Source organism: Cervus canadensis, chromosome 12, assembly GCF_019320065.1.
Source record: "Cervus canadensis isolate Bull #8, Minnesota chromosome 12, ASM1932006v1, whole genome shotgun sequence".
NCBI lineage: Eukaryota > Metazoa > Chordata > Mammalia > Artiodactyla > Cervidae > Cervus > Cervus canadensis.
Genome location: NC_057397.1, coordinates 2,893,736 through 2,962,118, shown reverse-complemented (window position 1 = coordinate 2,962,118; position 68,383 = coordinate 2,893,736). Strand labels below are relative to the sequence as shown.

The 68,383-nt window shown below is 49.0% G+C and overlaps 1 protein-coding gene, 1 long non-coding RNA gene and 2 other non-coding genes across 9 annotated transcripts in view; 3 read left to right on the top strand and 1 right to left on the bottom strand.

The window, feature by feature from the left end:
• Positions 1-5,497, top strand: part of ST3GAL1 (ST3 beta-galactoside alpha-2,3-sialyltransferase 1) — a 90,654-nt gene extending 85,157 nt beyond the window's left edge. For all 6 annotated transcript variants that reach the window (XM_043483151.1, XM_043483150.1, XM_043483147.1 and 3 more), the window contains one exon: positions 1,095-5,497. In XM_043483151.1, the coding sequence (XP_043339086.1) occupies positions 1,095-1,268 (174 nt within the window). In that variant the 3' untranslated portion in view covers positions 1,269-5,497. The remainder of the gene's footprint in view (positions 1-1,094) is intronic.
• Positions 5,498-14,170: 8,673 nt separating this feature from the next.
• Positions 14,171-14,243, top strand: TRNAC-GCA. Its single transcript has one exon. It is a non-coding gene; the product is annotated as a tRNA-Cys (tRNA).
• A 21,799-nt stretch (positions 14,244-36,042) lies between these two features.
• On the bottom strand, positions 36,043-36,149 carry LOC122451583. Its single transcript, XR_006272477.1, has one exon. It is a non-coding gene; the product is annotated as a U6 spliceosomal RNA (small nuclear RNA).
• A 10,073-nt stretch (positions 36,150-46,222) lies between these two features.
• Positions 46,223-61,020, top strand: LOC122451257. Its single transcript, XR_006272352.1, has 3 exons — positions 46,223-46,304; positions 58,919-59,080; positions 60,015-61,020. It is a non-coding gene; the product is annotated as an uncharacterized LOC122451257 (long non-coding RNA).
• Positions 61,021-68,383: the final 7,363 nt, after the last annotated feature.

The following is a 68,383-nucleotide window of genomic DNA, read 5'->3' as shown; positions in this document are numbered from 1 at the left end:
TAAGTTAGCGGCTCAAGGGGACTGTTACTCACACCTTTTTGTCGTCACCTCCTTTTGAATATGGCCAGGACTGTGATGTGTTTCTAAAAGATAGGATGTGGAAAAGTACTTAACATTTGACCCTTTACAGGATAAGTTTGCTGATCTCTGAGCAGAACAAAAGCAAACAAATAACCATCTATTAAATTTCCTACCTTATTTGATCATGAAATGTATTATTTTGTGTTAACACTTGTTTCTCCAAGAAGCACATTAATTAAAAATACTTTTATGGAGAGTTTCGAGGAAAGAAAAGTTAGTATTTAAGTTGCATAATGTACAAGTAAAACTTTCTCACACATTTTGTCTTTTACCCCAGTTTAAATTTGCTAAATGGTGATATGATCATAGAAGCTAGAGAAAGAGAAAATATCCTGGAATCATATGACCAAAAATATATATTTTTGTCTAAGTAAAACAGTACTCATCCTGGCAAGGGCATGTTGATAAAGATATGTTTATATATTGATAAAAAAAAATAAGAAGCTCTGAGGGCTGAGACCTAACTCCCTCATCCCTAATTTCTCCAGCATCCCCGTGAACTCTGACGGGTTTAATAAACACTCGACACAGATAAAGGCTCAGTAAATGCTTGTCGCATGTAAGAAGCCTGCGCCCCCCCGCCACCAGACAGTGAGGGCCCCTGGACCAGATGAATATTAGCCTAGGGGAAGAAAAGGGTCAGTACCTTTTCTTGGAGGATCACACCCACCTCGCCATGGGCGTCACTCTTGGCCCCATTTCCCAGATGAGGAAAGTGAGGCTCAAAGGAGTGGTTTGGCACTCACAGGGTATCCCAGCAGGCGGCAGAACTGGGGCCTGGGGTGGACTGCTGGCCTTCGAAGTTCTGCTCTTCAGTCCTTGGAGAAGAGGTTGTACCTCCCCAGAGGTGGACCCAGCAGGCACAGACAAGCAATAGGCTCTCATTATGCCTTCTGGCCTTGGACTTGACTCTTACCCAACTTGCCTTCGCTACACCAAGCTCCCGGGAGTTCCAGGCTCCTGGAGGCTGTGGCCCCGCTGACCGGTTCTCACCTTTGCTCTGCCCTCGGCAGGTGGACTTGTACGGCTTCGGGGCGGACAGCAAAGGGAACTGGCACCACTACTGGGAGAACAACCCGTCGGCGGGGGCTTTTCGGAAGACCGGGGTACACGATGGGGACTTCGAGTCCAACGTGACGGCCACCTTGGCATCCATCAACAAAATCCGGATCTTCAAGGGGAGATGACGCTGCGAAGGGTTGAGGACAGGTGCACCACGTGTGACTCTGCATCCAGCCCCGGCTTCCCACCGGAGCCGTTCTTCTCCAGGAACTTCGAGGGCCAGCCTCAGGGGTGTGCCCAGGTGCCCCTCGCAGCCTCTTGCACCCCAACATTTGGCAGCATCTACTCAGCAAGGTCGCCGGCCCCAGCCAGGGCTGCAGAGCAAGTCTCAGAACCAGTCTCGGGAGGGGAGAACGCCCTCCTCGCTGCTGTTCCGGGCTGGGGGAGGCGGGGAGACTCTGGAGAGATCCCATCTGAGGATTCCCATGTTCTAGAGGAGAGAATGGTCTCCCGGGGGGAAGCACAGAGGCTACGCCCCCAAGGGGTCCGGGGCCAACACTCTGATTCTCGCTGGGAAGTTTCTGGGTGATGACCTCCAGGACAGCCACCCCACCTCCCCTTTCTGCCCAAAGATCACTGAACCATGGCCAGGAGGGGTCCCCGCCCTGAAAGTCTTCAGCGACTCTAAATGCCCGGGAGATGTCTTCTTCCCAAGCTGACGTCTCCTCCAGTAATTGACCTTTGTGGTTATCATGAGGGCTGAGCGCGGGTCTAAGTGCTTCCACGTGCCTTGGTACTGGGGGGAGAAACGCATGCCTTGACTGAAATGTGGCAAAAGCCCCAACTTGCGGAAGGGGACCCCAGCAGTGCGCTCCCCTTGGTCTGTAGCTGGGGACAGTGTTCTAGTTTCCGGAGCCAGTGTCTGAGCTGCAAGAAAGCTCAGTTGGAACTAGGCTCCATCCAGAGGCCCCTCAGCCATGGACCATATATTCTTAATTTCATAGACTATTGGATTTGGTGCCTGAAACCTTCCAGAGCTTCACGGCGGAGTGGGGGGGGGGGCACCAGCCAGCAGTTGCCACCAGGGTCAGATCCCCCCTGGCCACCTGTGTGAGGACATCCTAGGAACGTGACCATCAGAGGGGAGAAGTCATACCTCATCCTTCACGTCCCAGCTGCTCTTTCTTCCTCGTCAGCCTTCCTGATTATTTATTGTTTTGTCTTTTAAATTCAACTGACATCATCTGCACTTTGTGACTCGGGTGTGCTCGCTTTGGCAGGCAGCTGGGGTGTAAGCGCTCAAAGCCAGATTTGTAGAAATCTTCAGACGTGGGGTACTGGGCTGTTGAGGGTTTGAGGGCTTGCTGGTGGGCAGACCCTGGGGTGTCGGGTTGGTAGGCTTACCGGATGCCATGTATCTCCTTCTCTTCCAGCCCCACTTTCTTCTTCCTCACTGTGGGCTTAGATTCAGTCTCGGGCTAAGAATCTCCAAACCAAATGGTACTGTCTTGGGGCTGGGTGGAAATAGACTCAAAGTCCCAGGCAGCGCTTGTGGTAAAGAACCTGCCTGCAAATGAAGGTGACCTAAGAGATGCGGGTTTGATCCCTGGGTTGGGAAGATTCCCCTGGAGGAGGAGATGGCAACCCACTCCAGTCTTCTTGCCTAGAGAATCCCATGGACAGAGGAGCCTGGCGGGCTACAGTCCATAGGGTTGCAAAGAGTCGGCCACGACTGAAGCGACTTAGCACGCACGCACTGACATTTAATAAAAAAAAAATCTCTTGCTGTCCAGGGCATTCCCTGAAGGGCCACAGGTGCCTTGAGAAGGTGTGACCGTGACCTGGAGGAGGATGAAGGATGCTACTCTCAGAGGCCAGGGGTCCCACCCCACTGCACCCTGCAGCCCTCTGGCAAGCCCTGCCCTCCGCCTCTGAGTCTCCCTCTGCCAACGGGGAGGGTCCACAGCGGCTATCGGTCATTTGCAAGTGTCCCTAGAAGTCACACACCCTGCTGGTTCTTCCCCTTAGTGTTTGCCTGGGGAGAGGGTCCAGTTTTTCTTTCATTCTCAAAGATTCAGAATCCAGAAAGTCTTTAAAAAAAAAAAGAAAAAAAAAGCAAGCAAACAAAAAAACTGTTCCAGCATTAAAATCCTCCAAAACCGAAGACCCTCTTGACTGACAAACGCTTGTCAATTGCTGTGAGGTCACGATTCCCAGCATAAATCCTCAGAGGCTAGAGGTCACGGCAGTCCTTGAGGAGGGGAGCTCTTGCCAGCGGGTGTGGGTTGGCAGACTCGTGGCCGCCTGGTCTCCGTCCCGTGTCTCCGGCCACCAGGCTGTTCACTGTGACATGCCTTGCAGCCCTCGGGTCCCCTTCTGCAGGAGAGCAAAGCAAGGCCAGAGAAGGGAAGTGACCGCACAAGTGAACCAGCTGTGAAATAGATTTCGAGCTGAAAAAGGATGTTATTGGCTCCCCATTAGACCACCTAGAGGTGGGCTTCCCCAGCCCCTCCGTAGTCGGTGTGAGTTTCTGACTACAGGCCTCTCACCACCTGGCTTTGTTCTCAGGCTGCCATGGGGCCCGAGGCAAGCTGTGACCTCTGCCTTCTCACGCCCTCCTTCCAGTGGAGGAGATAGCATCATCACGTTTTTCCCACAGCTGGGGCAGATATGGCTTTGTGGCTGTCTCCTGGACTTACCAACGGCCACCTAAGCAAATCCAGCCAGCCACTGTGGCCAGGATTAACACACCATTGCCTTAAACCAGGGAGGCCCATACCCGGGCTTAGCGGTGGCCGAGACCTGAACAATAGTGTTTCCACGGGGGTTTGGCCATCAGCCGGAGGAGGAGAAGCACCCACAAGGGGAGGCTCTCCCTGTGGCCCAGCATACCAGCCCAGGCTCTGCCCATCCCACAGACAGAGCTCCTTGGAGACTAGCCCCAGGAAGGGTTAGAGGCATTCCTGCTGCTGCGGTCAGTGCTGAGCCTGAAGCTAAACAGGCCAAGCTAATGAGGGAGAAAGACGTCAGCAACACCCCAGCCTTCTGGCTCCCCAGGGAAACCAGTGCTCTCTGGTGCTGGAGCAAAACCTACGCCTGCAGCCATATCCCCTGGAGCCTCTGGCCTCACCCACGGGAAGGGGAAGAAAGGAGGGCGGGAGGGTAGTGATCTGGGGTAGAGAAGAAAGTTCTTGAGCGGATGCGTTTGGAAACCCCAGCTCCATCAGGTATTGTCTAGAAAACCACCTGGGCTGGGCTAAGTGGGAGAAGCCAGATCTAAGGAAATAGGACATAAAAGCAAGAAGCCAGGCAGCAAGGGGTGGGCAGGTGATTCCTAGGGTGGGTAGGGTTGGGGAGCAGGTTCAGAGGAGACCCCCCAGGCTCGGCTGTGGCCAGAAGGGCCAGCGAGAGGCCAAACCTACCTCGATGCAAACTGGGCCTCTGGGTCCAAGGTGGAATAGAATCACAGAGAATGCTGAGAACTGTGATGTTTGCTTTAACCTTTCTTCAAGGCAGCCTGAACCCAAAGAAAAAGTGGAAAACTGAAAACAGCTCGCCCTCCCTCACGTGGTTGTAGTCGGAAGTGCTTTCTGCAGGGAAGCCAGAGATGACTGGACTCCGGCCACGTGCCATCAGGACCGGCAACTGTTCTGGCCCCTCCAAAGAGGCAGGGGCTGTCACTGCATGAATCAGGGACATCTGGTCTGTGGCAGGGCTGGCCACAGGCCATGGGCTGGCCGCAGGCCATTGGCTGGTCATCCTCTTGTGGGGTCTGGGCTAATGTGTTTGGAGGCCCCCCCCGGGGGGGCTGTGGGGGGTACGGGACACCTCTGCACAGAAGAGGGTGAGGAGCAGCTGCCAGGCAAGGTGGCACCTCACAGTCTGTCCTTACCCAAAGCAATGCATTTCCTCCAAGCCTGCCTCCAGCCTCCCGTTTCCATCATCCCGTTTCCCAGCCCATCAGAGATCTGTACTTATATTGAACTTGACCTTTTTGCTCAGCTTCTGATCTGCCATCGTCGCCCACCCGCCCAAGATCCTGGTCCAGACACCAGCTTTAATCTGGGTCTGTGTCAGGAGCTCCCACTGGGCCCCGGTAGCATGGACGTGGTGCACCATCGCACTAGCCCTTAACCCAGTTTGTGGCAAAGCCAAAGTTCCCTGAACACTATTCCGCTCTTTGCAGTCCTGTTGGTGGGTTGGTTGGTGATGTTTTAAAGTCAGCTTTCTTCGTCCACCCCTCCTTGCCTGGCTCCCGTGTTTTGCAGCTGAGTGTTCATCTGGATGCTTTTTTGAATGAAGTTGGCAAGAGTCTGCCTTCCACAGCCTCTGCTGTATTTTTTATTTTTAATTTATTGTTGAATATTTCCAATGATCCAAATCAAAATGAATAAAAGAGAGCTATTTTATCGTTCAGGTGTGTCTGTCGTTTTTCTGTAAGGGCCGTGTCTTGGTGTGGCCTCTCAAAGTCTCCACGCGAGAGACGCTTTGAATCTTAAAAGACACCTCCGGGGTTAGTGTCCACCCTGACCAGGTACCCAGAGGCTCAGGACACGGAAAGCTAACCTCTCCTCAGACGCAACTGTGCCTTCTCCCTGCTGTGGACCTAATGCCAGTCACCCGAGCTCTGAACCTCATGTATCCAATGGGCACCACTGCAGGAGCCGTCAGAGCGGGTGTGAGGTCTAGGATAAATGCATCCTAGGAGGCTGGAGGGGACACATGTCCGCTCAGTGCACTGAGCATTTGCTGAATGAATTAGCCTGATGTGGGCAGAGTTAGTGTCCCGCCTTCCCAAGGAGATGGGCACATCCATGTATGGGTCCAAGTATGATCCAGAGTGGGCACAAATCTCCCAGTTTTTAGAGTAATTCCAGCAATCCAATCACAGGACTACAGGATGGAAAGTTGGTGTAAATAATACGACTTCCCAGTTGGTATAGCACTTTACAGTTTGCACACCTCCTCCCTAGGGGTGGTCTTGACTTTCTCAACAGCCCTGCAGGGCTGGCGAATGGCTGCAGGCAGTTGAGGGCAGAGGTGAGGTTCAGGCCAAGACTTCCTTCCCTTCGAGATCTGGGGCTCCTTGTTCTCTTCAGTGACACCTTCCCAGGCTCTTGACAAGTTTGTGGTGACCTGATGGCAGCTCTCGGAGGCAGGGTGGTGCAGAGATTAACACAGGCACTCGGGAGTCAGGCTGCCTGGGGTCCTACATTAGCTGTGTGAGCGTGGGCCAGTTGCTTAACCTCTCTGTGCGTATTTCCTTATGAACAAAGTTGGGATGGGGCTTCCCAGGTGGTGCTAGTGGTAAAGAATCTGCCTGCCAATTCAGGAGATACAAGAAACTTGGGTTCGATCCCTGGATCAGGAAGATCCCCTGGTGGAGGAAATGGTCACCCACTCCAGATTCTTGGCTGGGAAATTCCATGGACAGAGGAACCTGGCAGGCTACAGGCTCTATGTGACCATGGGGTCACAAAGAGTCGGACAAGACTTAGAGACCAAACAACGTTGGAGTGTTGGAGTCGCACCCGTGTAAACATGTGAGTGAAAGTGAAAGTGATAGTCGCTCAGTCATGTCCGACTCTTTGTGACCCTACAGGCTATGGACCGCCACGGTCTGCTGTCCATGGGATTCTCCAGGCAAGAGTACTGGAGTGGGTTGCCATTCCCTTCTCCAAGGGATCTTCCAGACCCAGGGATGGAACCCAGGTCTCCCGCATGGCAGAGAGATTCTTTACCATCTAAGCCACCCGGGAAGCTGTAGACATGTATTGAGAGTTAAATGAATTATACCACATCTGGGCCCTGCTCTTATCAATTGTTGGCTGAAAAAATTACTGACCCTCCATCAGAGGCCCACCTTCCCCTAGATTTGTTCCTGGTTGGTGTCACATTAGACCTCTGCAGAAGGGAATGGCTACCCACTCCAGTATTCTTGCCTGGAGGATTCCAAGGACAGAGGAGTCTGGCAGAGCTACAGTCCACAGGGTCGCAAAGAGGCAGACTCCACTGAGCGACTAACAGGCCCACAGTATCCATCCTGTGGAATGGAGAGGATAGCCTTCTAGCACAGTAGAGCTGTAATGTGGACAGGCGGCCACAAGGTGGCGACACACGAAGTCAGCCCCACCGGATGAGCTCCCCGCCCCCTTGACCCAGGCGGGAGCTGCCAGCAGGGGATGGAATCAGCCAGGATCCTCCACAGGTGGCCCCGAGGATGCAAAGGCATTTCTTTGGGACCCTTCAGGCACCTGCTGGGTACAAGCCAAAGCCAGCTTGCTCTGCACCGCTGACCCTTCCCACAAACGCCGGTCCCCCAGGATTTGGCTGTGGGGCCACGGACAAAATACACCCAGCAACACCCTTCAGGCTGCTCCAAACACACTCTTGCCTGTTTCACAAAGGGTTAACGGAATAAGAAAAGAAGAACAAAATTTTCCCATTTGCAGCAACATGGATGTACTTGGAGGGTGTGATGCTGAGTGAAATAAGTCACACAGAGACAAATACTGCATGGCACCACTCACAGCGGAATCTAAAAAATACAACAAGCTAGGGAATATAACAAAAAGAAACGGAACAAACCAGTGGCTATGTGCAGGGGAGTGGGGCGAGGGCTGTATAGCGGTGGAAAAGTAGGAGGCGCAAACTACTGGGTGAAGACAGGCTCAGGGATGTATTGCACAACATGAGGAATACAGATACTATCTTGTAATAACTGTAAATGGAAAGTAACCTCTAAAAATTGCATAAAAGTTGTCTTAACATTTAAAAAACAATGAAAAATTTTGAAAGTGGGTTAAAAACAAGCCAACCAAAAGAGAAGGTGGGCTTCTAATTTCTTTTTACTTTCTATCATAAAGATCTGCACACATACACAAGGATTGACAGGAGAGAGTGTGTGAGCATCAGTGTTTCCTACATCCCCCTCCTCATTTTTTCTTTCTCTTCCTTATTCATTGTCACTGTTCATGGCCCCCTGTATTTAGGGATTCACCTCAGGCTTTGCTCTGTCCTTGCGCATGAGCGAGTGGGTTTCTTGGAACGTGCCCGTCACATCCGTCTGCCGTCACTCGCCAAGCGAAGGTGTCCCTGGCCCTCTGGCGGCCCGTCCTCCAGTTGCCTTTGGAAGATGCTTTGTTTACACCAGGACTCACTAAAGTCAAGTCACCAAAGTCTATCCCTTCCTAAGTGAGGAGGTCGTGTGAGGTCCAGGAAGCTTGAGAAGAAAGCCCCGCCCTGGTCCGTGGGTCCCTCTGTGTCCACTGGGGAAGGGCCGGCCTCTCCTTCTGCTTTGTTCACTGACTCAGCACTCACCAAACACCGCCGGGGCTCAGGCACTGGCAGCCCTCCCTCAACAGCATCCGTCCACGGGACAAGGATGATGGTGCGTTTTCCCCTCTCACCCCCTCCCTTTAACACCCACCACTGGGCCTCTCCAAACTCTGGAGCCCTGGAGGACACAGTGATGTTCCTTCCGCATGTCAGAGTCACAGCCCTTTGGTCATCTTCAACTGAAACATCAGGTCCTCACTGGAATCAGCAAATTCCAGGTAACCTGCTTCTCAGAGACACTGGGCGCCTTGCCACGCTTCTATTTGTGGGCATAGGGAAGGATTCAGAGACTGGCTATGCAATCCCAGTCCCACTGCTATGACCTAAATTGTCTTCCCCAAAACCCACATGTTGAAGCCTTCACCCCAATGTGATGGGATTCAGAAACAAAGCCTTTGGGAGGTGATTGGGTTCATTCCAGGTCATGAGGGTGGGGCCACATAGTGGGATTAGTGCCCTTATAAAAAGAGACATGCCTTCAAAGGTGTCTCAGTGGTAAAGAACCTGCCTGCCAATGCAGGACACATGGGTTCGATCCCTGGGTCAGAAAGATACTCTGGAGAAAGAAATGGTGACCCACTCCAGTATTCTTGCCTGGACAGAGAATTCCATGGACAGAGAAGACTGGTGGGCTACAGTTTATGGGGCTGCAAAGAGTCAGACACAACTTAGAGACTGAATATCACCAACAACAAAAAAGAGACCTAGAAAGAAGGCAGCCCAGCAAAACCACATCCCCACTGGACCCGAGGGAGCTGATCCCCCGCTCAGCCTCTCCCCATCTCCAGACCTACACAGGGCTCACTACACAGGCTGTCATGGCTGCTGCAGGCGGGATGCTGCAGTCAGGGGTGGGAAAGTCAGTTCAACTGGATGAAACAAATAAGGGAATTGCATGTTTTGCTCCAATTCAAAGCCACATTCTCCAGTTCAGCTTGACTGGAAGTACAGCAAGCAAGGGATTTTGACTGGCTCCTTAAGCAATCTCTCCATAAGCCCAGAGCCCAGGACAGAAAGGTGGGCTTGAAGCACTAAGACCTCAGCCACTTGGAATCAGAGACCTGGGCCTTGTCAGGCTCCGGACCATGGAGGCCATGGATCTGGGCGGCAGCCTGCAAGCCAAGGGAGCAGATTGGTAAGAAACACACATCATCGATTTGCTGTCTGCCACGAATGGGGGAGAGTCTGCAGCAGGACGGTGGGTACTAGTGACAGGAAAAGGAGAAGGTGCCATGTGGCACCCGCAGCAAAGGCAAGTTTGGGGAGTAGGGGTGTGTGAAGTCCAGAACCATCAACGAAGCCAACAGAGATGTGGTCCTCACCCTGGAAGCTGCTGCTGGGAGCTGGACGAGAGCAGCCACAGGCTGGGGTGATGGCAGCGTCCTCAGGAGCCTCCAGGCACTTCCCACGAGTCAGGGAACAAGCCAGCTTCTGTGCAGGGCTGGGGGTCTGCCCGGGTGCCACACACCCGGCACACTCCCTGGCAAGTGGAGGACCACAGCAGGGGGTCCTGATAACCATCAGTTCAGAGCATCCTTTCCCAGTCCCGGAGAAGCGGTGCTTACATATAACCTATTACTGCGGACAGTCGAGTGCCCTGAGGGTGCCTTCCGCCCCACCACAATGGGCAAGCTCAGCTTCTTGTGGGAAGGACCAACCAGCTCTGAGAACTCCTTCCCCTCCAAGTTTTAAAACATTTGGACAGGCTTTCTCAAAACTTTGTCCAAAACAGGGAGCTAGAGTTGGTATAGATTTGTGGACTGCTGCAAGATTCCTTTCCTTTGTAAGTCCTCCAAGGTGGATCCTTGGCTGAATCACAGGCACCCACAGGTCCTGGGTGCCAAAGACCTGGATCAGACAGGGACCTTTTCTCTAAAGTGGGAACTGTGATTCCTGATGTTAGGTATGTGTGTGTTAGTCACGCAATTATGACGGACTCTGTGGCCCTATGGACCATAGCTTTCCAGGTTCCTCTGTCCATGAGATTCTCCAGGCAAGAATACTGGGGTGGGTTGCCATGCTCTCCTCCAGGGGATCTTCCTGGCTCAGGAATCGGACCCACATCGCTGATGTCGCTTGCATTGGTGGGCAGATTCTTTACCAACAGCATCACCTGGGAAGCCCAATGTTTTATATATATATATGTCATTTGATAATTATGTACCAAGAGCCACTGGGGGCTGGGGATGGGCAAGACAGTTTCCCTGACATCGGAAGGTCACAGTCTTATGCCAGGACGACAGTGACACCAGGAAACATTGGAGATTCTTAACGATGATCATAATTCCCTTTCATACGTTGTCAACATGGGTAAGGACTTTGCCTACGTTAGTCTCATTTAATCCGGCAGCAATCCTGCCAAGAGGCACTGTTTCTGGAAGAAGACAATTTAACAAGGAAACTGAGATTCCAGGAGATAAAGTCACCTGCCCGCGAAGGAGCGGGGAGAGAGCCAGGACTCCAAAAGCAAGGTGCTGAGATCCCCACAAGAGTGTGCGGACAGGGAACTGTCTGCTCTGCTCCAAAATGAAGCACTTTGGAGATGCGCTCCCCCAACAGACTGGTTTGCCCTGACCTGGGAGCTGCCCACATTCCACGGTGACCTTGGTCAAGAGCCGGATCCGAACACAGAGACACTGGCCACCAGAGGGCGCAGTGGAATCGCCTTCAGCCAGATTGTCAACACAGGGTTTGAAAGCGATGAGAAAACACACACACCCAGGTCAGGATTTCAAACGACTTGGCATTGATTAGTTGGGACAAATTCTGGACAGAAGATACAAGGACACTAAAAAAAAAAACCCAGTTGCCACTTTTGAAGAGCCAGGAGCAAAAGCAAGGTGCCATGCATGCCTCCCCCTCCACACACAGCACCACCTAAGGGCGGGCGGGGGGCAAACCACCCCTCCAGCCTGACCCCTGGACACACCTCTGCCCTCACCTCATGTAAGGAACCAGCTTGCCCCTCCCCAGGGAGCGAGCCGGCAAGCGAGGGAAACTGTTGTTCTTGCTTCCCTCCCTGCTGCAGTAGTGGCCCCAATATAGCTTTGCCTGGAAAGAAAAAAAAAAGACTTGGCATTGAAAATTATCCAGTCCACACCCTCCAGATAAGGACATTGAGATCTCTGTCACTTGGCCAAGAGAATTGGGTCAAGAGGAAAAGGCTGGACGCAGTTGGAAAAGGTCAAAACCCCAACAAGTGTGGACTGGCTAAAAAGCTTTAAATGATGTCACATTGTCACACAGCCTAGCTCTCCCCATGGCCCTGCTGGACCTCTGGACCTCAGCATTTCACTAGCTTAAGACTCCTGCGCTTTCTGTGACTCATTAGCCTTGTAACGTATGGGATAAACCTGATTTTTTGGAACCTCAGCTTCTCAATCTGTAGAATGGGTACTATAAGACAAAATATACAGAAAGCAAAGAGGCGCCCCACATTTTCTGAGTCCTGTCTCTGTTCCAGGCATTCGTTATGCTTTTTCTCATTCAGTTCTCACAAGAGCCCCCACGGATGAGATAGTGCTACCACTTTCAGGGAAGACTTGAGGCTCAGAGACTGTTAGTTACTTGCCTGTGGTCACAAACTCCATGAGGGATTAGAGGGTTCAAGATCAGACCTGACTGCATCGGTCAGGATGTGACAGGCTGGTGCTGCAGTAACAAATAAACTCACAGATCCCCGTGACTTAGAGCAGAGAGGCAGAGGTTTATTTCTTGCTGCGTCACAGGCTGGTAGGTTTGGCTATCCATTCAGGCTCCCCCAACGTCTTCATCTTGTGACTGTGCTGACCTCAACTTCAATCCATGGTCTTCAAGGTCACTGGCAAAGGGACGAGGAGGTGGAGATGACTCACTAGTTCTTAACTCGGACTCCACACCCATCACTTCCACTCATAGTCTAGTAGCCAGCGTGATCTATCCATGTGGTCCAAACAGAACTGCCGGGGAGGCTGGGAATGTGGGAGACCATCTGGGATAGCAGAGGAGCAGTGTCTCCACCCATGTCTTCCTCGACGTCACAGACATCAGGGGGCTGACTGGTGAGAGGCTCAGAGTCTTGAGCATGCCTGGGTGGGGTGCTTCCTTCTGTGGGCTCAGCGAAATGCAGACAGGTCAGCCCAGGGCGCAGGGAGGGGCCCTAGAGACAGCGGGTGGTGGAATCAAGGCTGCCCAGCCCAGTCTTCATCAATGCCTTCTGTTATCGCGAGGGCTGTTGTGCAGACTGGGAGCCTGGTGTGTCCAGGTGGCTGTTCCTGTCACCTTTGTCTGGCTCCTTCTGTGCAAGATGGTCCGTCCCAGTGTAGACACCCCAGAGGTGGCATGAGCTGCTGTCTCCTGGGGGAAGGGAGCTCTTCCTGGAGCTTCCTGGAGCTTCCTTTCTGGAGCAAGTCCAGAAAACTACTCTGGGGAGATGCTAAGAGTAATTTGGGTACCAGGGAAAGCAGACAGGGAAGAGAGGGTGAGTTTTGCCAGTGAAGCCAGGCCTCTTCATTCTTGCAGACAGCATGGCAGTAGCGGCCACACACTGGCTCCGGGGTCCCCATTACCGGATCTGTATACTGGGGGGCCTGGGCAAAATCTGTGTGTCTCAAGCTTTTACACCGAAGGGTGCCTCAATTCCCCACTCTCCCAAAGTCACAAACAGATGTTCCCTGAGGCCAGGAACACAGTCTGTCTCTTCTCTTCAGAATTCCCGGCTGCTAGCACAGTACCAGGTACATAGTACACTCTTAAAACTTGTGTTGATTGACTAAGTCGGCCTTTGGGAATTTATTCTATTTATATGGAATGAAAGGAACTTCCCCGGTGGTCCAGTGGTTAAGAATCCACCTGCGGATGTAGGGGACACAGGTTCGATCCCTGGTCCGGGAAGAGTCCATATGCCACAGAGCAGCTGAGCCCAAGTGCTGCAACGACTGAGCCCACACTCCCTAGAGCTGGTGCTCTGCAACAAGAGAAGCCCCTGCGACTGGGAGTCAGCGCCCCACAACGAAGATAGCCCCCGCTTGCTGCAACTAGAAAAAGCCCACTAGCAGCAACAGACCCCGTTCCCCCAAAAATAAATATTACTTAATTAATTAAAAGAATAGACGGAAAGCTAACATGTGTTAGGTACTTCCGCGGGTGGCTCAGATGGTAAAGAGTCTGCCTGCAATGCAGGAGACCTGGGTTCAATCCCTGGGCTGGGAAGATCCACTGGAAAAAGAAATGGCAACTCACTCCAGTATTCTTGCCTGGAAAATCCCATGGATGGAGCAGCCTGGCGGGCTACTGTCCACGGGGTTGCAAAGAGTTGGACACAACTTTACTACTTTACTACTTTAACAAGTAGTAAGTGTCTCTCAAACTCCAGTCTGTTCACAGACTGCAAGATGTAACTTACCTGCTCTGCAGTTCTAGGAGACAGGTACCCTTCCTGGCATGTACGTTTTAAAGATAAAAACCTCTGAGAGGTAAACCAGCTTGCCCAGGTGCACGCAGCTCCTCAGCAGTGGAGCCTGAATGTAAAGCAGGTGGTCAGGCTCTGAGCCTGTGCTTGGAACCCCTAAGCTCCTCACAGTGTCTCCCAAAATAGCTGTCCAACACCCTCGAGACACCTGAGGCCGTGGGGTATACAGAGGACAAACAGGAGGTGACTTATGCTGGGAATGAAATGAGTCATTACTGAGATTTACATGTGCTCCATCTCCCACCAAAGCTGTGGGGACAGGGAATTCACAGTTTTGCTCTAAAGTAGGTATGTTAGGCTTTCCTGGTGGCTTAGATGGTAAAGCGTCTGCCTGCAATGCGGGAGACCCAGGTTCAATCCCTGGGTCAGGAAGATCCGCTGGAGAAGGAAATGGCAATCCACTTCAGTATTCTTGCCTGGAAAATTCCACGGACGGAGGAGCCTGGTGGGCTACAGCCCGTGGGGTTGCAAAGAGTCAGACATGACTGAGCGACTTCACTCACTCACTCACTCAGGCATGTTAAAGGTGAACCTGGTGGGCTGATTCATCACAGAAGGGCCAGCCCAGTTCAGGGAGCACCTGGGGCTTCCAGAAGGTTAATTTTCACCAGACTGACCAGACTGAGCTTGAGGGGTGCAGCTGGACTGGGGCAGCTCCAAAAAGAGAAGACGGTCACACCCAGCTGGGTGCTGAGGGTATAATAGGAGTCCTCCAAAAAGAGAAAGCAGCGGGAGCCCCTACGCTCTGCCTGTGGCTGCTGCAGCCCACCTCATCCTTTCTGATTCTGTCTTGGCCCTTTGCAGGTTCCACATTCCCCACTTCACCTTCAAATATCTGGGTTTTCTGAGAGGCTTTCTTTGGTCTTCTTCCTACAAATCACAGACACGCCGCTCCTCGCTGATGGTGCCACCTCCCTATTTTTTCTCTCTCCTCCTTCAGACCCACATATCCATCTGTCTTCTGCATATTTTCTCTTCTATGGCCCTTCAGATTCCACAGACCCAAATCAAATCCTTCATCTTCCTTCCTTGCTTCTGCTCCTGGGGACTCCATTGGCCTCTCTTGTCTGCAAAACAGATGTGCAAGGCGGCTTCCCCGGGGTTCCCCGCCTCTCACCCAGCATAGCCATCCCCTGTCCTCACGCCCTGTCCATTCTGCCTCTGTAACATGGATACTTTAATTTTTAAAAATTTAAAAAAAAAGTTTTAAATTATTTTTTAATGGCGGCACTGGGTCTTAGTTGCTGTGTGCGGGCTTTCTCTGGTTGCAGTGAGCAGGGGTTACTCACTGGTTTGCGGTGCATGGGCTTCTCATTAGTGGTAATCACACACCATGGCAAAAGCATCGGATGCCACTGGATGGCATAATTTAAAATGCTTACTTACGTATAATCTGGATTTCACTGAAGTTAAAAAATTAAATACAGAAATCATTTAAAATAATAATCAATAATTGTTTTCCTGTATTCTCTCATTTGATAAGATGAGCCCTAGGAAGAGGACAGAGTATGAGTTAATAACCACTTTTTATGGACGTGGAAAACAGGGTGTGGGTATAAAAGCTTGCTCAGCGTCTAAGAGGGTCTCAGTAGCAGGAGACCCTGACTGTCTGGCTTTCCAGGAGCATCTCGGGCTTTGTGGGAACTGACCAGGTGGCGCTAGAGGTAAAGAATCCACCTGCCAACGCAGGAGACAAGAGGAATGCAGGTTCGACCCCTGGGTCGGAAAGATCCCCTGGAGGAGGAAATGGCACCGTGCTCCAGTATCCTTGCCTGGAAAATCCCGCAGTCAGAGGAGCCCGGAGGGATGCGGTCCATGCGGCCGCAAAGCGTCGGACACTACTGAGCCACTAGCATGCACACACTGGGGGCTTGTGTCTGCAGAGCTGGGCCCACGGCCAGAGATTAGGGAGACAGGGTCTCCCTCTGGGTGGAGTCTCTGGACAGCCCCCCAGCCCCATGTCCTCGGCGTGTAAGGGATTCCTCTCGAAGCCCTGAAGGAAGGCGGCCAGGTCACACACTCCCCACAGCCAGGCCTCTGGAAGAGGTGGGACGGGAAGGAGCAGGGAGGGCTTGTCAGGATCAGGAACAATGAGAGAGAAAACTGGCCTTGCAGGGTTTCGTTTGAGTTTCCTAAAGAAATTTGGAACCCATCAGATTGTTCCAGAAATAGAGCTGTGACTGCAGGCACGTCCTGGAAATTCGACTTCCTGTCACCACACGTGTCTTCCCCTTGCCAGCTGAACTTTCCGAATCGAGGTGGAAAACGCACGGCGCAGCCTCTCCAGGTCATTGTTGCGCACACAGTGGAATTTTCTCTGTCCTGGCGCACGTAGGCACAGCTGAAAGCGGCAAGCTTAGAAAGAGCAGGGTTGCTCAGGTGATGCCTCCGGTCAGATACACACTCCCCGGGGCTCTGAGTCCCTGGGAAACCAGGTCACAGTCACCCTGTGACCTGTGCCCGTTCCCAGCCCTGCCCCTGACCTCCAGCTCTGCAGCCTCCTGGCGGGGCTGCCATGCGTCACCTCTGGACCACTGGGAAGTCACGAACTGGCCTCACAGCTTTGGAGCATCCATCTCCCCCTGCCTCCTGGCACCCACATCTCAAGTCTCACCAGGCTTCCAGAGCCCCCAGGATGGCCCTCTGCTCTCAGAGGAACGCGCTTATTCCACGGCAAATTGCTTCCTTGCCTTCCTGTACACCTCGCCCCCTGGGCAGCTCTTGGTCGGTGCAGGGGGAGGGCTCCTCATGTTCTTTCCAGGCCTGGCAGCTGGCAGGCGCTTGGTCAGTGCTGGCTGAATGGAAGAATGCTGGTGGGGCAGGTGGGCAGGAAATGGAAGAGATGAAGCAGAAGGTGGAGGATGGCTAAGAAGTGAGAATGTAGGAGAGCCCTCCCTGAATCATTCTCGACCCGCTGCAGACCCATAGGATCCCCCTGTCTCTCCTTGATCCTGGTTCTCTTGGCCATAAAGTAAAGGCCTTGGGGGTCCAGATCCCAGAACTCCTCCCCTAATCTGACCCTCGATGGGACTCAGAGCCCAGGGCATACAGGGGGATGCATGGGACTGTCCCAGGGCCAAAGACTCAGGTTGGCAGAGGTCTGGACCAAGACACACCACCTGGAAGGATCCACCTGGGACGGAGAGGGGATGGACAGAACAGGGGGACACTTTATGCTAGGATCAGGGGCCCCTGATCTTATACTGCCCCTGTGCAGTATTCCAGGCTCTGGAATAGTGTCCAGATTGTTGCCAAATTGTGTCTGACTCTCTGTGATCCTGTGGACTACACCACACCAGGCTTTCTGGTCCTTCACCATCTCCCAGAGTTTGCTCAAACTCATGTCCATTGAGTTAGTGATGCCATCCAACCATCTCATCCTCTATCGCTCCCTTCTCCTCCTGCCTTCAGTCCTTCCCAGCATCAGGGTCTTATCCAATGAGACTGACTTTTTGCTCCACCAGCTCCACATGTAGGGACGTGGACTGACTCACGGAGGCCCCCAGCGCAAAGCATCGCTTTCATTCTTTAGGCTTGAAGGTCTCTACGCACATGCACGATGGATCCAAGCGAAGGCGCTCAGTAAGGACCAGGACCCAGGACCCTCTGTGTAAATTACCTGGCCTGACAGCTTCAGTGCAACAGAGTGATGGCTGAGTGGGGATGGAAAACAGGGACGGGCCTGGCACCAAGCCTGCCCCCTCCGCCCCCCTGCCCTCCCTGCCCAAGCAAGCTGTCCGCTGGAAAGTCTTCCTGCCATGAAGACAGCCGGAGTTCCTGAGACCCATGCTCCTTGTCAACCTCTCCAGCCTCTGCATTTTGCACAAGCCCTCCTCCCCTCTTCTCTGCCACCTGCCCTCCTGTGCCCACATCTCACCCCCTCATCCGCCCCCCCACTCCCCACCCCACAGCTCCTATGTCTGCTTCTCCTCCATTCCACACCCTGGATATTTCCTCCTCTGGGGTCCTTCTCTGCAAGACTAACTCCTTCCCAGTCCTGATGCGTATTTTCCAGCCAGAACTGGTCCTTTCTGTCCTCTGCCCCCACTGGGATAACAACGGGGCCCTAATTAGCATGCAGGGTAACTTAGTAACACGGTATGTTTCCCCACCACGTCTCGCCTCCCTCATAACACAGTTCACAGGGACTTTAGCTTTTAGGGGCTTCCCTGGCAGCTCAATTGGTAAAGAATCCACCTGCAATGCAGGAGACACCGGTTCGATTCCTGGGTCAGGAAGATCCACTGGAGAAGGGATAGGCTACCCACTCCAGTATTCTTGGGCTTCCCTGGTGGCTCAGATGGTAAAGAATCTGCCTGCAGTATGGGAGACGAGGGTTCGATCCCTGGGTGGGGAAAATCCCCTGGAAAAGGAAAGGCTACCCACTCCAGTATTCTGGCCTGGAGAATTCCATGGACTGTACAGTCCATGGGGTCACAAAGAGTCAGACACGACTGAGTGACTTTCACTTTTTAGCTTTCTATACTGCCCCACATTAGTTGATTCTATATTAAATATAACAAGAGCCAACATTTATTGGGTGCAGACTATGGGCTAGGTGCTGTAGAGGTGTCCCTTGTGGATAAATTCATTGAACATTCATATCTACAGGCAGGGTTGCCGCTGGAAAGTTACTCATAGAGCAGCCTTGGTCCTACTTGCAGTAACGCCATCCGTAAAGTAGACACCATCATTATCATTGTCACCATTGTCTTTGTCATCATCATTAGCCACATTTTATAAATGAAGAGCAAGAGACACAGAGGGCTTCAGTAACTTGCCCAAAGTCACAGAGTTAATAAGTGACAGAGCCAGGATTTGAACTGGCCCTTTGACTCCAAGTTCAATCAGTGACTCTTAATTATTACATTCTGCTGTTTTCTACCATGTTGGGCTGCCAACGTGTGAGTTTGGGGTGTTGGAATGGAAGAACTAATGGATTAGACGTCTTCAGGAAGAGCAAGAATGATGCTTTTGAACTATGGTGCTGGAGAAGACTCTTGAGAGTCTGCTGGAGAAGACTCTTGAGAGTCCCTTGGAGAGCAAGGAGACCAAACCGGTCCATCCTAAAGGAAATCAACCTTGAATATACATTGGTGCTGAAGCTGAAGCTCCAATACTTGGCCACCAGATGTGAAGAGCTGACTCATTGGAAAAGACCTTCAACCTGGGAAATATTGAGGGCAGGAGGAGAAGGGGACAACAGAGGATGAGATGGTTGATAGCATCTTTGATTCAATGGACATGAGTTTGAACAAACTCTGGGAGTTGGTGATGGACAGGAAAGCTTGTTGTGCTGTAGTCCATGGGATTGCAAAGAATCAGACATGACTTAGTGACTAAACAATAGCAAATAACGATAAGATGTCTCAGGGGCAGTGTTAACCAAAGCCAACAGACATAAATCAATATGGTGCCCCTTTCAGATCCAAAGAGTCTGTGACGAATCGATACTGCTGTGGTTCTCTGACTCCCACCCTTCCCCCAGCCTGCCCACAGATGTAGCAAAGATCTGACCCTGCCACATACTTTATGTGCGATTTAGGGCAAATTTCTTAATCTCACCAAGCCTCGATGTCTTCATATGTAAAATGTGGAAAAGAATTGTATCTTCCTCATAGTTTGCTCAAGAATGGAAAGAAGTGTGGTCTAAGAATTTGCCTAATATGGTGCCACGAACATTGTGAGCGCTCAAGAAATGGTGAAAGAAGTCTAATGTATTTTGATAAATATGGTGAACTGTAGAGTGTAGACACCTTACCTTTGTCTGCTCTGCTTGTGGCCCAGAGGGCTGAGCCCTGCAAACTACATTTCCCAGGCTCACTTGCCAATAACTTCCAGCTGGGTTCAGCCAACAGGAGGCACTGGTGGGGGATGGAGGGAGGGAAGGAGGAGGAAGCTATGCTGTTTGTCTCTCTGCTTCCAGCAGCATCTTTGCACAGGCAAAGTGCCCTCTCTGGTCTCAGCCCCAGCGAGGCAGTCCCTACCAGGGTGCCAGCTCCAGGGGGCAGCACCAACCCCTGGGCCCTGGTAATAGCCTCTCCTTTTTATGCCTCAGCCCCAGGAAGGAATGCTTCCTCCTATTGCTGACCTCCAGGAGGCCTCAAAGTCCCCTGTGAGTAGAGTTCACTAGAATTAAGAAATAAAAATACAGCAAGCCCAGTTAAAAATGTGCATTTCAGATAAACAATACATCATTTTGTTTTTGTTTTTTAGTATAAGTAAGTTTTCCTTAATATCACATGAAACATACTTACACGGAAAAAAAAATCTTGTTTACCTAAAATTTAAATGTAACTGGCTGCCATGTATTTTATCTGGCAACCTTGCATGTAAGGCCTCTCAAATCTCCCTACACTGCTGTTCCTAGCAGTATGCATTAAATATCCTTTATTAAACTTCCTGGTAAGGGCTCTTTCATTGCTGGATCCTGCTTGATTGGAATGTTGAGTCCGGCATGATGCAGGGACACATTTCTGGAATTCTGAAGTTGCTGCCTTACCCCAGCCTTTTATTCCTCTTCCAGCTCCCCAGGAGTTCAAAGAAGAAGACAGAATTCAAAACTAACATTAATTCAGCATCTCTAGATGCCAAGCACTCAGAAACTTGGCAGAGATAAAACACTTTGCTATCTTAATTGCTGGCATCAGAACACATCCCAGAGAGAAGTTTTGTTGAGGAAAACACCTTAACAAACCACTTGGGGTGGAATCAGAGACCCTGAGGGCAGAGGCTAAGACAGTAAAAGGCCTGGCTAATGGAATGCTTGGGCTTCCCAGTTGCCTCACTGGTAAAGAACTGCTGTGCAGGAGATGTAAGAGACACGAGTTTGATCCCTGGGTTGGAGAGATCGTCTGGAGTAGGAAATGGCAACCCACTGCAGTATTCTTGCCTGGGAAATCCCATGGACAGAGGATCCTGGTGGGCTACAGTCCATGGGGTTGCAAAGAGTCAGAAATAACTGAGCACGCACACAACAGGATGCTTAAGAAAAGCCTTAAGCATCTGGGAGATCTGGGAAGGGAAATTCCAGCTGCTCTGTTAGAAGCGCAAATCACCCCCAAACCTGAAGAAGGAAAACCACAGTTTTATTATGCTCATGAATTCTGTGGGTCAGAAAGTGGGCTGGAGCACAGCAAAGTGGCTCAGCTGGGAAGACTTGGCCGGATGGGCTGCCTCAATGTCAGGTAGCTGAGAACATCAAGAGGCACCTCTGTTCCCCAACTGGGGATCACTGCAGCCTCAGCTGGGGCTGGCGACCAGAGCCAGCATCACAGCGTCTCCATGTGGTCTGGGCTTCTTAACACTATGGTGGCCCCAGGGGATCTGGATCTCTTACACATCGGCTCAGGTTGCCAAAAGCAGGTGTCCAAGGGGACAAGGCAGCAGCTGCATCGTCTATAAGGTCCTGGACTCAGAAGCCATGAACATGACTTCCCTGTTGTATCAGGAAGAAGCAGTAACAGACAGACCTGCTTAGAGTCAAGAGGGCGTGGAGAGAGACCCCGCCTCTCGACCAGAGGATGGCCAGTCACATAGTTGAAAAGAGTGCAAAATGGGAGATGGTGTTGCCATCATTTGGGGATAAAAGCACATCTGCCCCAAGGAGAGAGAAGAGAGGAAAAAGAGGAAAAAGAGAAACAGGAAAGGGCCAGGCAGTGAGAATAGCGTGTAGAGAGATGCGGCAGGGAGAGTAAGTACATGGGCGGAGCCGCAAGGGGGCCCCGGAGGTAACAATGGGTCGTTGACTGCATTTGGATGCTGCATACATGGTACTGGGATGAATGTGGTCCTCTGCCCCCTCTAACTTTAGTCAAGTATCCTGTACCCACAAACACCCTGGGCTGGGGTGTGTGTGTGTATACACACACGTGTGTGTATGTGCACAGAAAGAGATGGGGTTCCATGCTTAACTTGTCAAGCTGAATACGATGAAATGAAGACACTCAGACTTAAACAGCCCAGTGGAAAGGGGAGCAAAACTCCAGAGCTCTGAACCCTTGAGCTCAAGTCCATGGCAATTTGCAAAAACTTGGGGTGGGAATTAGATTGCCATAGAGCATTTAGAAAGGGGAGTCAGGGCAACCTGACAGCTCATAATATCTGACAACTCAACAAAAATACAACTCATGTATTTATTTATCCAAAAAAAGCTTAGTTTGTGCACCTACCTTGTGTCAGAGACACTGTGCTCAGAGCTGAGACAACAGGAACCAACACAGCCAGTGACCTTGTGCTCCTGGAGCTGACGTTTTAGTGAGATGGGCAATAAACAAGGCAGCAGATACAAAAATGTCAGGGTTGACCAGCAACCCCAAATCTCAGCCGCTTAGGACAATGGGACTTTCTTACTCATGGAGAAATCCGGCATGGGTGTTTATCAGGGCTCCTCCGATTAGAAGGTGAAGTCTTCACTAGCATGTGACCCCTTTCCCCATCTGCCAGGACCTCCTCGTCCTCACTGGATGCTCTGTACTTGGCCTTACAGCCGGGGACAGAGAGAGCAGCGAGGACCAGGCAGGAGGTTTGCATAACTGAGTGATGTAACCGAAGGCATCACTCCCACACACGTGCCACCGGTGGCAAGGACAGTCACGTGACCACGCCTCACTGCAAGGAAGGCGGGAGGTGCGGTCCAGCTCGGTGCCCGGGAGGAGGAGGAACGTGACACGTGTGATGAAGGAAAGAAGCATGGTGCTCAGATGGAGAGGAAGTGCGGGAACGACTCAGACTGATCGGCCCTGAGCGGTGGGCTCTGGGCTCAGTGCCAAAGGCGAGAGACCGTGGCTGACTTAGCTGGGGAAGAGTGTGCTGGAGAGATAGGGAAGATGGGCAAATCCCAGAAGTGCATTTGATGTATTTAAGGAACTGGAAGTGGGCCGGTGGGGATGATTTGGGGCAAGAGGAGAGAGGTGGGCAGGGTGCTTAGATTAAGCACTCTTAATCTAAGTGCTTCTGGAGTGTGTCAGGCAGAGAGTGCCAGAATCCAAGCTGTTCTTCAGAGATCTTATCCTCTTTCCCAAGTTCAAGGAGACCTTTATGGGTGTCTGAGTGATCTGAATTGCAGTTCACCATTTCCAGTCTTCACAACAGCTTTAGGGAGGGGATGGCATTGATGCTTTGGTAACAGACAGTCAGAGGCAGGAGTAATTTGTCCAGTTATTCTTGATCTTGGCATGGCCAAGTCTAGTTCCAGAGTCAAGGCTGAGAGAGGGGCCCTGGCTAAAAATAGAAGCCAGAGCTGTATCAGCATCCAAGGCTGAGGATGTGCCCAGAGGCGGTGATGCCCGGCAGCGTGAGTGTCACCCCCCAGAGCAAGCTGCACCTTGTCACCCTGAGGGAGGGCTCCTCCCGGCCCTGGCACACAACCCCTTCAGCAAGGAAGTTCTGGGATGCCTCTGCGTGTGGGTCAGTGGGAAGCTTGACGTCCTTAGGACAATGTGATTATTGCAAAGAGAGTGCAAACCCACTGTTGATATTTGTTGTTGTTGTTTTGAGTCAAGTCTGACTCTTTGCAATCCCAAGGACTGTAGGCTCCTCTGTTCGTATGATTTCCCAGGCAGCAATACTGGAGTGGGTTGCCATTTCCTTCTCCAGGGAATCTTCCAGACCCGGGGATCGAACTCATGTTTCCTACATTGACAGGCAGGTTCTTTACCCCTGAGCCACTAGCAAAGCCCACTGTTCACCCCCCAGTAACAGCCCCCTCCCCAGTGAGGTCCACATGCTGGCAACCGGAATCTGAAAACATGTTACCTTACATGAGAGAGACTTTGCAAATGTGATTAAGTTAAGGGCCTTGAGATGGAAAGATCATCCTGCATCATCCGGCCAGCTTCATGTGGTCACAAGGGTCCCAAGAAGAAAGAGGCAGGAGGGTTGGAGTCCGAGATGGAGATGTGGGCGGCAGGGTGATGCGGGCCCTGATTCAAGGAACGGTGGGCAGCCTCAAGCTAATGATTCTCGCCTCGAGCCTCCAGAAGAAACACAGTCCCATTTTGAACATCTGACCCCCAGAACTGTAATATAACCAGGTCCTGTTGCTTTAAGCCCCTGTTAATTCGATTGCCTTGTGCTCAGTCATGTCTGACTCTTTGTGACCCCATGGACTATAGCCTGGCAGGCTTCTCTGTTCTTGGAATTCTCCAGCCAAGAATACTGGAGTGGGTTGCCATTTCCTCCTCCAGGGGATCTTCCCAACCCAGAGATCGAACCCACATCTCTTGTATCTCCTGCATTGGCAAGCAGGGTCTTTACCATGGCACCACCTGGGAAGATTAAGCTCCTAAGTGTGTGGCAATTTTTCACAGCAGACACAGGAAACTCATACACCATCAGCTAAGACAGAGCCCTGGGAACTTCGGAAGATTCCAGAATTTCTTTTCCATTTTTGCTGTTTGCTTTTCTTGACGGTCATTTTTCTTCCCACTTTTCTGTTTCTCTGCAAGTATTATTCATGAAAACTTTGAAGACCTGTGAGTTCACCAGTGAATGTGGGTTTCCCTGGTGGCTCAGGTGGTAAAGAATCTGCCTGCAAATGCAGAAGACCTGAGTTCGATCCCTGAATCAGGAAGAGTCCCTGGAGAAGGGCATGGCAACCCACTCCAGTATTCTTGCCTGGAGAATTCCATGGACAGAGGAGTCTGGAGGGCTATAGTCCACGGGGTCGCAAAGAGTCAGACATGACTGAGCAACTCAGCACAGCAGGGTGAATGTTTGTGAGTGTCTTTAACTTGGAGCCGGTGTAAGGGCCAGGTCAGAGATGGCAGTTGAGGCCCCAGGACCAGCAGGAGGAGAGATAGCCAGTGAGGCTGAGCAGCTGGCAGGCCTGGAAAGCAGGGCTTGGTTAATCAGTAAGGCTCTTGTTTGTCTGCCTTTGCCTTTTGATGACTTAGCACCCTTGGCCGATGTATGAGGGTTGGCAATATCAGCATTTAATAAAATTTAATGAGTAACCCAGGTCCTGAGGCTTCCATATCTGTCTTTTTTAAACACAGTTCACTGGGCCCAATCTCCCCGGGGACTTTGTTCATTATTCAGTGGCTAAGCTGTGTCTGGGCTGGGGGCAAATCCGACGTGGTTGAGAACATGTGGCCTCCTGTGGGGTTGAGCTCCTGAGACCTGAGCTGATCTCAGGTTCTGGGTCCAACTTTTTTTACCTGCCTCTGCAAGGGACGTGCCTTTGTCCATTCAGCTAATGCTTGCTGTTACTGTTCAGTCACTAAGTCATATCTGACTCTTTGTGACCCCATGGACTGCAGCATGCCAGGCTTCCCTGTCCATCACCAACTCCTGGAGTTCACTCAAACTCATATCCATCAAGTCAGTGATGCCATCCAACCATCTCATACTCTGTCTCCCCTTTCTCCTCTTGCCTTCAATCTTTCCCAGCATCAGGGTCTTTTCCGGTGAGTCAGCTCTTTACATCAGATGGCCAAAGTATTGGAGTTCAGCTTCAGCAACAGTCCTTCCAATGAATATTCAGGGTTGACTTCCTTTAGGACTGACCGGTCATTAACCATGAACTCTACTGCCTGTGCTGAGGAGTATGTGACAGGGTGGAAGGAAAACAGATGAGGGTATTTGGGGCACCGAGTAAGCACCTCAATCCCCGGATATCACTCAAGGTGGCTTAACTTTGCCGTCAGGTGCTCTCAGAGACTCATGGCTTCTCGGAGAGGCATGTCCCACTGTGGGGGCATCGTTCAGGCAGACGAGGCACCGGCAGACAAGTGCCCACCCCAGGGTGCTGGGCTTGGGTTCTGTGCATCAGGCACCGGGCGGCCTGAGGCAAGAGCCGGGTTTGAGCATCCCGGTGGTGAGTCCTCAAGCACGTGACTCAGTCTCTCACAGCCTCAGTTTCCTGGGGTGTAAAATGAGGACAGTGAGTCACGCCAACATGAGGAAGACTCAGGGAGGTGATGGACAGAACGCTGTGCCCTGGGTGGCTGGCACATAGTACATAGTAGGTGCTTAGCAGAGGTGGGGTCTCTTCTCTCCTGTCAGCTCCACAGACCTCACTCCACACCCTCAGAGAGGCTTTCCGTTTCCCAAAATGGAAAGCCTCATTCTGTATGGCAGGGAGCTCCCCATGACTAGAAGCTTCCAGAAGAGGTTGGACTTCCACACATGAAATATGAAGAAAAGACTGAGGGAATTCCCTGGAGGTCCAATGGTTAGGACTTGGTGCTTTCATTGCCGTGGCCCCAAGTTCAAGCCCTGGTCAGGAAACTAAGATCTTGCAAGCTATGCAGCGTGGCCAAAAAAAAAAAAAAGAATTGCTGTTTCATTTAATTCTTAAATATATTTTCCTCTGAGAGGCCACCTGTTGAAAAAGACTTTCTCCTTGCTACTCTGCATCTCGACGTTTAACCCAATGTTCGATCATTTTGTTTTTTGTTGAAGATATTTGTTCATTCATTCAACATGTGTTATTAGGTAACTTCCTGTTTGCCAGGACTGAAGGTCACATGGTAAGAAAAAGTTTCCTAAAAATAAAAATTGTCCTTGCTGTCACAAAGCCTACAGGTGGGACAGAAAGACATTAAATCACTGTAAAAATTGTTCTTGGTTTTCCCCATCAAACTGTGAGCCCATGAAGATCAGGATTCAGTGGGTCCTCCCAGGACAGACGGAGTGCAGAAGCTCATGAGATCCTAAAAGCCGGTTGTTAAAGATGCAGGAATCTTGCCAACCAGTTAAGCCATCAATAGCTTGAAGCGGATGATGGTGGGCGTGTTTACAGAACAGCATCTGGCAAAGGCCACATATCAGGGCCTTTCTCTTCTTTTGTGAAGTGTGGTTTACCAGCACAGCCCCTTGCCCTCTGTACCAGGGGACCCAGACACAGTGAGAACTCATGAAGTACTTACTCTAACTGAGGAACACTCACAATCCGTTTCTTTGAAAGAGGCATGGTCTTGTGTCCATTTTTCAGATGAGGAAACTGAGCTTGAAGAGGTCAGTAATTTGCTCAAGGTCATACAACCTGTGAGTGGTGAAGCTGGACTTCGGACTCAGGTCTCTGGCTCCTGTTCTGCAAGGTCAGGTCTTCTGGGAAAAGAGGACCGTCTACACCGAAGGAAGGAGGAGGGGGAGGGCCTGGGGCTCAGACACCCGGGGCTGCCTGGGGAGGGAGTCTAAGATGCCCCATTGTGAAGTCAGAGTTGGGTTTCTGAAAGTGGAGGCAGACACTGCTTTTGCCTGCTGTTGATCAGTTTTGTTTCCAAAAATATAAATGTCCACCTAAGGTGCCTGGAGTCCTTCCCAGGCAGGCACATGTGAAGCGGACGGAGGTGAGGTCAGCTGATAAACCCTGGGGCTGGTTGCTTAAACATGCGTTTGCCAGTGGAGCTCACAGACAGACCTGCCTCTTTGTATAAGAAGAGGTGGCTCCTGAGGGCTCTGTGTCCCTGGGTGAGCCCAGATCTCACAGTCTCTGTGAACTTGAGGGCTCCATGGAGGCTCGCCTGCTGTGGACTGAGCATCTTGGTAACACGTGTGATTATTAGCACTGACCACAAAGTCAGCACTTGGTAAACATGATGAATGAAGAAGACAGTGTATCTCTGATGTGGATTAAAGAACTAACACCTGTGTTTATTCTGATTTAAAAGTAACTGAAACTTAATATGTCAATTTGAAAAAGACAAATAATTATAAGAAAGAAAGTAAAAGCTATACCTATTAGTTACAGAGATAACCACACTCAGCATTCTGGGATATCCTTTTAAAAAATGTGTGCGTGTGTGTGCCCCTACCCTGATTGAATCACACAATATCTATTAAGTTTATATTTTCTCATTATCACATAATCCTTCATCAGAAAAAGTTTCTCACGCTATTAAAGTCCTATAAAATTTTCATTGTATTGTCTACCTAGCTTACTATCATTCAGAATTACCAAAATATAACTGATCCCCTAAACTGACTTTGGCATTGTTCCTTTTTAATTCTTATACCTAACCTGGCAATGATAATGGTTCTACATAAATTGCAATTCAGGTGTCTGTTTTGTCTTCTTTCCCTTTTGAATGAGTCCCTAGAAGTGAAATTAGTGGACCAGAGAGAATGAAGTTTTCAAAATAATTGTTGTTATTGTTTAGTCGCTAAGTTGTGTCCAACTCTGTGTGACCCCATGGACTGTAGCTCTGTAGACTCCTCTCTGTCCACGGGATTCTCCAGGCAAGAATACTGGAGTGGGTAGCCATTCTCTTCTCCAGGGGATCTTCCCAACCCAAGGATCCAACCTGAGTCTCCTGCTTATCAGGTGGATTTTTATTGCTGAGAAACCTGGGAAGTCCTTTCAAAACAATATTATAAGCCTAAACTGATTTCTGGGCTCCCCTCATAGCTCAGTCGGTTAAGAATCTGCCTGCAGTGCAGGAGACCTGGGTTTGATTCCTAGCAAATCTGTTTCAGGACCTGTGAAAGAGTGAGTATTGGCATTTTTAAAGTCACGAGTGTGACAGGTAACCAACGTATGTTTCTTTGATTGCCAGTGAAGGGAGCTGAGTTTTCTGTCTACCCACTGTCCACGTTTCCTCTTGCCCTGCTCTGCGCCAGCGGGTTTGTGGGTGCAGACCTCTAGCGGGCCTCAGGAGAGGGTCCTGACGACCCAGGGGCTTGGGTGCAGCGGCCTCAGCCCCTGTGCTGCCCGCCCCCACGCAGGCCGGCCAGAGCAGCGGAGCCAGACTCTGCCTGGCACAGTGGGCAGCGTGGATTCCAGGAGAAGACTGGCACAGCGTGACGATTTCTGGGAAAAGCCACAGCCCACCTGGCCGGAGCCTGAGGCTGACTTGGCACCCGAAGACCTCAGCATCTCGGTGGGAGGCCAGGACTGGGGGCCCCAGGGCAGAGGCAGGGGTGCAGCCTGGCCGAGCTCCCCAAGCTGCCTCCTGGCTCGCTTGGCTCCCAGCAAGGGCCATCTACCTCTCCGGCTGTTTTCCTTCGTGCCGCCGGCTTCCTCCTCACGGAAGAAGGTAAAGAGAAGGTGAAAAGTGAGAAGGAAAGAGAGATTCCAGCCTCTGAGGTCTGGATGAGGAAGGAACTGAGATTCTTTGAGATTTTCCCTTAGAGTCCACACTAACACAGTCAGCTGCGGTGTCTGGGGGGTCACAGCAGTGAAGATGTCCAGCATCTTTTAATTCAGGGGAGCAGCTAAGAGCTGGGGCTCTGGAGCCAGACTGCCTGGGTTCCAATCCCTTTCTGCCACTTAGTATCCATGTGACAGTCACGTCACTTGTCAGCCTCCTGGGGCTAGAAGATAACAGACACGCCAAGCCAAGCATCGGGGAAGATGCAGGGAGCCTTCCCTGCGTATTAGCCGCTCCTTTTCTGATGCTTTCTTATTCCTGCTGTAATAAGAAGTCGGTGCCTTAAAATGACACAAGCTTAGGATCTTGCAGTCTCTGTGAACTTGGGGCTCCATGGAGGCTCACCCGTTGTGGACTGAGCATCTTGGTAATACCTGGGATTATTAGTGTGTGAAAGTCAAGTCGCTCAGTCGTGTCCGACTCTTCGCGACCCCAAGAACTGTAGCCTACCAGGATCCTCCGTCCATGGGATTTTCCAGGCTAGAATACTGGGGTGGGTTGCCATTTCCTTCTCCAGGGGATCTTCCCAGCCCAGGGATTGAACCCGGGTCTCCTGCATTGTAGGCAGACGCTTTACTGTCTGAGCCACCGGGGAAGTCCATCAGGGATTATTAGTACTGACCACAAAACCAGCACTTGGTGAACACGGTGAATGAAGAAGACAGTGTATCCCTAAGTGAGACTCCATGACCTAAAATCAAGGTGTCAGCAGGGCTATGTTCTTCTGGAGGCTCCTGGGGGAGAATTTTGTTTATGTTTCTTTTCCAACTTCTGGAGTCAAGCTGCATTCCTCGGCTCATTGCCTCTTCCTTCTTTGTAAAAAAATTGAATTTTTATTTTATATTGAAGTATAGTTGATTAACTATGTTGTATTGATTTCAGATATATAACTAAGTGATTCAGTTATCCATATACATATAATCCTTTTTTTTTTTTTTTTCAGATTCTTTCCCCATATTTGTTGCTGTGTTTCAGCCTCTAAGTTATGGTCAAACCTTTGTGACTGTGGACTACAGCATGCCAGTCTCCCCGTCGTCCACTATCTCCCAGAGTCTGCCCGAACTCATGTCCATGAGTTGGTGATGCTATCTAATCATCTTATTTTCTGAGAAGATTCTCCTCCTGCTCTCAATCTTTCTCAGCATCAGGGTCTTTTTCAAGGAGTTGGCTCTTTGCATCAGGTGGCCAAAGTATTGGAGCTTCAGGTTCAGTGTTAGTCCTTCCAATGAACATTCAGGACTGATTTCCTTTAGGATTGACTGGTTTGATCTCCTTGCTGCCCAAGGGACTCTCAAGAGTCTTCTTCAGCACCACAATCTGAAAGCATCAACTCTTTAGCACTCAGTCTTCTTCATGGTCCAACTCTCATATATGTACATGACTACTGGAAAAACCTACCATATAGTCATTATAGGATATTGAGTAGAGTTCCTTGTGCTTACAATAGGACCTTATTGATTATCTGTTTTATTTGATACACACTAGTGTGTATATATTAATCCCAAACTTCCAATTTATCCCTTCCCCCACTTCCTCCCTCCATTTTTCAAAGTCAGCAGTCACTTCACTATGACAGCTGCTTCTATCAGTTCAGTTCAGTTCATTTCAGTCACTCAGTCATGTCCAACTCTTTGCGACCCCATGGACTGCAGCACTCCAGGCCTCCCTGTCCATCACCAACTCCTGGAGTCCACCCAAACTCATGTCCATTGAATCGGTGATGCCATCCAACCATTTCATCCTCTTTTGTCCCCTTCTCCTCATGCCCTCAGTCTTTCCCAGCATCAGGGTCTTTTCAAATGAGTAAGCTCTTCACACCAGGTGGTCAAAATATTGCAGTTTCAGCTTCAACATCAGTCCTTCCAATGAACACCCAGGACTGATCTCCCTTAGGATGGACTGGTTGGCTCTCCTTGCAGTCCAAGGGACTCTCAAGTGTCTTCTCCAACACTACAGTTCAAAAGCATCAATTCTTCGGCACTCAGCTTTCTTCACAGTCCAACTCTCACATCCGTACATGACAACTGGGAAAACCATAGCCTTGACTAGACGGACCTTTGTTGGGGAAGTAATGTCTCTGCTTCTATCATCACATCTCCTTCTCTGACTCTTCCTTCTCCGAAGATGCCTTGTGGTTACTTCGGTGCCACCTGAATAGCCCAGGGCGGGGGGTAAATTAGAAGTTTGGAATTAATGCATGCACACTGCTGCTGCTGCTGCTGCTAAGTCACGTCAGTCGCGTCCAACCCTGTGTGACCCCATAGACGGCAGCCCACCAGGCTCCCCCGTCCCTGGGATTCTCCAGGCAAGAGTACTGGAGTGGGGTGCCATTGCCTTCTCTGGTATATACACTACAGTATATAAAATAAAATAGATAATCTCTCTGTCTAAAAATCCTTCACTTTATCACAATTGCAAAGTTCCCTTTGCCATGTATAGTGAAATATTTACAAGTTCCAGGGATAAGGACCCAAACATCTTTAGGGGCCATTAGTCTGTCTATCACAGAGTTATATTTTCACACATATTTATTGAATATCTATTCTTTGCCTAGTATAGTATCTTATTCTAAACTGAACAAGATTTAGACCTGTCTTCTCAAGAAATTCACAGCCTAGTACAAATAACACACAAGTAAACAAATCAGCAAATTAGAGAGTTTCGGATGTAAAGGTATAATTCTATACAGGGAGTGGTGGGACAAACTAGGTGAAAAAGAATCCTGCGAAATTCCAGGAAGAGGAAGCAGGAAAAGCCAAAGCAGAAAGGTGTCAGTTAGAGGCCGTGTCAGCGGCTGACTTTCATCCACACTTAGACCAGGTGGCTACTTACAAGTAATACATGCTGTTTGAATCAGGGGCTGACACGACCGTGAGACACGAGCCTAGAGAGGCAAGAAGAAACCGGATCATAGAGGGCATGACACGTCACAGTGAGGAGCACGGACTTTATTAAGTAGCCAGTGGAAAGGAAGAGGAAGACTGAGGCACTGTGTGGCATGGGTGGGTTTCTAGTTTACATCAATAATGTGTAATGTGGGTTATAGAGGGCGATATGGCATGGCGGTGGTGGGTTAGTCACTAAGTCCTGTCCGACTCTTGCGACCCTGTGGACTGTAGCCTGCCAGACTCCTCTGTCCTTGGGATTTTCCAGGCAAGAATATTGGAGTGGGTTGCCATTTCCTTCTCCAAGGAATCTTCCCAGCCCAGGAATTGAACCCAGATTTGCTGCATTGCAGGCAGACTCTTTACCATCTGAGCCACCAGGGAAGCTTGATCTGGCATGAAGGGAAACCAGCTCATCCATTGCCATCCTTCTGTCCAGCCATATAGTCACTGTCTTCCATTCTTTAATCCACCTACCCCTTCTTTAATTCATTCATTCATACATACATACATACCTATATACAAGCAACTTATCTATCCACTCTTAAATTTTCATCCATACATACAACTATTCATCCATCCATCTAGCCATTGAATTATCTATCCATTCTTTTATTCTTCACCCATTCATCAACCTACCCAGCCATTCATCTATCAACCCACCCATCCATCCTCCCAACCATCCATCAGTTTGTCTACTAATCTATTTAATAAACATTTAGTTACTATTTATTTCCCTGCTTGGCACTGCAGTCAGAATGCAGAGGCACAGAAGACATAATCTATGTCTCAAGTAGCTCAGTTTCTAGAAGAACTGGTAGATGAATAAAACCTAATTACAATTAAGTGTGATAAATATCAAGATAACAAAAGCACTCAGGAGTTGGGGAAGGAGATGTGGCCAAAGAAGCCACTTTTGAAGGACACCTAAAACAACCAGAGTGTAAGATTAGGGAAAGCTTCCTGGAAGAGGTTAACACCTAAGTTGAGGATTTAAAGCTGAGTAGGAGTCAATGAGGGAGAAGGCAATGGCGACCCACTCCAGTACTGTTGCCTGGAAAATCCCATGGATGGAGGAGCCTGGTGGGCTGCAGTCCATGGGGTCACTAAGAGTCAGCCACAACTGGGCGACTTCACTTTCCCTTTTCACTTTCATGCATTAGAGAAGGAAATGGCAACCCACTCCAGTGTTCTTACCTGGAGAATCCCAGGAACGGGGGAACCTGATGGGCTGCCGTCTATGGGGTCACACAGAGTCGGACATGACTGAAGTGACTTAGCAGCAGCAGCAGCAGCAGGAGTCAATGAAGCAAAACAGAAGAAGGGGAGGAAAAGTGTTTCAGGTGAAGAAGACATTAAAAGCATGAGCAAGCACGGTAGGTTCTGAGATTCCTTAAGGGATTCGTAACATGATCCCAAACTAAGCAAGTAGCAGGAATTATGGTCCCAGGGCCCAGTAGAAAGCCAGCTCTGTGGGAGCAGGGACTTTACCTTGTTCTGACACAGTAAGTGCTCAGCTAATATCTGTTGGATGAACAAATGACAAAAAGGGGGTCTGTGCCCTTACGTATGTTTCTAACATTCCTCCTTTTCCACTGCATGGTTCTTATATGATTAGTGATGTTTTCAATATTAAATTTGATATGACTTGCATTCTATTTCAGAACTCTAATTCTTGCATCTGGTTTGAATCACTTGGGCGTTTAAATGAACTTGATGTTCATCATCAGTCTGTTTATGGAGCTCCTCCCTGTCAGTGTCCTGTGTTTATCACGTGGGGGACAGGAATTTATACTAATTAGTTTTTCTCCTATTTTCTTCTTTTTCCCTCCCAAGAAGAGCTCATGCATACTCTAGTTTCTAGTTTCTTGCTTCACTGCAAATATCTGTCTGTAGCCTTTATACTCAGAAGTCAGAGTGGCTGGATTTTACGTATTTGAACTCCACTTCCTTCCTTCAAAATCTCATTGCCATTGTTTCTGGCAGTTGAAACTGCTGGAGAAAAATCAGCATACCTTTTTCTACCCGAATAGAAAAAACTCATACCTTTCCTACCCCAATGTCTTTGAGGTCCTTTCCTTAGAATTAAAGTTCAGTAACTATATCTTGACATCAATTATTTTCTGGCATTTTTTTCTGAGACTTTACCCATTGAATCTGCATATTTATTTTAAGCAAGTTTCACTCTAGTATATATGTGAATAATTTTCTCTCATTTTTCTGTTTTCTTTCTCAGAAACCCTAATTATGAATAAGTTAGATATTTTCCATTTGTTTTCCTTGTTTATCTGTCTCCTCTATTTTTACCTTATTTTTCACACTCCTGGAACAAGGAAAAGATAGGATCAGAAAAGAAAGAAAGGAGAGCTGATTACATATGACTTTGTAAAAGTTTTAGCTTCTCTGTGTAGCTCAGATGATAAGGAAGCCACCTGCAATGCAGGAGACCCCAGTTCAATCCTTGGGGTGGGAAGATCTCCTAGAGGAGGGCATGGCAACCCACTCCAGTGTACTTGTCTGGAGAACCCATGGACAGAGGAGCCTGGCAGGCTACAGTCATGGGGTCGTGAAGAGTCGGACACGGCTGAGAGATGAAACACAAGCATGTGCATGAGAGACGGTAAGTCATTAGGTCAAGAAGTATTTTTTTGTATTTATTTTGTATTTTGTATTTGTTTGTATTATTGTTGTTGTTGCCTTGGATGTTGTTGTTAGCAAGATGGATGCTGAGCTATGGATCACTCCAAGCTGATTGTTGATCATCAGTGGGTGAAATGTGACCCTTCTCTGGGCCAACAGGAATCTACCCAATGGTATGATTTCTGTGAACATATTGTGACACATACTGCTCCACCCACAAGACCCAGGTTGAGCTGCTCCCTTGGGTCACCCTCCTGCTCCCAGGCCCCAAATAAGCTGCAGAACTCTATCCAAGGTACAGGGGCACACTGCTGAAGTGTAGCCAGCAGAGGGACCAACCGAGCACCTGATGGGTGCTAGCACTCTGCATGGTCCCTCCACCCATGATCACATTGAGTGATCCCAGCAAACTCCTTGAGGGTTCCCACCATCATCATCTGGCTTTAAGGAGGGGGCACTGCATGAGGGCAGAGGACAGCAGCTGAGAGCCCCTCCTGCAGAGAGAGAAAAGCCTGAGCAATCAGGGAAATGACTGCAGAAGGGGACAAGGACATACTAGCTGCCAGTTTTGAAAAGCCAGAAAAGGAAACACAGATAGGTCTTTATGCAAATATGAGGGCAGAGGGTAAGTGCTTGTGTGCCAAGGCGCTCCAGTCATGTCCAACTCTTTGCTACCCCATGGACTGTCATCCGCAAGGCTCCTCTGTCCATGGGATTCTCCAGGCAAGAATACTGGAGGAGGTTGCCATGCCCTTCTCCAGTGGATCTTCCCAACCCAGGGGTAGAACCCACATCTCTTATGTCTCCTGCATTGGCAGGCGGGTTCTTCACCACTAGCCCCACCTGGAGGGCAGGGCATACCAGAGATCTGGGATTGGGGTGAGTGCCGGGGACAAGACCTTGACCTTTCATGTGTCCCTGGGGTAAGATCCATGAGAAGAAAAGAATGATCAAAATGCCAGGAGAGTTAACAGGAGATGCCAAGTTTTAGGTTGAGTTTCCTAAGAATCAGACTCTATCACAGGGATTTGCACATCGGTAGTTTTTTGGGGAAATGCTCTCAGGAACCACTAGGGGTGGGAGAGTGAAGCAGGGGAGGGAGGGACAACAGTGCCCTCGCATCCGTGAGCAGGTCTTGGCTGTGGACCCCTGAGGCTCGCTCCTAGGGGGTTCTCTGGGAGACGGCAGAGAGCCTGACTCCTCACTGAGTCATCCAGGGGGAGAGAGCTGGGTGAGTGCGTCCCAGTGGACTACATAGGATCTTGCCCTGACCCCAGGCCAACTGGTCCATTTCTGATCACCTTGGGGGCGCTGCAGGAAGAGAAACCCTGGTCTGATGGGCTCGGGGGCCCTCCCTCTCCGTCCATTGAGGGTTTTCTGGAAGGAAGGTCCATTTTCAGCTCAACCAAAGGGAACCATAAAACCAGCTGCCACCTCTACCACGTCCCACCCATGCAATTGAAACCGGGTAAAACTGTTTCCTGCTTTTTCATATGGTTATAGAGATTTCTCTTCCCTTTTTTTTTTTTCTTCTTTTCTTTTTTTTTTTTTTTTAAATATGGAACGCTTCACGAATTTGCGTGTCATCCTTGCGCAGGGGCCATGCTAATCTTCTCTGTATCGTTCCAACTCTAGTATATGTGCTGCTGAAGCGACCACTTCTCTTCCCCTTTTATGATTCTGGAAATAATACTTTCACATTAAGGTTAAAAAAATACAAAATGTAGAAGAAAGAAATTACAGCTGAACTGCCATCATTCAGCGATAAACATTTTTGTTAACGTTTTTGTAATTTATCTTTCAGATTATTTTTATGACATGTATTTTTCGGTGGTTGAACTTACAGTTTTAGATATTTACAGTTGCCTATCCTCCCTTTCAACCTAACATATCCTGAGCTTTTATTTTGTGTTGAACAAATATTTGCAAACTTGCCTTTTATGGCTGCCTATCATTTCAACCTGTGGTTTATCTCTGTTTTGTCTGCTCCGTACATAAGAGCTGGGCATTAAGATTGCATCAGATGTTTGCATTATAACAAGCACTCTGTGACCAACAGGGGACCCAGTGCTAGCTTTTCATCTCAGATTGTTTCCTTAGGATTCTACCCCTCGTGTGAACTCTCAAGCTATGAGAAAACTGTGATACAGTGCCAGTGAACCTGAAAGAAGGCAGAGAGGGGAAGAAGCCAGAAATACATGGCAAAGTCTACCAGAAAACCACCCAAGAACAAGGGGATATTACATCAACCCATTTTATTCATTTTTTTAAATTAATATCATTAAGGACAGGGAAAACTGAGAGAAAGGAAAAAAATGTTTGTGCTTATTGACAATTACTTTCACATATTCTCTTATGAATAATGGAAAAGTAGGTTAGAGATGACTTCTAACTGCTGAAATCCATCATTTTGGTAATAGAACTCAATTTTTAAATGAAAGTATTTAATGAAGGAATTGAAAATGATGTTCCATCTAAATGGCAGCCAAAATAGAGTAGACTTGGTTAGACTAATAGCAAACAAAATAGACTTTACGTTAAAACTGTCATAAGAATCCAAGAACGATGTTACATAGTGGTAAATGGGTCAATTCCCCAGGAAGATACATCAACTATAAATATTTATGCACCAAACGAATGAGCTCCTAAATATATGAAGCAAACACTGACAGAATTGAAGGGAAGATGAGACAGCAACACAAAAATAATAGGAGACTTCAAAGAAGGCTCTATGGAAGGACTAACGTTTGAGTTGAGACTTGAAACATCTCCAAGCTAAAGCAGTGGAGTAGGAATTATATAATACAATACATATACCAAGCCCTGTTCCAAATTCTACCTGCAAAAAGTCATTAAATCATCCACTGTGCCTCAGAAGGAAGTATTTAATTTCCTCATCAGACCAATGAGGAAGCACCCAGAGAAGCTAAATCGCATGCCCAAGGCCACCCTGCAAGGAGGTGGAAGAACTGGGATTATGACTCCATTAGAACTCAGCCCATAACCACTGCTCTCAACCACCTGCCCGAGACCTGCATGGTGGGCAGAGGGGAGGAATGGAGGCCTAAACACCCCAGTGTGGGTGGGGAGGTAGATGTGTTCCATATGGCTGGAGGTAGGGGTGCAAAGAGGTTGATGGAGGGAAAAGGCAGGGCCAGAGCCGGGAGGCCTTGCCAACCATGCTGAAGAGCTGGGCCTTGGACTTCCCTGGTGGTACAATGGCTAAGACTCCGCACCACCAGTGCAGAGGGCTCGAGTTCGATCCCTGGTCAGGGAACTAGATCCCACATGGTGCAACTAAGACCCAGCACAGCAAATGAAGCAATAAGTAAAGCAAAAAAAAAAAAAATTTTAAGAGGCTTCCCTAGTAGAAGTCCACCTTCCCATGCAGAGGACTCAGGTTCGATCTGTGGTCTGGAAAGATCCCACATGCCATGGGGAAGCTAAGCCCATGTGCCACAACTACTGAGCCCATGCAGTCTAGAGTGTGTGTTCCACAACAAGAGAAGCCACTTCAGGGAGAAGCCTGCACACTGCAACTAGAAAGTAGCCCGACACAACTAGAGAAAGCCTGTGCATGGCCACAAAGACTCAGCACAGCCAGAAAGAAAGAAATAAAAGTTTTAAAAAAGAGAGAGAATTGGGTTTTAGGCTGGAGTCAGTGGGGAACCTTCCAGGTATAAAGAAGGGAGAGATCAGTGCTCAGCCTTACCTTCTGGATGGATCCCTCCTGCTTCAAAGGGAGACACTGGAGGCCAAGGGAGAAGGATGCAGGTAAAAAATTAAGGTCATGGGGAAAGAGAGGGAACTTGACTTCTAGAGATAGCCCCCCAAGTTCAAGAAACGGACACTCACCGAGCCCACTCTACAGGCCCAGTGCTGGGTGCTGCAGGGTACAGTCAACACTGCAAGGTCCATCTGCTGAAATATGCTCCTGTCCACCTTTGAGAGTCTTATTACCCCACTCCATGGCCGAAGAGAGCCAGACTGGGAGAGGTTTCGCAAAGGTCAAGCTTCAGGTCACATTGGAACTTGAACTCAAGAGACATCTTCTTTCCTCTGGATCCTCCTAAGTTTTCGGTGAATGGAAAGTGCTAGAGATGTAAAGGATTGCCACTGCCCAATTGAAGGCAGGAGGAGAAGGAGACGACAGAGGATGAAATGGTTGGATGGCATCACTGACTTGATGGACATGAGTTTGAGCAAGCTCCTAGAGTTGGTGATCGACAGGGAGGCCTGGAGTGCTGCAGTCCATGGGGTCACAAAGGGTCGGACATGACTGAGCAACTGAACTGAACTGAACTGGCTGAATTCAGGAGAGGAGGCCAGAGACAGGAAAGCTTGATTCTGTATATGTCTGCCGAGTACTCCTTGTGCACCAGGTCCGTGGTTTGTGCCAGGTGCTGGGGGCTGGAAGATGAAGGGAAATCTCCCTCTGACCTCTGGGAACTGGACACCTAATTAGAGCAATACAACATTCAACAGGTAACCAAAGACAAGAGTTGAGAGGCTCAGCTCCTTAGCACCAGAAATGCCTTCCTGGAAACAGGAGCTCGGAGCCTGAGGGAGGGGTCTTTGCACGGATTTTGTGTATCACTCACACACACCTGCAAGCACTGCTTTGCTCTCTTCAAATCTCAAAGTCACAACAGGGGTGGCCCCCATCACCCATGAGCTACCAGCACCCAGACAGCTGGAGTCAACCCTCCCAGCCTGCAGGGGGAATTTTTTCCATACCCAAATTGCCTAACTCATCTTTCTCTTGTGGTTTTTGGCCAACATTTTCTGAAGGGCAGCTCAAGTAACTTAAAAACTCTCCTTTGTTACATCCAGCATCGGATTCTTCCTTTCGGTCCTGGAGACAAATCACAACAAACCCTCACCTGCATGTGTCTTATCAGCTGTTATGAGTCACAGCTGTCAACCAGAATGTGAAATAAATAAATGGCCAAAGAAACATCATCCACAGGGGCAGACAACACGTTCAGCTTTTGTGTGGGGTGGAGCCCCGGAGAGCCGGGCTTGGTGCTGGGAGCCTGAGCCGTGCAGAATGTCAGAGAGCTCACAGAACCAGAGAGAAGGCTAGAGGCCCAGAATCAGGAAAGGGCAGAAACTGGGGGCACCAGGGTCTTGGCATCCTTGTCTCTTGAAGGTTGGTATTCATTTTCTATGGCTGCTGTAACCAAGTACCACAAGCTCAATTATCTCTTGTTTACACAGATTTATGGTTTTCCAGTGCTGCAGCTCGGAAGCCTAAGATCAAGGTGCCAGCAGGGTTGTGTTTCTTCTGGAGGCTCCAGAGGACAACCTGATCCTCGCCTTTTCCAGCTCCAAGGAGCCTCCCACATTCCTTGGCTCCTGGCCCCGAATCACATCCCCTTTTCTTTCTCCACCTCCGTGGTCATATCACCTTCTATCTCTGACTCTGATCCTCCTCCTCTTCTCTCTCTCTCTCTCTCTCTCTCTCTTAAAAACCCTTGGGATTATATGGTCCATTTCAAGACCCTAAGCTTAATCACATATAGTTTAGTTGCTTAGTCATGTCTGACTCTCTGCGACCCCATGGACTGCAGCACGCCAGGCCTCCCTGTCCAACACCAACTCCCGGAGCCTACTCAAACTCATGCCCATTGAGTCGGTGATGCCATCCAACCATCCCATCCTCTGTCATCACCTTCTTCTCCTGCCTTCAATCTTTCCCAGCATCAGGGCCTTTTCAAATGAATCAGTTCTTCGCATCAGGTGGCCAAGGTATTGGAGTTTCAGCTTCAGCATCAGTCCTTCCAATGAATATTCAGGACTGATCTCCTTTAGGATGGACTGGTTGGATTTTCTTGCAGCCCAAGGGACTCTCAAGAGTCTTCTCCAACACCACAGTTCAAAAGCATCAATCCTTCAATGCTCAGCTTTCTTTATAGTCCAACTCTCACATCCGTACATGACTATTGGAAAAACCATAGCCTTGAGTAGATGGACCTTTGTTGGCAAAGTAATGTCTCTGCTTTTTAATATGCTGTCTGAAGTCCTTTTTCTTTTATTTATCTTTTTTTTTTTTCTGGACTGTGCTAGGTCTTCGTTGCTGCATGGGGGGACTACTCTCTAGTTGCGGTGCACAGGCCTCTCACTGCGGTGGCCTCTCTTGTTATGGAACATGGGCTCTAGAGCACAGGCTCAGTAGTTGAGACACATGGGCTTAGTTGCCCTACAGCATCTGGAATCTTTCCAGACCAAGGATCAAACCCGTGTCCCCTGCACTGGCAGGCGGATTCTTAACCACTGGACCACCAAGGTGGTCCCCTTAGCCATGTGAAAGAATATCTCTGGGCAGAAGGAATATGGACATATTTGGGAGTGGGTGGTGAGGCTGACTGTGGAGAGGGACTCCAGGAGCAACACCAGATATCTCAGCCACACTGAGATCATGGGCTCCAGGCCAAGGGCTGGGTGGCATATTCTGTAGGAATGAAGGCTCATCCTTAAACACCCTGCAGGTGTTTGATCTTTGTTATTGTGCCCATTTTGCACCCAGGAAGTAAGGAAACTGAGGCTCAAAGAGCTTGAAATATATGGTCTAAGAATATCCACTTGGTGGATGGTCAAGTATAGAAACTCAGTTTTGAAAGAATTTAAGCTCCATGTAGTAACTGACTCAAATGTTAGACTGCTTTTTTTTTTTTTTCCCCTCTGTTTTGTTTTCCATGAAATTCAAGGCTGGGTGGGTAAAGAAAGGAATCTGATAAACTTTCTCAGGTCTGGAACTTTTCCCAGAGCCCTGGGGGCAGAGAAGCAAACTGTACAAACACACCCTCTCAGCCAGAAAGTTCTTTTCCACAGCCATCCGGGCTGGCTCAGTTCCTGTTTGTACCACTGGGAAGGGTCCGCCTCCAGGTCAGAGGGGAGAGAGGAACAGGCTCCCATGGACTTCACGCCTGTGTAACCTGGAGCCGGGCATGCAGGAGAGGTCTAGCAACTTGCCTGAGGTCACACAGTGCAGAAGTAGAGGTCTGGGATACAAAGTTCATTCTGTCAGACACAGACCCTCTATGAACAGACCCCTGAAGGGACTCCAAGAAGCAGCCTTGGAATGTCATGTTAGTTAGCTAGTTCAGTCCCTCAGTTGTGTCCGACTCTTTGTGACCCCATAGACTGCTGCACACCAGGCTTCCCTGTCCATCACCAACTCCCAGAGCTTGCTCAAACTCATGTCCATCAAGTCAGTGATGCCATCCAACCATCTCATCCTCTGTCATCCCCTTCTTCTGCCCTCAATCTTTCCCAGCATGAAGGTCTCATCCAGTGAGTCGGCTCTTCATATCAGGCAGTCACAGTATTGGAGCTTCAGCTTCAGCTTCAGTCCTTCCAATGAATATTCAGGACTGATTTCCTTTAGGAAGGACTGGTTGGATCTCCTTGCAGCCCAAGGGACTCTTTAAGAGTCTTCTCCAACACCACAGTTCAAAAGCATCAATTCTTCGGCACTCAGCTTTCTTCACAGTCCAACTCTCACATCCGTACATGACCACTGGAAAAACCATAGCCTTGACTAGACGGACCTTTGTTGGCAAAGTAATGTCTCTGCTTTTTAATATGATGTCTAGACTGGTCATAGCTTTTCTTCCAAGAAGCAAGTGTCTTTTAATTTCATGGCTGCAGTCACCATTTGCAGTGATTTTGGATCCCAAAAAAATAAAGTCTCTCACTGTTTCCCCATCTATTTGCCATGAAGTGATGGGACTGGATGCCACGATCTTAGTTTTTTGAGTATTGAGTTTTAAGCCAACTTTCCACTCTCCTCTTTCACCTTCATCAAGATGCTCTTTAGTTCCTCTTCACTTTCTGCCATAAGGGTGGTGTTATCTGCATATCTGAGGTTATTGATTTTTCTCCCGGAAATCTTGATTCCAGCTTGTGCTTCATCCAGCCCAGCATTTCGCATGATGAACCCTGCATATAAGTTAAATAAACAGGGTGACAATATACAGTCTTGACATACTCCTTTCCCAATTTGGAACCAGTGCACTGTTCCATGTCTAGTTCTAACTGTTGCTTCTTTACCTGCTTCTTGATTTCTCAGGAGGTAAGTAAGGTGGTCTGGTATTCCCATCTCTTTAAGAATTTTTCACAGTTTGTTGTGATCCACACAGTCAAAGGCTTTAGCAAAGTCAATGAAGCAGACATAGATGTTTTTTCTGGAATTCTCTTGCTTTTTCTATGACCCAATGGATGTTGGCGATTTGATCTCTTGTTCCTCAGCCTTTCCTAAATTCCACTTAAACATCTGGAAGTTCTCGGTTCATGTAGTTTTAGCCTGGCTTGGAGAATTTTGAGCATTACTTTGCTAGCATGTGAGATGAGTGCAATTGTGCGGTACTTTGAACATTCTTTGACATTGCCTTTCTTTTAGATTGGGGAAAAAAACTGACCTTTTCCAGTCCTGTGGCCACTGCTCAGTTTTCCAAATTTGCCGGCATACTGAGTGCAGCACTTTCACAGCATCATCCTTTAGGATTTGAAATAAATAACTCAGCTGGAAGTCCATCACCTCTACTAGCTTTGTCTGTAGTGATGCTTCCTAAGGCCCACTTGACTTCACATTCCAGGATGTCTGGCTCTAGGTGAGTGATCACCCCATCATGATTATCTGGGTTGTGAAGATCTTTTTTACAAACTTCTTCTGTGTTCTCGCCACCTCTGCATAATATCTTCTGCTTTTCTTAGGTCCATATCAATTCTATCCTTTATTGTGCTCATCTTTGCATGAAATATTCCTTTGGTGTCTCTAGTTTTCTTGAAGAGATCTCTAGTCTTTCTCATTCTATTGTTTGCCTCTATTTATTTGCGTTGATTGCTTATCTCTCCTTGCTATTCTTTGGAACTCTGCATTCAGAAGGATATATCTTTCCTTTTCTCCTTTGACTTTCAAGGGTCATGCGCCAAAGACTATTCCTCAGGGGCTGGAGGAAGACACCATCATTACACCCCAGACCCAAAAAAGTTTCTCCTTCTCTCTGGTTTTTGCTGGCCTGAAGTTTCAAAGAGAAGCTTCATGCACAGAATTACCAGCTCTGGGGGACCCAGCAAACTGCCCCAGGAGACCTCAGCTTGTGAGCAAAACAAGGGTCTATGTAACACATTGCTTAATTTTTTTTGTTCCCAAAACAACAAAGTAACACTCGGTGGGTAGCCCTGGCTTGCTCATTTTTAAGATAAGAGCTTTAGAACTGGGAGAATTCCAAGGAAAGCATGAAGGCTGGGCTCACTCATCTCCAACACCTGGAGATACCTCCAGGCTGGGGGCTTGGCCTCTGCTACTGAGTTGCCATGTGACTTTGGGCAAATCAAGTTCCCTCTTTGAATCCAGTTGCTTTGTCTGTTGGGGAGAAGGGACTGAAGGGGGCTCCTACAGGAGAGATCCTCTCAGAGCCCTGGTCCAAAGAGGGCTTTGCCTCTGAAAAGGTAAACTGCCAGTTCCTGTGACCCTTTGTGTCTTAGCAGGAAGAGGCTCATCGCATCTCCTTCCAAGGAGGGTTCTGATCTGGGAAGGTGGCTGGGGTCTGTCCTCCGAGGGACAGACCGCTGGTGGGCAGCCGTCCTGGAGCAAGCCCTCCTCTGACCATCTTCCTATGGGTACAGCAGTATCTCCCCATCAGGGCCCTTCCCCTGCCCGCCTGCCAACCTCACTCAGTGCCCAGGTCACCTCGGCCACCTTGTTCTCCTTTCTGTTTCTCAAACCAGACAAACCTTATCTCACCTCTGAGTCCTTTCCCAGGTGATAGAAAGTTCCAAAGCCCACGCCCTGGCCTGGTTCTCAGCTTGGTCAGGGGCTTCCCGGGCCTCGGTCCATCCCTAGGGGGTTTCAGTTCTCTCCTCTGTCCCCAGGGGCCCTGAGGGCAGCTGTGGCTAAGACCCCTCTATTCTCAAGTTGAGGACCCCCTGACCCAAGGGGAGGAGGCAAGAGAGAACGCTATGACTCTCACGGGGGTGGACAGCACTTCTGCTTGGCACCTGCCCAGGCTGTGTGAGGTGGCATGGTCATGCTCACCGGGCAGAGGAGAGTGGGGAGAGCCACAGGTGACTCAGAGTCACAGCGCTCATCCTCAAAGACCTCCTGCCCTGCCCCACGGAGATGCGTGAAGCGAGGAACTGAGACTTCCAACATACGTGCTTCTCTTCTTTAGAGGTATAGACTTTTTACCTGGGCAGGATACCCAGCTAAAGTATTCACCTCCCAGAGTCCTTTGCAACTGAGCCATGTGAGTAAGTTCTGGTTCATAGGATAGGAAAGCAAAGACTGTGTGAAACTCTTTCTTCCTGCTGATTGAATGCAATGAGAATGGGGCTGGTGGAACTGGAGCTGCCATATTGGAGCATGAGAAGGAAGCTTGACCTTGAGAATGACAGAACAATGAGACAGAAGAAGACCGAGTTCTGATTACTGTGGCCATACAAGCCCTGGACCATCTATTCAAATTTTTATGGGAAAGATAATTAAATTTAAATTTCTGCATTAAGTTGTTATTACTTTGGGGCTATGTGTTACAGCAGCCAAACAGATATATTAACAAATGTAATTGCTATGTTCTGCTGTCCCATCCTCGCCGCTAAGTTTTTTGAAGTGTTTTGTAGTCCTGGCTGGACACCATGAGACTTCTTCTTAGGGGCAAGGAGGGCTTTGAACCCCCATTCTATGCTGCAAGAACTCGATGCTCAGAGACATTACTGACTTGCCCCAGGTCGCACAGGTGGTTAGCAACAAAACCAGGACAAGACTTCAGGCTTCTTTACACTATACTGATTGCATGTATCCTGTCATCATTTGGCTTACAGCAATGCAATCAGCCAAATGTTAGATAGGAGAACCAAACCTGTAGCCCAAACCCATTGGCTTGGTAACTTCATGGGACAGCTCTGCATCCCTGGATTTGAACAAAGGCTCAAGAAACCCCTGAGTCTGTGCACTCTTGTGACTTTTCTGATCCACTTTCTTCACACATTACCTTCTTAAGACCATTACACATCCTTGATCACTCAGCAAGAACAGGGAGGATGTTGAGCATATGTGCCTATGCCATATCACATGGAATTTCCTTGGAAGGAAAGTTATGGCCAACCTAGACAGCATATTAAAAGGCAAAGACATTTCTTTGCCAACAAAGGTCCATCTACTCAAGGCTATTGTGTTTCCAGTAGTCCTATGTGGATGTAAGAGTTGAACTATAAAGAAAGCAGAGCACCAAAGAATTGATGCTTTTGAACTGTGGTGTTGGAGAAGATTCTTGAGAGTCCCTTGGACTGCAAGGAGATCCAACCAGTCCATCCTAAAAGAGATCAGTCCTGAGTGTTCATTGGAAGGACTGATGTTGAAGCTGAAACTCCAGTACTTTGGCCACCTGATGCGAAGAGCTGACTCATTTGAAAAGACCCTAATGCTGGGAAAGACTGAGGGCAGGAGGTGAAGGGGATGACAGAGGATGAGATGGTTGGGTGGCATCACCAACGCAATGGACAGGAGTTTGAGTGAACTCCGGGAGTTGGTGATGGACAGGGCCTGGTGTGCTGCAGTCCATGGGGTCGCAAAGAGTTGGACACGACTGAGCGACTGAACTGAACTGAATATCACATGAAAATATGAAGGGAGAAGTTCATAGACACTGACCAGTGAGCCAAGTACTTTACAGAGGTTAGTTTGTTGATTTTATTTCGTTTACTGTGTTGCAGGCTTCCTTTGTGTCGGTTCCATTCTATCTTCTGTCTGCAACAAGGAAATGAAATTATAAGAAGTGATGTGACAGGACCCCCCAGCCATGAGTGAAGGTAGGGTTCCAATATAAGAACTCTTCCTGTTGACTTTAGACATTATGTTCTTTCTACTCCAAAGTATGGCCAGACCTTTTATTGCCTAAAATTTAATTCCTAGGGGACTTCCCTGATGGCTCTATGCTGCGCTTAGTTGCGTCTGACTCTGCAACCCCACGGACGGCAGCCCGCTGGACTCCTCTATTCATGGGGTTTTCCAGGCAAGAATACTGAAGTGGGTTGCCATTTCCTTCTCCAGGACATCTTCCCGACCCAGGGATCAAAACTGTGTCTCTTGAGTCTTCCGTATTGGCAGGCAGATTCGTTATCACTGCCCTCATGGCTCAATGGTAAAGCACCCACCTGCCAATGCAGAAGACACGTGTTCGATTCCTGATCTGGGAAGATTCCGGTTGCCACAGAGCAACAAGCATGTGCGCCACATATACTGAGCCTGTGCTCTAGATCCTGGAGTGGAAACTACTGAAGCCCGCAAGCCTGTGCTTCACAACACAGAAGCCACCACAACGAGAAGCCTGCGCACCACAGCTAGAGAGTAGCCCCAGCACTCTAACTAGAGAAAAGCCCGTGCAGCGACAAAGATCTAGCACAGCCAAAGATAAATTAAATTACAAAATTTTCATTCCTACAGATTTCAATGATTAAATCTACCTTTTATTTTGCAACTGAATTATACTGTATCTTACAGTGAAATTTATTTGTTATGATCCCACTTTGAGATGACCGAGTCAAACAGGCTCCCTTGGAATGTCAGGAGGGGAAAAGCTTCTAAAGAGTGTGTTCTTTCAGCCTGTTTTTCTCAATGTTGTTTTTTCCAGAAAGAGAGAGAAAGAGAAAGAAATAGGAGGAGAGAGAGCAAGTTGGAGGCTCCCATGGGAATGTGATGGCTTAAGAGAAAGGGACCTTTCCAGGATAAACAAGTCAGCATTTATAGAGGAAGTGATTTTTTCCATTGGTTGAGGATAGGCTGCCCACTTGCTTAGCCGTTTACTTTTCCCAAATGAGTCCTCAACCCCACCTAAACGCTCTCCTCTCCTAACTCCTGACACTCCTAACTGTGCCCCTGTTGTCAGCACTGAGTTTTTACACCATCCCAAAGCTGTTTGTCAGAGGATGAGGCTCACTGCTGAGAAACACCCCACACAGCCCTGGGGAGTAACCATCTTCAGGTCAGAGTCGTGTCCATTCCTCTTTGTACCCTCAAAGCCATGCTCATTTCTAGACCAATGGTATATGCTCTATATATGAGCATATCTGAGTATCAGGAGCCCCAGGTAGATAACTTTGACCTCCTTTCTCAAGGCAACCTTGGTAAGTCTCATCTGTCCTTTAAGGAAGTAGACCAGATGGTCTAGGAGTCAAAACCGAGACCAGAGGACTTCCCTGGTGGCCCAGTGGCTCAGACTCCATGCTCCCAATGCAGGAGGCCTACGTTCAATCCCTGGTTGGGGAGCCAGATCCTGCATGCCGCAACAAAGATTCAGCAAAGCCAAATAAATAAATAAAATAAACATTAAAAAAAAAACCCAAATATGAAAACTGACACCAGGAAGTAGACGTTTCATGAAGTCAGATTATAACGCCATGTAAGAAAGAACTTGCGATATTCTCCAAAGACGAGAAGAAAGATAGTGAGCTCCCTGCCACCAGATATGTTCAAGCAAATACTCGTAGAGCACTATTTCTATAAAGGTTATTTAGATATTCCTTCAATAAGTATTCACTGCCTCCAAACACTGGCTAAATTGGAGTGTGGACTTTGGATTATGACGGGGAGTGTTCCGGAGGTACAGTTGTCATTGTCTCCCGCTGTTATATTTGGCACATCATCTTTCAAGACCTCTCTTGCTTCATCTATAAAAGGAAGAAGGGTGGGGAGGTTTAAAAAGAACAGGAACTAGTCATCCCCACTGTGGCAATCTGCTGAAAAATGAAAGCGTCATGGTGAGGGTATTTATACCAGATATCTATTACAGCAAGGTTTATATTATTTGAAAAACAACCAGAGGGGTTCCCTGGTGGCTCAGTGGTAAAGAATCCACACATCAATGCAGGAGACATGGAATAAATCCCAGATCTGGGAAGATCCCACATGCCTCGGAGAAAGTAAGCCCATGCGCAGCAGCTATTGAGCCTCTGTTCTAGAGCCGGTGCTCCAAAACAAGAGGAGCCTCCACAATGAGAAGCCCCCACACCACACCTAGAGAGCAGCCCCCAACTAGAGAAAAGCCTGGACAGCAACAAGACCCAGCATGGCCAAAAATAAATAAATAAAGCTTTTTTTCTTTTCTTTTAAAATTATTTTTAAAATTAAGAAGAAGAAAAAAAAAAAAAAACAGCTAGAAACCTCCTCAGTATATCAACAGGAAAATTGTTAAATAAATTATGATATATCCATACTATAATTTAGTAGCCTAGTATGAAAAAGATTATGCTAGAGTTCTGTGTGCCCTGGCCTGGAAACTTGACCTTAATATAAATATTAAGCAATTACTATGTATGGCGTGCATAGTATTTTCTAAGCATACATCTTTGCTGTGATAGTGAACTTGTAGGAAGATGTGATTGCTAATACCACTCATGTCAAGAGGGGGAAAGGTAAGACAAATTATTAGTTATAATTATATCTAGGTCCATACAATAGAAAACTAAAAAAAAAAAGGAAAACAAACAAAAACCCATAAGCTTAAGTAAATAGGTTTCATGGCTCTTACAAAAAGTTCAGAAATATATGGTCCAGAACTAACGTGGCAGTAGGTGCGTGGTTAATTCAGGCATCATCTTTTGTTTCATCACCCTTGACTAATGGCCTCTACCCCCAAGACCATCTGTGGTCCAAGATGGCAGCTGATGCTCCAGCCATCACATCTGGGCAGGAATACAGGAGAAGCTCTTTTAGGAATCTATCTCAGAAGTCCCACCAACCATACCTAATTGCAAAGAAGGCTGGGAAATGGAGTTTTTTAGCTGGCTATAGTAACTGTATGATATTTATTTTGTTGAACCCCAATAATATAAAACTTTATTACTAAGAAATGGAGACTGGATATTGGATAAACCAACTCATGGTCCCCATCACAAGAGGATTATCCACTTTTTTTTCTTAAGTAGACTTTTGTATTCTCTAGCTAAATATAATGAGAATTCACTGTTTTACAATTTAAAAGAATCCAAGTGGGAAAGATTTTTTTAAAGGAGAAGAGAGGAACTAACTTATCTTAGAATATACCATGAGCCCGCCAGCCTTTCATGTCACCTCATTTCATCTTCAGTCATCCCAAAGGGGACAGGAGGACTCCTCTTCCTCTTTGGCAAGAGGAGGAGTCCAGGGTGGAGAGAGGTGGCACAAATTTCCAAAAAAGTCTCACTGTCCCCAAGTGGCAGAGCCAAGATGGGAGAACAGGAGTGTGTGATTCCCAAGTCTGTGCTGCATAATCTAAGACCATTTTAGGAGGGGGGAAAACCCCCAGCACAGCTTGTGTATGAATCTAGAACCCTAGATTTGAGAGGGGCTGTATTCCCTAGTCAAATCATTAGGCGAAGAATAAGACTGAGTTCTGACCTTTCTTTAACTTCCAGATCTCTGATGGGTGTTATCTAGTGACCACGGCTTACTTCACCAACCTCTAGGACATATTCAATTCCTGGCAACATAAATCTTTTTTCTCTTCTTTTTTGTTCCTTTTGTTAATTTTTCACACAAACATCTAGACAAACACACAGAGGTGAAAAATAAAGAGCACATTTTCATTTTTTTCCCGTTTCCTAACAAGTCCTTAAGAGTGAGAAGGATAAGACCAGAGCCTTACATAAACACTGGGCTCCTCTTGGATTTTTGTTGACATGAATTTATGAGGGAATCATGGAGGTGAATCTACAGAATAATATTATTCCAGCCAAGATGCTGTCTGCTGCCTGCTGGGTGGGAAAACACGAGCCCCAGGGGGCATTTTCCTTGAAGCACTTTCAATTTTAGACAGGACAGAAACAAGCGCAAAAAGAAGACATTGTATTCCTCCATCCTGTCCTAACTTGGGGTTCAAATCTTGGACTCTTGATCCCACCAGAGGTAGAGTTTTGTCCCTGAAATAAAAGCTCTTCCCAGAGAAAGATGAACTGTCCGCCATGGAGTCTTTTTCATGGTGGGTTCTGGTTTTCTCCCTATAAATCGCAGGAAGGGACTAGCCCTGCCCTCTGGAAGCACAGAGAATGAGCTGGAGCTTTCTCTTCTGGAAGGTCTGTTGAATACTGGTACACGCCTGGCGTTTCTGCCAAAGCGCGTCTACACTTGCCGGGGGGTGTGGTGGAGAGTCAGCTGGACCTGGGGAGGAACCCCAGCTTCACTCCTCACTCGCGCTAGAAACTCAAGCTGATCCCTCAGCTCTTCTGACTCAATTTCCTCACCTGTAAAATCTTGATAATGAAGTTGAAAGTGCATTAGTCGTTCAGTCCTATCCGATTCTTTACGACCCCGTGGATTATAGCCCACCAGACTCCTCTGCCCTTGGGATTCTCCAGGCAAGAATACTGGAGAGTCGACAATACTACTGAGTTGCCAATGCCCTTCTCCAGGGGATCTTCCCAACCCAGGGATAGAACTCTGGTCTTCTGCCCTACAGGCAGCTTCCTTACTGTCTGAGCCACTGGGGAAGTCTGATAATATATAAGTTGGGTCTTTGCTTTTCCTCTCCCTGTCCTTCAACAGCTGGGGAAGTTATCCTTCTCATCTCTGGGCTAATCTAACATTGCTAGAAAAATTCAGAAAAAAATCCAACAAAGATTGTTCTATGTGTACCATGTAAGACTGCCCTTAGCCACTGAAAAAATCCTTTGAAGCCTGGCTCAGAGACTGAGAGGCAGCAAGTGAGAACATGTGATAAAACACCCCTAAACCCCAAAGTCCAGGTTCAAATCCAACTCCATCACCTACTTGTTATGTGACTTATAGCAGATAACCTGACTTTTCTGTGCCATAATTCCTTCATCTATAAATGGGAATAATGATAGCGATGTCCTCATCAATGAATTAATTTAAGCAAAGTGCTTAGAATAGCCTAGTAATATAGGCTCAATAGACACTGACAATTGACTATTGTTATTGCTATTCCTGGGGCTTCCCAGGAGGCTCCTTGGTAAAGAACCTGCCTGCCAATGCAGGAGACATAGGTTCTATCTTTGGGTCAGGATGATCCTCTGGAAAAGGAAATAGCATGGCAACTCACTGGAAAAGGCAGGGCAATTCACTCCAGTATTCTTGCCTGGAGAATTCCATGGACAGCAGAGCCTGGGGGGCTACAGTCCATGGGGTCGCAAAAGAGTCAGACACAACTGAGCAACTAAACAGCAGTAACAACAAATTATTATTCCCACAGCTGCTCTGGGGAGGTTAGGGCCTCACCTCATCACATTCCCTCCAGATGGTAGCTACGTCTATAAGAGTTGCTTTTTCCTGCAACCAATGCCCAGAGAGACCATTCCTGCTGCGCTGCATCGAGTTCTCAGTTCCATGCTCCCTGGTCCCTGACCCCGCCCCTGTGGAGCTCAGAAGATGGAATTCTAATGAACCAGTGGTGAATCAGAAAACAACTTTTTTGAGACCAGCAAATGCTGCCAGGATCCAGCCTTCATCTCCCGGCTATGCTTATGGTGCTACCTTAGAGTCAAACAAAACATCAATTAGAGGAGGCAACAACCACTTTCTCAGTGGGAAAGATGTTATCCGGCTGGATCCAAGGTCCCTCAGGATGCATGGACTTGGTGAATGTATCCAGCATCCATCAATTCTGGGCCAGGCACAGCTTTCTTCCAAGCAGATCTGGTTTATTGAGCTTCTCCTATATACCAGGTCTTATGTGAGCCTCTTTATATATTCAATCCTTTCGACAGCCTGGGCTCAGTGTTCCAGTTATCGGGCACATGCAGCCCTTGAGTAGCACACTGGCAAAGCTGGTAGGTTCTGGAGTTGTTCTGCTTGGCTGAATTATGACTCCACCTCTGACTGATTTGGTGATCAGGGCAACTCCCTCTCTTCAGTTTCACCTTTCTCATTGGTGAAATGGAGGTCATATTGGTGCCTGGGAGTGTGAAATAAGAAAGTCTACATAGAATGCTTGGCATACACAGTGTATTCAATAGCATCAATGAATGCCAGCTCCCAGAAGCCAGGGTGGCCTGGGCCCTGGGGATAGAAGTGATAGAGGCAAGGTGCCCAGCTCTGAGCTGAGTGTGATCTGGAGAAAGATGGGAAAGTGAGCCTGGATAATTGGGCGTCTTGTCTTCCTTTCATGGAGGAGGCTGTGGAGGCCTCAAAAGGCTCACTGACTTGCCCAAGACCCCCCACAATACCAGGTGGAGGTCCAAGGATTCCCTCTGGGGTGCTTTATGCTGACCTGGTCTGGTCTCCCCATCGCACATATTCTCCACCCTCTAACCCCATCCCTCACCCCAGAAGGGGTATCACACTTGCAGAATCCCACTGGTTGGTCTGCTTCCCTGGGTTACCGTCTTTGGGTCTGGATGAGACCTCAGGGCGAGCTCAAGGACAGGCATGGCCTCGGCCCTGGTGGATCGCTCTTTATCCAGAGGCCTTTTGTTTTGCATGCTCCATTGTTGGGGTGGGGCTGTGGAGGAGGCTGATAGGAGTCAGCTCGGCGGCCCTGGGTGGAAGTCAAAGGAATGTAGGGAAGTTTTCGATGGGTGATCTGCCTGGGCCACAGCAGCCCCTCCCCAACCCCTTCACAAGGATTTGTGGCCCCTGAGTTACCCAGGGAGGCCTGGCGCCTGGGTTTTGGACAGACACCCAGAAAGGAGGGGGGATGGAGCTGACGTTGTGGCTCCTACACACTCCTTTGGAGTTCACCAGTCAGCGAGTGCAGCAGCTCTCCCGTGGAAACGTCCTTGCATCTGGCCTCCTTCTGCCCTCTGGTCCTCTGCAGCTTTGGGCTTTGGCGACTCATCTCTCCTCCCACCCCCTGCACTGCTTCCATCCAGGCTAGGCCAGGGGGTGGAGCATTTCCAAGAAGGAGTTAATTCCAGCACCAGCACTCTTAATTTCTAGGAGTGTGGAGCCTTGGTCCCGTTACCTAATTGCTCTGCTTTAGGGGCCACATCTATAAAATGGAAGCCTCACCCAGAAACATGCTTCTGAGGGTGAAGAAATGTGAACAGCTGGAATCTATTCCCGAGCAGTGGCCTAAGGGCTTCCACAGAAGGAACTCATTTCATCCAGACCACACACTCCAGGGTCTGTGTGTTGCCACCTTGTTTTACGGGAGCAAAGCCCTGGGGAGCCTGGGAGAATTTCAGTATCCATGGAGTGGAAATAAAAAAAAGAATGAAGAAGCTGGGAGCTCAATGGGGCAGTGCAGGTGCTGAGTCTGGGTCCTAACTTGAGATGGGAGGCAGGAGAGCAGCTAGATTGGGGTTCACATTCAACCACTGCAGCTAGAAGGACACTAAGATCTTGATGCCACAAGCTCGGCCTCTGTACGCTGGTGCTGAGTCAAATCTTGGAGACAGAGTTTCGGGTGAAACAGAAAAGAATTTATTGCTTTGAAGCAAAAGGGGACACAATGAGCTCCTGTCCTGAAAAACTGTGTGTCCTAACTCAGGAGGATTTGGTGAGGAGTTTTATAGCGATAGCTCACAGGTGGGAGGAGAAGGCAATGGCACCCCACTCCAGTACTCTTGCCTGGAAAATCCCATGGACGGAGGAACCTGGGAGGCTGCAGTTCATGGGGTCGCAAAGAGTCAGACACGACTGAGCGACTTCACTTTCATGCATTGGAGAAGGAAATGGCAACCCACTCCAGTGTTCTTTTTTTTTTTTTTTTTCACTCCAGTGTTCTTGCCTGGAGAAACCCAGGGACAGGGGAGCCTGGTGGGCTGCCGTCTATGGGGTGGCACAGAGTCAGACACGACTGAAGCGACTTAGCAGCAGCAGCAGCAAGCGTGGGATCATTGATGAGATTAGAGTGTGTGCAGGACCTGAGCTCTTTTAATCTGGCATCAAGTAATCTCTCTTTTTAAGACAGTTTTTATTCAATATTATGTTTTAGTTTTGGCTGCTCAGGGGCTTCACTGCTGCACGTGCACCGTCTCCAGTAGCAGCGCGTGGGGACTGCCTTCCGGTTGCAGGGCACCTGCTTCTCACTGCCGTGGCCTCTCCTTTGGCTGAGCACAGGCTCCAGGGCTCATGGGCTTCAGTTGTTGCAGCATGTGGGCTTAGTGGGATCTTTCTGGACCAAGGATCAAACCAGAATCTCCTGCATTGGCAGGTGGACTCAACCACCAGGGAAGTCCCTCTTAGGTGATCTCTAGATGAACTTCTCTGGTTCCTTTAAGCTGGCCTCATGTGGTCTTCTCTGGAATGAAGAATGCTGACGCCTTCTGTCTGTTGGGTTTATTTCTGTAGAAGAGTTCAAAGATATTGTTCTGTGTGTCTCTGAAGGGGAACCAGAACTCTGCTGCAAGATCATACTATTGTTGCTAGGCTGCCCCTCCCTGGTCTCCACATCCCCTCCCTTCACCCACAAGCAGCTATTGGAACCTGCTCCTTGGAACTCAAGGAAGGTCATGGAGGCTGAACAGAAAAGCTCCCTGGCCTAGGAGCCCCACCGGGTTTCAATTTCTGCACTCCAAGCTCCCCATTCTGGCCAAAAAACGGAGCCTTGAAGGGTTTCAAGATGAGTGGTGACACAATCCACCAAGTATGGCCAAGGATGCCCAACTCAGGGGGTGGGGGAGCTGGTGTGAGAATTCATGCCAAACGCCCAGAATGGCACCCCAGCCTCGGTCAGTGCTTCCTAGAGGTCAGGCCTCCCTCTGTGGGCACACTATCTTCTCAAGTCCATCAACGAAGGAGAAAGGCCCCCCTTCCTCTTAGAACCCCCAGGTGTTCCCGGCCTGGGGAGAGGTGAGCAATGCTCTGGAAATCTCGAAGCTCAGGGAGGCGCCTGCCCCAGGCCGGAGCCTGTGGGAAGAGACGGAAAACAGAAACAGCCTGGGGAAACAAACCCACAAACAAACCTACAAACAAGGGCTGCATTTGTTATGAAGGAGAAAGGGCCCATTCAGCTCCGGGCCCTGGGCGCCCCGTGCTTCCTCCAGGCTGGAGCTCCGCGCAGGGCTCACAGCGGCCCTGGGGCCTGGCTTCCCTAACGCCACCTGTGACCCCCGGCTGCAGCGCGCGGTGGGGTCTGCTGCTGAGGCCTGACACTTCCTGGAGTTCAGGGGGGTGGAGGCAGCTGCCTTCTCCCCACACACTCCTGGGTGGACTCAGCTGAGAGGCTGAGGGACCACGGTCCAGCTGCACAGGCCAGGGTGGGGTCTCGCTTTCACTTCCTCTTTCCTCTGCTCTGCTCTGCTCTTTCATCATCTCCGAAACTCCAGGGGTAAACAGGAAGCTCTGGGGCAAACGGTAGAATTATTCCTGCCATCTTAGGGTAGGGGAAAAGGAAAGTGATATTTATTGAGCACCTACTATGTGCCAGGCACTCAGCTAAGTCATCATCTACTAGTCTTGGCAGAAAAGGAACTGGAGTTCAGAGGACTGAAGAGGACTGACTGACAACCTGTTCTCTTTCCACATAATCCACCCCACAGGGCTGTGATGGTGTGAGCCAGGGTGAAGACGAAAGGCTGGGATGAGTGAGTTAGTAGCCAACACACAGTAGGCTGGGCCCCATCTCTAGTCCCTATGGCACGCGCCAAAGACGTGTATACAGTGAAAGGAAAGAATGGTTGCTTTAACTGGCTCATTTCTTTCATTCAACAAATACTTACTGAGCACCTACTATGTGCCAGAAACTGTGTAGTGATTAGAACACCTCAGGGGCAGAGACAGAAATGTGAAAATGTCCCTACCCTCTATAGTTTATCCACTGTGTAATATCAGGGAAGGGTACTCTTGACATGCATTTATCCAACACAAATGTGTTGAGGGCCTGCTACATAAAAGTTTCTGTTCTCTGTACTGTGTTCTTCCACCGGATGTTGTCAGGCTAGAAAGCCATGGTGCCTTGAGCCACATGGCAACTTCATGAGGACTTGAGAAAAAGTGTCTTGTCCTCCGATACCTGTCAGAAAAACTGTCAGAGTGTGCACTCAGTTGCTCAGTCGTGTCCAGCTCATTGCGACCCCACGGACTGTAGCCCGCCAGGCTCCTCTGTCCATGGGATTCTCCAAGCAAGAACCCTGGAGGGGATGTCCATTCCCTTCTCCCAGGGGATCTTCTCAACCCAGGGATTGAATCCATCTCCTGCATTGCAGGTGGACTCTTTACCATCTGAACCACTAGAGAAGCCCTAAAATTGTCCTAATCAACACGCAAGTCATTAGTAACAGTGATGTGAACAGTGCCCCCTAGAGGCGTGCAGTGAGTAAGTGGACAAGTAGGCCAGTACCCAGTGGGGCTGCTGGGGAGCCACCTGAGAGATGCTCCAACCCTAAGGAGGTCCCTCTAGGTCTCCTCCTCCACACCCAGTGGAATAGCTCTGCCGTTGCCATGGTAGAGCTGGCAATGAGGTATTGGTAGAGCCAATACCATGCCAGCAAAAATAGGAATTATCATTAACAAAAATTAGAGCTAACATTTACTAAAGACTCAGTAATAGTCCAGAAACGGTGCTAAACATTCCTGATTTCATTCAGTCCTCCCAGCATTCTATAAGTCAGTCATGGGCTGAATTTTGTCCCTCCCAGATTCGTATGTTGAAATCTCAACCTCCAGAACCTCAGAATGTGACAATATTTGGCTATAGGACATTTAACGTGTGATTAAACTGAAAAGAGGCCATTAGGGTGGATTCAAATCTCACATGACTGATGTCCTTGTAAGTAGAAGAGATTAGGACACAGACAGGCACAGAGGGAATACCACAGAGACTCTAGGAGAAGACAGCATCAACGAGCCAAAGAGAGAGAACTCAGAAGAACACCCAGCCGACACCTCGGTTTTAGACTTACAACCTCCAGAATCATAAGAAAATAAAGTTGTGTTTAAACCGCCTAGTCTACAGCATTCCTAAAAGACTCATACAGTTAGACACTATTTACCCATCTTACCAATACACTAGCTGAGTCTCAGAGAGGTTATGTAACCTGTCCAAGATCACACAGCCAAGAGGGAGAAATGGGGTTGGAACTCATATCTGTTTGATTTGAAGCTCATGTGCTTTCCACTGTACTGGGCAGATTTTCCTTCTTTGGTTCTTTTTTGGGCCTTTCCAAGATGCATTTTTTAACTTTGTCTCTGCAAGCTGAGTGTGTCGGGAAGGGACATGGCACCAAACCCGCCCTGCACTCACGTGCTCTTACCCTGAGCAGAGCCTGCAAAACCTGCACAGTGGGCTCTCCACTCCTCGGGCACTGCCCCTGCAGCTGTGGCAAGCTAAAGGAATTGTCTGTGCGTGCTATTTTGTCCTCTACATCGTCTTGGTCTTTGGAGGCAGTGACCTTTGGAGAAAGAAAGAAAAATGCAAAGTATTCCAAAAACAGTGAGTTATCTGAAAAGTCAACTCTAGACCAAGGGGCAGCAAGTTTTATGTGTGAAGAGTCAAATAGTAAATATTTCAGGCTTTGCCTGTCGCATCGTCTCCATGGCAACTACTCAACTTTGCCTCAGTAACTTGAAGCTAGAACAAAGACAGTATATAAATGAAGGAGCATGGTCGTGTTCCAATAAAACTTTATTTATAGATACTAAAATTTGAATTTTGCATCATTTTCCCCTGTCCTGAAAAAGTTATTCTTTTTTTTTCTACCTAAAAATGTAAATGCCACCCTTAGCTGGCGGGCCCTATGAACACAGGCACTGGGCCGGATTTTGCCTGTGGGTGGTAGTTTACCAGCCTTTGGGACAGATAATTGTATTGAAAGTTTTGGGGAAGCAATGTTAGGCTGCTAGAGCTGGGAGGGCCTGGGGACTAAGGCAGTGCTCTTCTGGTTTATAGATGGGGACGCTGAGGCTCAGTGAGTGAAGTAACTTCAGGACCCTGAGTTCCTGGGGCACGTGGCTCCATCACCAGGCTCCAGACCTAAGCTCTCTACCCTCCCTGAGGACACCCTCATGAGAGAAACGATGTTTCTTTCCAAAATACGCTCCTGCCCCAGGGTCTGCTCTCTCAATGTTGGCAAAGTTTCAAGACCAATTGAAATCTCTGTGAGTTAGAACAGAAGGATGTCTAGAACTGTGGGAGGCACGTGGTGATGGCGGTGGGCTGATTCATGATGGTAACACCTTGCTCACTCTGGGTAAACTCTCAGCCCGCGCTGGGGGCTCTGCGCAGCGCTCTGTGGGTATCACTGCATTATCTCCATGGATCCTCAACCCGGGAGGGAAATGCTGTTATTGCGCCGTTTTACAGATAAGGTGATCAAAACCCAGAGAGGTTGATTCATGTCACCAAAGACACACAGCTAGCTAGTGGCAACCTCAGGCCTCCAACTCAGGCCCGAGTGGCTTTATTGCTAGGTGGTCAGTGCTGACATGAGAAGTGGGCCCCTGCCCTGCTGACTGCTCCCCTACCTCCCGGGACTTGGTAAGACAGCCCCACAGTCAGGGGAGTGCTGTCTCCCAGACACAGGGGAGTGCATTTCTGGTGTCTTCACAGGGATATTTCTTGGAGATGGTGGATACAGAGAACCCTGTCACCAAAATGCTCCTTGAGGCAAGAGCTGCTGCTGCTGCTGCTAAGTCCCTTCAGTCGTGTCCGACTCTGTGCGACCCCATAGATGGCAGCCCACCAGGCTCCCCCGTCCCTGGGATTCCCCAGGTAAGAACACTGGAGTGGGTTGCCATTTCCTTCTCCAATGCATGAAAGTGAAAAATGAAAGTGAAGTTGCTCAGTCAAGTCTGACTCCTAGCGACCCCATGGACTGCAGCCTAGCAAGCTCCTCCATCCATGGGATTTTCCAGGCAAGAGTGCTGGAGTGGGGTGCCATTGCCTTCTCTGTGAAGCAAGAGAAAGCCTTGTTTTTCTGTCACCAGAAACTCAGGTGACATCCTCACCACCCTCCTTCTCTGTTCTGTCCAGATCACTTTAAAATCAGTTCTGACAAACAGTTACATCGGAAAAGATAGGTATACAAGGATGTCTGCTGCTGGGTTGTATAGAAAGTGGTAACATGAAACTAACCCAGAGGTCAAAATAAGAGCTCAGTTTAATATATGATAGTCTATCCAAACGACAGAACATTGCACAGCTGTTAAAATGACCCTAAACAATATTTCTATTTACTGCTCTGGAGCAACGGTTACAGTAGATTACGAGATAAAACTGATTACAAAATCATGTGTGTGGAACGGTCTCTTTCCAGTGAAAAAAGTATGTATGTGAGCTATACGTGCCTGGAAAAATATCTGCAATTTTATACAGCAAAATATGATTACCGTTAGCTCAGGTTTGTTTAGTAACTCTTTATTCATTCACCCGACTAACATTTATTCAGTACCTACTATCACCGGCAAGCACTTGAAGTGTGGATCATTTTTAAAAAAAATATTTCAAAGTCAAGTTTCAAGCAGGAAAAGGGAGCATTACATTCATACATGTCACTTAATAGTCAAATTAACCCTGTAAGGAAAAACAAAAAGATTTTGCATGTGTGTCTGTGTGTGTATGTGTGAGCACAGAAAACCAAAGTCCAGAGAGAGAGTACCTGGCTTGAGGTCACTCACTAAGCAGTGATGTTGGTACATTTGAACAGGGTCCTGGCAGTTCTAGAACCCAGAGTGGTCCCACTGTTCCAGTCCACACCAAGGAGCACTAAGCGAGGAGATGGGCAGTCCTGAGCTGCTCCGTTGAGGGACTCTGCATCCATCAGGACCAGCCTGGCACTGCCTGCCTCTTTCCAACTCATCAAGTCCCTACTGGACCAAACTCCTAGAAGAGCTTCCAGTTTCCCCGTGGTGACCAGCCAGCTTCAAAGTGTCGGTGACTATCTCCAGGGCAAACAGGGGATCGGGGTGAGGTGGAGAGAAGCAGATGGGGACACCCAGATTACAAGATAAACCAAAAGACCTCCCACCAGTACTGCCCCCCACTTCTTCCCCAACTCAATGCCAGGTAGCAGTCATGCTCACCTGGCATTGAGCTGAGCTTAAGATGACTTCCCTGAGACCTGGGCTGCACTACCCAGGCACTTGAACTTAATGGATCATGTCCTCCTTTCCTAACAGCCCTCCTAGGTGAAATTCTTTCTCTAAAGCCCCTGGGTGAGAGCCTGGTCCATAGTGAGCTCCAAATGCATAGCCCTTATGATGGGCAGCCTCCGAACCTCATCCTCTCCTCTGATCCTCCCCTCCCACCACATTATATGCTTAGTCATTGTTTTATTGTCACTGAACTTTCATTCATTCATTGAATAGATGGTGTTCAAGCACCAAATGGCAACCCACTCCATTGTTCTTGCCTGGAGAATCCCGTGGACAGAGGATCCCGGTGGCTACAGTCCACGGGGTTGCAAAGAGTCAGACACGGCTGAAGCAACTTATTACTTACTATTAGTAAGTAGTACCATGTTCCTGGGGCTCTTTCAGGCACTGTGATTCCAGTGAACAAAACAGTCCCAAACTTCACTCCTCTCATGGAACTTACATTCCAATTGGAGGAGATAGGTTTTCAGCAAAATAAGTTTGTAGCTGATCCAGCGCTGAACATTATACTGTGATCAGTGTCACAGAGAATTGGGAAAGAAGGACAGGGCACAAGGAGTGTGGGTGGTTTGCAGTTTTAAAGAACTGGTTCCTTGAAGTATGCAGAATTTTTATTGCTACCCAATAAAGCTATGTTTACATGTTCTTCCGAGTTGATCATATGTCTGCCTTCTACAAACGCAGTCATGTCCTGCCTACTCCCCTGCGGGATCTCTGTCCCTCTCTTAAAGCTAGTGTTGGGGGAGCCCATGGAAGAGGCTGGGTGGAGACACCTTCCCTGGCGCCGTGTCTGGTTAAGACACTGTGACTTGGTGTGTTTGGCATCCTGGGTGGGTTGGGAGGCTGCCAAAGCAGCTTTGAGGAGTTAAACCATAAGCACAAGGTCCTGAGGCCACTGAGAGGCAGGGTCGTGTTGAAACTCTGGTTTGTTGGAGGGTAAACCCCCTGTCCCTGAGTTTCCTGTCCAGCTGTCCCCTAGGAGGGCTCTATTGCATGGTCTGTGGGCTCCCTCCCCAGTGGGCTCCTTCCAACAGGCCCAACTCTCCCCCAGCGTGTCTCTGCCTCTAATAATACCCTGTGCAGATGTGGCTGCCACCTGAGAGTCTTGACTTTGCTGTGTCCCCTGCTTTGGCCCAGTGCCTGTCTGATAAGCTGGTTTTGCAGCCAGACTCTGTAACTGTTTCTATGCCCTTTCTTCTCTGCATCACCCTTGGCGCTTAAGTCATCTCATACCTGGCTCTTTAGCAGTCTCATACCTGGGATCTGGAACCAGAGCTCATTCCCTGAAGTCCCCTCCCAGGCCTGGACCGGAACCATCTCCTAAAGTCCCCAGTAGCTGCGGCTCCTGGGCTCTATAGCACAGGCTCAATAGTTGTGGTGCATGGTGTTAATTGCTCCAAGGCATATGGGATCTTCCCGGATCAGGGGTTGAACCTGTGTCTCCTGCATTGGCAGGTGGATTCTTCACCACTGAGCCACCAGGGGAGCCCTTTGTTTTCATAGCATTTAAGCTTCAGAATCCAGACTCCAACGTGCCTCCCAACTCTGCTGACTTCCAACCATAGGAAACTGGGTAAGGAACAAAACCTTTCTGTTTGCTAGTCTTAGAACTGGAGGAATGAGAGTCCCTCTTAGGGAGGTGGGTGGAATAAGTGAGGTAATGGTGCAGCACTTAGATGTGGGCCTGTTGGATAAGCTACAGTTAAAGCCTAAAGTGGGAAGGGAACTGGCAGACCTTCAGGATATGTATGTTCTCTTGTCCTGGTTCTGCCACTTGTTGCTGTGTGACCTTGGGCAAGTCTCTTGGCCTCTCTGAATTTAAAGATGCAAAGTTCTTTGGGAAAGGTGTGAAATTATCCTGACCAAGTCACTCCCCACCCATACACACACACAAAGCTCTCCAACAGAACTATAATGTATGAAATATTCTAGTAGCCATGTTTTTTTCCCCCCAATCTTGTTTATTTTTAATTGAAGAAAAATTGCTTCATGGTATTTTGTTGGCCTCTACCATACATCGACATGAGTCAGCCGTAGGTTTTACGCATGGTAGTATATAGGCTTCCATGTTCCAGTAACCATGTTTTAACAAGTGGAAAGAAGCAAATGAAATTAACTCAAAATTTAAATTTTTATTTAACCCAATATCCTCAACATGATTTCAGCATGTAATTAACATAAAAAATATTGAGATCTTTTATATTCTGTTTTGAGTCTTTGAAATCTGGTGTGTATTTCACACTGCGTAGAATTCATCTCTATCCATAGGCTAAATTTTCATCTGAAGTACTTGATCTGTATTTAGATTTCATAAAATCTGCAGTCGGAAAAAGTAGGTTCACATACTCAACACATTCCAAACACGCTTCAAACTTTTCCACTATCTGCATTGAGTATATTGGATTTTAAATGTTAATTTTAACAAATTAAAATGACATCCAGTGAAAAACTCAGTTCTTTGGTTTCTCTGGTCACACTGCAAGTGCTCAAAAACCACATGAAAACTGTCATATGGGCAGTGCAGTCCCAGCACCTCATTCATTCATTCACTCATTCATTCATTTGTTCACCATCCCTTCTCTGGGTAGACCCCTACCCCTGTCAGCAAGAGCACCCACCCCAAGAAGGAGCAGAGAGGGAAACATGGTCCTGTCCTAGGGCAATGTCATGGTGTCTTGTTTCTCCTCCTCCAGCCACTTCCTTTCCTTGTACCTCAGTCTCCCTGTCTGTAAAATGGGCACAAGGAAGTTGACTGTCAATAGTTCCCTAAGGGACTCCTCCCCACTCAGCGTGACCGCCCTGGGGAAAGCTCATAGTCTGTGGGTCAGACTGAGCTGGCTTTGAATCTCAGCTCCCTGCACAAGTCACCTCCGTCTCCGAGCTTCAGTTTCCCTCTGCTGGCCTGGCAGGACTACAGAGAGGATGGCAGGAGGGAGCTCTGCAGGAGTCCTTAGCATAGCAACCCTACCGCCCGCCCCTCACCCGCCTGCGTGAATGCCCCGGAAGTGAGGGTGGCAGGACCACGGACAGGACAGACCTAGAGGCCCCTCCTAGGAAAGGAGAAGGAAACTGGAGGGAGCCGCAGGGGAGGAACAAAGTACTGACTGGCGGAGTAGGTGCAGTGGCGGGCCGCGTGTTCCCGCGCCGGGAAGGGGCGGCCAGCCCTCCCGGGGCCCCGCCCTCCAGCGGCCCCGCCCTCCAGCGGCCCCGCCCTCCCAGGTGACCACGCCCTCCCCGCGGCCCCGCCCTCCCCGCGGCCCCGCCCTCCCCGGTGCCCATGCCCTCCGGGGGCTCCGCCCCGCCCCACATCTGGCGGAGGAAGCCTGGCTCACGGGGTGCTGAGTCACCTCTCGGCCTTGAGGGATTCTTGGGAGGGGCGTGAGGCTCAGCACGTCCTATCCCGGATTGAGGCGGGCTGGATGGAGGGGAAGGTAGTGACGGTTTCCCGCACCAGTTCCCCTCTGCTGCGGGGCAGCTCCGACAGAAGACCCAGATGTCGGAGCACCAGCTAAGGACCCTCTTGGGGTTCAGGCGCCCAGACCCTGCCCAGTCCTCCTGGAGCCCACGGCTTCACGTGGGAGAGAGACCTGTAATTTTATCCCAAGACAGAGGGACCTTTGGTGCCAGGCCGGGCCATCCAGCCGCAAGGACTCTGGGCTCAGTTCTTTCTCTGTGAAATACAAGTTGGCACACCTGCAAAATGGCCATAGATAAGGTTGTCCTGCCCTGTCCTACGGACTGCTAAAAACAAGTGGAGCTCAGAGGGTGCAGAGGCCTCCCTGAATTCTGATGGAGAGGCTGACGGGGCTGGGGGTGCTGTGGGAGAGCCTCAGGAGGAAGGGACCCAGGTTCTTGGGCAGTTATGCCGGGCTTAGTCTTTTGAAAGGTTTTGGAGGACTTGGGAGGGTCTTACCTATCCCCCACCTCTCTTAGTTTGCCTCTATGTTGAATGGACATAGTCCATCTTCTTCCTACTGCTAAGTGTGTCCTCAAGATGAAATGAAGTGGAGGGTGGCAGGTGGAAGGGGGCTTCCTGATGGCCCAGGGACCTCACTGGCTCTTTTTTACTTAGCAAAATGCTTGCTGCTGTTAGTCAGAGCCACCTTGTTTATTTGGGTTTTGTGTATCTCCCCCTCTGGACTCTGCTCTGTGTGGGCAGGAGACTTCCTGGCTTTGCTTCCCATTGTGTCCTCAGTTCTTAATTAGCCCTCAGAAATGTTTGTTGAATGGCTGAAAGGCAGTGAGTGACAGAGAGCATGCTGAGAGTAGGTGCCTGGTTGGGTCACAGTGAGAGCAGGAGGAGGTTCTGAACTTCATTGATTTATTCCCTGGTTCTGGTGCCTAAAACCTCAGCCTCTGTGCACCAGGGTCAAATCAAATCTTGGAGACAGGGTTTTGGGTGAAGTAGAAACAAAAAGCTTTATTGCTTTGCCAGGCAAAGGGGAACTCAGTGGGCTCATGCCCTGAAAAACTGTGAGTCCCAACCCAGGGGGATTTGGTAAGGAGTTTTATAGCAATGGTCCAAGGGTGGGGTTGCTGATAAGAACCAGTGTGTCTGGAAGGCCTACAGTCCTTCATTCCCGTCTCAAGTGGTCTCCTGATGAGCTTTTTAAGGTTATCAAATCATGACCTTCTCTCTGGAACATCTTCCATTTGGTGAGGGTTTTAGTGTTGCAGAAGAGCTCAAAGATACTGTTATGTTTATCCCAAACTGAGGTGCTAGAGAAGACTCTTGAGAGTCCCTGGGGCTGCAAGGAGATCAAACCAGTCCATCCTAAAGGAAATCACACCTGAATATTCATTAGAAGGACTGATGCTGAAGCTGAAGCTCCAATACTTGGTCCATTTGTTTGGAAAAGAGCCTGATGCTGGGAAAGATTGAGGGCAGGAGGAGAAGTGGGCAAAGAGGATGAGATGGTTGGTTGGCATCCCCATCTTAATGGACATGAGTTTGAGCAAACTCCAGGAGATGGTGAAGGACAGGTAAGCCTGGCATGCTGCAGTTTATGGGGTTGCAAAGAATCAGACATGACTGAGCCACTGAACAACAATCTCTTGAGGGGGAACCCAGACCTTGCCCCAAGTCTGCACTATTATTTCTTGACTGTTCCTCCCCTATCTCTGCCTCCTCTCCCATCCCTGATTAGCAACTGTCTGAAAGGCTCTGTGCCCAAGAGCCCCACAGGGTCCTGCTAGGTTTCAGCAGAAAGAGAGCTCCCACCTTTGCCCCAAGCTCTTCCTCCATCATCTCACTTAACCCTCCCAAGGTCCCTGTGACTTAGGCGTTCCTAGTCCAATTTCAAGGTGGAGGAAATCAAGACTCAGCTGGGCATAGGAACTTGCCCACCATCACATAGCCTGTTGGTGTCAACACCGGCTTCAGAATCTGGCCTGGCCTCATGGTTGGGCTTGCCCACTGCAGCATGGAGCCAGCCGCTGGTCCTGAGGTCTCCACCAGGCACCAACTTCTCCAGCAGCTACACGGGCAGCTGGAAACGAGGACCAGGTCCAGGACTAAGCTGGAGAAAGGCACTGTCCTGGGGGACATATCTGATCCAGGATGGACTCTGTTTTCACTGGGTATTTTATTTATTTTTGGCTGTATGGTACGGCACGCAGGATCTTAATTCCCTGACCAGGGCTCAAACCTGAGCCCCCTGAAGTGTAAACGCAAAGACTTAAGTACTGGATTGCTAGGGACGTCCCTTCGCTGGACATTTTAAACTTTTCAAGTCCTTTCTCGCTTCCTGTCCACTTCTCCCAGAACCACTGCCGTTTCCTGCCCCTCCCTCTCCTACCTGTGTCCCCAACCTGTGATTTTAAAGTTATCAAGGGCCTCAGCCTAGTTGTTGCTGGGAAAGCACTGACTAACAAAACAATGAAATGCTTTTAAAAACATTTTGGAGCTCAACAGCCAGCATGGGGAAAGGAGGCAGGAACCTAAATAACTATAATTTAGGGCGGAGAGCGATAAGGTCCTGGAGTCAATAGACCTGCTTCTCAATCAAGGTCTTGGTCCTTGGCCGCTCCAGTTTACTGGGAAAGAGACAAACAGGTGATTAAGGTGACAGCCTGGGAGGTGGAGATAAGGCTGTGATACAGCCCAGTGCAAAGGACTGTGGGAGCTGAGAAGAAACCAGAAACTTTCTCCAGAGCCCACAGAAGGAGATCTTCCAGGAGGAGGGGCCTTGTGAACCAAGGTGAGAAATGGAGTGAAAGTGAAGGTCTCTCAGTCGTGTCCGACTCTTTGCGACAGCATGGACTGACTATACAGTTCATGGAATTCTCCAGGGCAGAATACTGGAGTGGGTAGCCTTTCCCTTCTCCAGGGGATCTTCCCAACCCAGGGATCAAACCCAGGTCTCCGCATTGCAGGCAGATTCTTTACCAGCTGAGCCACAGGGGAAGCCCAAGAATACTGGAGTGGATAGCCTGAGAAATGGAGTATTCCTGCCATATCCATAAGCAAGGATGGCACAGTCATCAGTGATTTCAGTTCTCCAAAGGTGACTTTCTGGGCCCTAAAGGGAAACCAGGAAGGAAAACAATACCTGCAATCAGGCAGTCATTAGGCTGCAGCCACTCCCCTCTGTGAGCACTGAGGAAAATCACAGGATGCTGGCCCCAGATAGCTGAGAAGCTATGAAAGGAATGATTTCAGTGAGCCCAGACTCTTGCATCTTCCCATATGTAGAAAAGCGCTAAATTCCTTCACTTGTGATATCTGATTTTCTTTAACTCACAAAAATACCTTTTGATGTTCAGACTACCTGCCTTTTGTTGCAAGCTTCCATATAACCTGACTCCTCTCCCCACTCCCCACCTCCCCAGAGCAGTTCTCTCAGGATTACTTGAGATACTGTGCCTGGGCTTGAAGTCCTAAAAATTCCCACTGAATAAAAAATAATTCTCAACTTTTAGTTTGCGACTATTTTTTTGCATCAACAGGGCTTTGCAGAAAATGCTGGAACTGGGAGAGCCTGGGAGGCAGGAGGCATGTTCCAGGCTCAGGGCACAGCAGGACAAAGATGCGGAAGCATGGAGTGAACGGATGTGGTCCAGGAACCAGCAAAACACCAAGCCTGTGGCACAGGGATGCCTGGACTCAGTCAGGGCAGCTCTGCACTGTCTGGGTGACATGGACAGGCTATTCTGTCTCTCTGGGTGTTTGGAAAGTTTAGAACATTCCCTGTGCTCAAGGCTGCAGTCTGGGTGGTGGGGGTGCATACCCTTGCAGGTCTGCTGTGCCTGGCGCTGCGCCTCTCTTAAGGGGCCTGCCTTTCACCTGGGACTTGCCGTCTCCTTGCACAAGAGAAAGTTCCATTACCAGGGTGTCCCAGGCTGATGGGACACCAGCAGGGACACTCTGGGGTCCTCAGAACTTCCCAGAACCCACAGACCTCTTCACATCCTAAGGAATGATGGCAGCTACCATTTATGGAGCACTTGCATACGCTGGACACTTCCTGAAAACTCTACAAATAGACGTTGTCATGCCCACTTTATGGACGAGAAAACTGAGGCCCAGAGATAAACTATGTGCCCTGGCTTGCACAGCTAGTGAGAGACAGAGTCGGGATTCAGATTCAGACCTAGACCGAGGTACAGGGCGCTCATTAAATGTTTGAGGGCAGATTGGCAGCATGTAAATGAGGAGTAGAGGTTACAGAATCTGAGCCTTAGACCCTACGAGTGGGGAAACAGGAAACCAGGGAGTCTCAATCACTCTCTGACAAGTTTTCCACTGCTGATCCTCGATTACTTCCAGCAACAGGGAGCTCAGTCATGGAACCCAAGTCCTGGGCCTGGTGAGGGTCCTCAAGGACCTTGAGGAATGTCCCTCCCTGGCCTCGGTCTTCTCCTCTGAAATAGTGTGGTGTCGATCAGCCCAGTTATCAGACCTTGCCCCACTGGAATCCAG